At 37.7% G+C, this 51,965-nt stretch overlaps 2 protein-coding genes across 3 annotated transcripts in view; both read right to left on the bottom strand.

Moving 5' to 3' along the window:
- Positions 1–8,740, bottom strand: part of ATP1B3 (ATPase Na+/K+ transporting subunit beta 3) — a 37,067-nt gene extending 28,327 nt beyond the window's left edge. The window contains exon 1 of one of the 2 annotated variants that reach the window (XM_009286700.2): positions 8,659–8,740. The gene's annotated coding sequence lies outside the window, so the exon portion shown is untranslated. The remainder of the gene's footprint in view (positions 1–8,658) is intronic. The other variant, XM_009286701.2, reaches the window with a different exon arrangement.
- A 12,588-nt stretch (positions 8,741–21,328) lies between these two features.
- On the bottom strand, positions 21,329–43,111 carry GRK7 (G protein-coupled receptor kinase 7). The gene is made up of 4 exons (XM_009286699.2): positions 42,217–43,111; positions 41,006–41,443; positions 26,362–26,633; positions 21,329–22,021 (listed from the first exon to the last, which is right to left on the bottom strand). Exons 1-4 carry the CDS (start codon positions 42,964–42,966, stop codon positions 21,679–21,681), a joined length of 1,803 nt encoding a protein of 600 aa, XP_009284974.1. The 5' UTR covers positions 42,967–43,111; the 3' UTR covers positions 21,329–21,678.
- Positions 43,112–51,965: the final 8,854 nt, after the last annotated feature.

Here is a 51,965-nt window from a genome sequence, read left to right as displayed (position 1 = left end):
CCCCGGCCCCGCTCGCCTTCCCCCGGCCCGGCCAGCGGACAGCTCCGCCCGGGGGTCTCGCCTCAGCCGCCTGCCGGCCAGGCGCGGGGAGAGCCCCGTGCTTCCTCTGGGCAACCTTCAAATGCTGAAACGAGCCCGCTTTTTTCCCTCCCAGGCCGGTAATCGCCGCTGTGTTTTTACAGCATTGAACGGATACCTGACCGCGTGGGAGCGCCTGTGTAGGCACAGCTCCGCAGGAGCTGTTACTGAAGCACGACTACATCAGAAAAATACCAGAAGACAGAAGGGTTAACAAGTGTAATTCCTATCTCGGAACTTCCTTAGTGCCACCATCCTGAAACCCTTGGTAGAAGAACACGTATGTGTACAAATGCTATAGAAGGGGTATTGATAATAGGACTTCTTTGAGCTTAAGACCTCAAAAACTCATTTGCTATCACACTCCTAAAGGTCAAAGTAAGAATAGCACACACACACAAAATCATTCTCCATCGCACAGCTGACAGCAGAGGAACAGATTCCATTTACTCTCTGGTGTGGATCAAGAGCTTACCCCCCTAAATTCCCTCTTTCCCCATTACTAAACGGAGCAGCGCCAGCCACTGCACACCACCAGCCCCGTCACTCAGTCTTGTGGGTCAGCTCTAACTATTCTCCCTCATATACTGCTCAGCCAAGTAAATAATGGACCATTAATTAGGGACTTTGCAAAACTCAAGTGTAACAGGAGAACTACTACATCAAAGCAGCTCTTAAAATAGTCAATAAGCCAGAGATCAAACCCGAGTGAAAAAGCTAAGACAGACTACACCTTAAAAATGTAAGAGCAACAATGTAAGAGATGTCTTAAACAAGAGGAATTAAGTATTTATCAGCATGGTTAGTTGAAATCTTTATGATAGTTGCAGTATTATTCATGCCAGAAAGCAGTAAGTGTAAAGCATAAAATAGAATTGCAAATAGGTTTATTTGCCTCCTGAATGTCTGATTCCAATAGTCTCTTTTCTTCTGTTACAGCACATCATCTAAATCATTCTATTTGCTCTAAAACAACAGCGGAAAATAACATATCACTCACTACTTAATCTGTGTCACACTGATCAGCTAATATATTCCATTTCAGGCCAAAAATAAGCCATTTCCATTTTTCTTTTTTCTTCTAAATGTCACGAAGCAAAAGACTGAATGTCATTCCATTCTAACAACTGCTTTGCTGAATTATTTTTCCCAGTTTATTCAAATAGGTATCCTGCACTCTTAAGGAATAATATGTCAGCAAAATGTGCCTATAGCCACCTTTGTGGATGGGGCACCATATTGATTCAATAACATTAAAGTTTATTAGATAGAAAGACTGGGGGAGTTAATACAGATTAAAAAAAAAATCAGCTTGCTTCTAAGGAACGACCATGCCCTACATTATGCAATGAAATGTCAACATTTAAATATATTCATATTTTAAAAACATTAAAGAAAACTTAAACCAAAGTATTAGAGGAACTAGTGTTATCCAGCAACCACTAAAACTCTTCAGTCTGCTCATCACAGAACACAGGAATCTTTCTGTGCTCTGCTCCAGTGAGTTCAGAGGCTCAGTTTGACTATAATAACTATTATACTCCTTTCCAAAATCAGCAGTCTCATGCTGCCCAGCCTGACTTGGACAGAGGGCCGGATCCTCATCCCCACTGAAAATCAAACTGTTTCCAAGGTGCGAAAGGGTAAATATTTTGACTCGTGGACAGACAAACGCCTCAGCTAGACACTGATCCCAGGTAAAATAATGGGAAAGGTCCACCCATATTCCAGTCTTTGTTAATAAAAAGTAATGAATGGCGACAGCGTGATCTGCTATACAATTAGCTGCAATCACTGTGCAGTGTTTGACAGCCCAAGTCCCTTCCCGACCTACATTATCTTTTACGCAAGGCAGCGTCCGGGCGCAGCGCAGGCCAGCGGCTCCCTGGGGGCCGGGAGCCACAGGGGACCCCGCGGGGTGGGTGCAGCAGGACACGGCCTCGCAGCCAGGGCCCGTCCCGCTGCCCCCAGCCAGGGAACGGGGCAGGCCTGGGGGGCAGCAGAGGGGCAGACGAGAGCCCAGGCCTGGACATCAGCCCTGGAGTCGGGGTCCAGACCGGCAGGGCCCACGGACAGGGGCAGGCACAGCCGGGGCTGGAGACCAGCACGGCGGCGCCGGGGGGAGGGAAGGCCCCGGGGGCCGGGGGGAGGGTCAAGTCAGACGAGGGTCAAGTCAGACTGGTCAGGACAATTAAGGCCTATTAGTGCACTCAGGGCCCTGATGGGTAGGAACAAACGTCTTCATTTTTTAAAAATAATTAAATGTTCAGCTGATAAAACTAATTGCAATTCCATTTTAAACTTGGATTTCTCCAAGCTATTGATTTAGTGCCACAAGACATTCAGATTCAAAATACTTGATTTACACAGAAATAACCGGACTGAAAACTGGCTCGCGGACATTTCAAAATGTAATTGTCAGTGGCAAGATATCAATGAGTTGATGTGTTTCTAGTGGCATCCTTCAGGATGCTGGTTCCTAAGCTGAAGGTATTTTGTGTTAGCAGTCTAGGTGGTCGTATAAAGCCTTCGGTGATAATGTTTAGAAAGGACAGAAAGATCGGTGTCTTCATTTGTTCAGCAAAGCACAGGCAATGCTGTAGGAAAAAGATGCAATCTAGTGTACATAAAAACTTGTCTTCTAGAAAGAAGATCTCTGTGCGCACATTGGTGAAGAAACACTACAAAAACCCCTGCACCTACTTCTGATACGTAAATAGCAGGAAAATGGAAATATTAGTGATGGTTCAAAGAGTACTGAAAAGTGATCCAGGGAGCAGAAAAGAAGCTAACTTACAATACAAAGCTTCCACATTTCAGCTTATTCAGCTTCTGAAAGGAAAAAACCTGACAAGAGACTGGATTTCTTTGAATAGGTACCTAAATATAGAAAAGAGATCTTGATAGTATGACCTTTTCAACCTCACTGACAAAGGCAATGGTATCCATTTGCTGGAAACTGTAGCTAGACAAACCTAATGTTGACATTTCCTGACTGTGAGGGCAATTAAATATTTAAATAGTTTATATCAGGAGAGATAGCGGGTATACCTTTGCTTGGGTTTTAAACATGAGATTAGATATACTTTTTAAAGACAGGTTTTAATTCAGCTTTGGCAGAAATCCAGCTGTGTGCGGATAGGCAGCAAGACTTTGCTTACCATCAAGTAACGTTGCAATGCGACGTTCTAGGTCAGAAGCAGTATTCTCTACTTGCAGACACTGTCCAGAAAGCAAGACCGGCTGTCTCTGCTGTCCACAGGGATTTTGCCCATGTTTGGTCAGATGGTTACCGAAATGTTTGAGTTGGTTCCACAGAGAGAAATGAACGAGTGACACTGGTGGTTCTGAATATGGATGTCTGATGATTGTCAGGTTTGGGCTCATCACCTCACAGACTGTTCAGCGCTAGGAATGGTCCTCACTTTACAATTTCCTATTTCTCTGGAAAGGCAGTTTTATTGGCACGGCTGATCTTTGTAATGGTGTAATTGGCAATACGTGTTTTCCAAAGCACAACAGGAAAAAAAACACCTTGACTGACTATCAAGAAAATAACGTATGATGATGATGATAATGTAAACCATACAACACAAAAAATTCCAAACTTTTAAAATATTAATTGTATAATGATACCTGCTAAGTTCTTTTTAAAAATTGTCATGTAAAACTCTGGGGAAAAAAATAAAATACGATAGGAAGCAAGATTGCTGTAGTTTACAGTACAGAAACTCTACAGAGGGCAGTTCTTTAGTGCAAGCTAAATTTCTTTTGTGTTGCTAAAGGGAATTTCACTTTGGCTCATTGGAGGATTCCTGAAGACTAGAAAGCCACCCCCTTCTTTTCTAGTTTGGGTCTAGGGTGGACCACAGCAAGACACAATTTTGGCACCACTTGGATAGCTCCCTGGGGCTGCTGTAACTTCCACAGGGGTCTGCCCAGTCTAGTTTCAAAGCAGCTTTTGACTTGCAAGAGATGTATGCGTAAGTTAGACCCAAATCTGCTTCTTTATCCTCAGTTAAGTTTTAAACTGGAATTAGAAGATACATGATAAACTCAGGAAGGACCAACTTCAAAAATATTATGACTGAGAAATACTTTCTACTTCATTGTACAAAATACCAAGAAACATAAGACACACATTTTCATGAGAAAAAAAAAAATACAAAAGACTTCCCACTAAAAATGAAAAAGAAAATGTCTGTCATTGTGAGAGCAGAAAGACTACAGAAACAGTTCTTGTGTTTGGTAGTTTGCCAGTGAATCAGAAAGGGCTGGTAAAAATGCATTCATTGTGCAGAGCCCCCTCACTCTTGAAAAAACTCCTTTATTCACAGAGACAAGATTCTGCTCTCATATATAGCACGACAAGTCCTGTTAAGTCAATGGGAGTTGACTTGCATTACGCAGAGGAGACTTTTGCCCAGATATTCAGCATTTGTTTCCAGAAGGAAACAGCCTCTAACTATTGTTGAAAACTATTTCACTGCTTATTTTTAATACAAAGGGCTCGAAGTGAGGAAAGCTCAATTTGTAGGAATTTTACTTCATAACTATTAGGGTTTTTATCCATTTTATAACACATGCAGTCAGAGTTAAGTTTCAGAATTTTTTCATGGACAAGTAAAAGAGCTGGTTTGAGAAGGGTTTATAAAAATAAGGTATCTGTCTTAACTGTCTTAGTTGCTGAAGCATTTTTCTCCCATTTTGAGCTAATACTTTGTAAACAGCAATTGAGTGAGGGACCACAGGCACTGTTACTGACAAGGTCTGTCTACGAGAGACCAGTGAAGTACAAGGACTGAGGCAGAAAAAGGAGCTGGGCAAGACAGCTGGCATTAGCTGATGGGTAGCTCTGGGGTGGGAGCAGAAAGGGCAGGGGCAAATGGGAAGCCATTAGGAAGAGGGGCTAAAGAGGGAAGATGAAGAACAGGAAAGGCAGGGTGAGGAGTTTGGGGCCAAAAATGAAGTTTAATGATGAAACTCACGTTAATTGTGAAGTGCTGCTGAAAGAGATGGTCCCTCCTCTCCCTATTCCACCGTCCCTTCCAACCCTGGTTATGATTTTTAGCATTGGTGATCATTTTACCCCATGATGACCTGATTCAGAGAGCTGAACTGAAAGAAAACGAATCATACAAGTTTAGTTCCCTGACTCGGCTCACAGGGGAGACCAGGGCAGACAGCAGGAGGAATGGGACTACCCCTTTCAGTAGCAGCCCACAATTAGATTGGCAGAACCACATCCTGAGTTCAGCAGGGGACTCAGGCAGCAAGCCAAGGAGAAAGCCAGCACTGGCTAAGCCAGGAGACTGGGGCTGAAATGAAGAGTCTATGAAGACAGAAAACTTGAAGAATTGATGTCGGAGGGAATGAAAGGCCTGGAGAAGCGAGGTAGGGTTCGGAAAGACGGAGAGGGTAGAAAGCAATTGCAGGAGTCTCTGTCCTTGCTGGAGCACCGTGTCCTGCCCCTGAAACTATATTAGAAAATGCTAAATGTCACTATTCCTTTACCACCAAATTTTGTGGTGCCAATTATGAGCCAATGTGCATATGTCATTGCCTTCTGTTATCATAGATGACAACTTACCAATGTGCATATGTCATTGCCTTCTGTTATAGATGACAACTTATTACTCTTATCAGTAATCAATGCATGCAACAGGCAAAAGTCTTTTGCAGCAATCTAATCTTACTGATAAAAGCAGTGGTATCATACCAACATGATAGTCTCATGATAGTACTGAAATTTTTCTAGGTTGTTAAAAATGGGAAAAGGAAAAGATAATTAAGCAAAAAAAACCACAAAGAAACTTTGAACACCTGTAAATTAGAAAAATCCTAGAATTACAGTTCCTACATGTTGGTTAATAAATTACTAAAGACAAGCAAGAAAGACTCATTATACAGCCAAACTTTTCCCCAAAAGTGATACCTACAAAACCAAAAAGCTTTGGAAGACAAATTTTCATTTAAATTTTCCTGTTCTTTATCTGGTATGTCTGTTTAGGTATCTATCACATGAAAGTGTCAATCTTTTTTTCATTCAGTTTTCCTTCTGCATCTACATTTCCCTACCGCTGTAAATTTAGTCTACACAATGCTGGTAGTTTGTGCAGATGACTGTGAAATACAATAGGTTGCCCCTCTAATTTACTTAAATGCTACTGAGAAATTGTTCCACGATGGGAACTAGTATTTTCAGTTTTCCCAGTCCCACTTTCTTCTCCCAGTCGAGTCACTGATTCCCTTAGTGATCTTGAACAAATCATTTGCTTTAATTGTACCCGTATCAAGCCAGCTGGATAACTAAAGTAAAAAGCAGTTCTTCATTGAAGGCCAAATGCTATGCCTAAACTGTGCCTTCCTGAGTAAACAAACACGGGTGAGACTAACACATTTTCCCTTGGGACCATCGTGAGGGAGTCAAGCATTCCAAATGCGTTTCAAAACCTAGACGATGGGTTCAAGTTTGGTCTTGAAAGACATTTTTGCTAATCCAGTAATTAACATGCTGGTTTTGCGTAGAATAAAGGATCTTAAATATTTAGAAGCATATTATCATAGTGTTTTTAAAAGAGTCACTGTTTTTTAAAACATATTAATTTACTTGTTCACTTCGAACAGACTAGATCTCAACCGTTATGTTTTTAAAACTCTGGTGGCTTACTTAATGAATGCTTATGACTCATAAGGCCTATTATTAGTCCTTCTGAGCACACATTAGCTAAAAAAAAAAATTACAGCAAGCTAGCTTTTATGTAGTCTTTAGCAGAAAGTTCACTGTATTATATAACCATTGCCATGTAGTTCTCCTTTAACTGTTAAAAAATATATTGTAACCTACTTGTTTTGGGTATGTTTCATTTTACTTCCTAATCCAAATAGTGTGTGTTACATGCACACACCTCAGCGATGGTGGCATCAAACTGAAGTTAGGAAAATATTTAACCAAGGGGTATACAGGAACAGCTCTTGACTAATACATTCATCCGAGGTTATTTACTAACTCTTTGTGAATATTTCTGCCACTCCACAAGAGTTAGATTTGTTAAAAGGCTAACCACCTTCATCTCTCGTTAACTACAAATGATACTGAAGACGCCCAGCGCTTTTTCGGTGAAGTCCTACATCCATCTGTTCTTGATAGATTCATTCGTAGGCAGTATCCCTACAGTAAGTACAATTGTGGAATGCCCACACAAAGTCACAAGGCCTACAAATCGAGATAATGTCAACTTTTTAGGTTACGCAGTCAATCTGTTTATTCAGATGATTTTGAAAGAGGAAGTTGGAAAAAAAAAAGAGAACTTTTGAAAATGGAAAATGACAGTCAGCATTTTTTTTCTAGTCTGAATGTGTGGGAATTCCACCATTACTCTATTTTTGGTCTGACTTTTTTACAGCATTTTTTGTAAGATTATCCTACCCTTACAGCAAATTATTAAATCATTTTAAACGAAATTATAACCTCTTTGCAACTGATTTTTGTTGATTTTTAACTACCTGTGGTTTTGAAAGAGCAGTAGATACAATTTGTAGTCTATAATACAGTTTTATAAACAAATACTATATGAATACTATAAAAGAGGATCAGGGCTACGTCAGATCCATATGCCCATTTTTTTTGATTCTGCAGGCTCCTGCAGGTTTCATTCCCAGTAAATGCTACTGGATTTTCCCAAAATTGCCACCAATAAAGGTTTTAAATTATTTTTAAATTGTCTTCTCCAATTTCTCTCACATTTGAACAAGCACATACAACAGGCCCCCCGTTCCATTGCTCCCTAAACATAACACAATCTAGAAATGTTCACTCCACCTCCTACTGCCAGATGCAATCCTTTGAAAGAAAATTATACTTAAACCACCACATTTAACTGATCTCTATATACTTTAAGGGCAACAGTGGTTACTACCAGATGATGGTAAAATACATATTTTTAAATACATAGTCGCTCATGGAAAGTTTTTTTCGGATTCATACTGCAGATAAAAACAACAAAAAATCCACACTCAAGTGCTCCCATAATAACTAAAACTGCTGTGTCTTCTCCCCATGCTGTTCCCCTGTGCAGGGGGAGATAATACCCATACAGGAATGGGATACTTCCCATACAGGCATGGCAGTATTTGAGTAGGAGGAGCAGGATTTAGTCCACCGAAAAACTGAAAGAAAACCCTGTGAAAATGTGGTCTGTTATAATCACAGAGCCTATGAGAAAATAAAATCTTAAACTACAAAAAAACCCAGAGTATTAAAAAATAGACTGAAATGTTCTACATCCTTTTTATTGCAGTTCCCTGCTGCTGAAATTGTAATGGTACTTTGTTGTTATAATACCATCAATCTTCATTTTTTATTTATTTGCTAAATTGTTTGCTAACAGAAGAAAGAGAAGATCATTTATAATAGAAGCCCATCTGTGTAGATTTGTGCAAACATAATTGCACATTCTAACATTCAGTCTGAAGACATATTGATTATATCTAAGAGATCTATTTGTTAACAAATTTGGGGCCACAGAAATGGATTTTTTTTTTACTAATTCCGTAATACGAATAAAACAAAGTACTTACAGTCATCCTAAGGAGCAAAGCTGGTTGTGATTTCTGGCAGAAATCACAGTGCAACTTCCCTGTGTGGAAGATGATTTACGAAGCTGATGAAGGAACCGTACTTTGTATGTGCTAAGAAGACTAGCGCTCTGTTCTTAGCATTTAAACACATACTAAGCACAGTTGGTCACTGCACTGAACACACCTATAGTGTTAAGGCTGCTGTAAAGCTGCTATCCTTGCACTTCACGTCAAGCTGGACCACTGAAATTTGGCACATAGAAAAAGGTTATTAACAAGGTTATTAAAGGTTATTAACCGATACTTGAGCGGAATGACTGCTGTTGCCCTGTGTAACTACAGCAGAAAAATACAGAGTTAATCACATTTAAAACACTGAAGTCACTGAAGAGGAAATGGTTATTTGCATAGGTTGTTTCGGAGGACAGCGGGCAATGAATTCATGTTCTTAACACAACGTATGCTGTGCAGCAGATTTCTCAAATCCATTATATATTGCCTAAAACAGTGTTCAAATAAATACTACACCAGGAAATACTAAACATCTGCCTTAAGTTTGGCCATGAAATACAATTATACCTGTTCCCTCCCCTTTGGTAATTGTCAAATGGTTGAGATTATGTCGATGAGAGCAGATTTTTTGTTAGTATCCTAAGTCATTACGTCAATACCCACAGTGAAGTCTAGGTAGGGCAGCTAGTGTCTTGCAAATATGCATTCTGTATTTTAAAACATTCTTAGAAGGAAGCTTAATTTCAAATTTTTATATTAAATTAGGCCTCTTCACTTAACCATTAAGAATTCAAATTACCAAGATACAAACCCAGTTCATCTTACCTACATACGCTGATCTAGATATACATAACCTTCAGCAAACTGGGAGACAAATAAGCCACAAATTGGAAACTCTGTATTTAGATGGGAGGAGGAACTGTTCATGCGGCATAAGGAAGTGTCAGTAATTATTGCTAAACAGCGTTCTTGAACACAGACCTAAAAATTCTGCATTGAGGGGAAGCCAGTGGGGATTCAGGTTTTGCCATTAGTGCCATTTCTATAGTGGAAAGACACAAAACCTCATTTGCAATCCTCAGCTGTTAACTTTGAAAAAGCTTGTATCTTTGTGCAAAAATCAGCATTTAATTTGAAGTTCCTGCATTGCGTTTATTTACAAAGCTGTGAGCAGTCCATTTTTACCATCGTTGTCTTTCCACGTTAATTACATTTGGGGCAGATTTCTTATCCTGCGATTAACGTGCAGGTGCAAAAATAACACTGAGGAGTTAATGATGGGACAAAGATTGTATTTCTTGTACCAATTTGCTTCTGGCTTATGCGTAGATTCTACGTGTGTATATTATCTAAATGGTATAGAGAGCAGAGTGGTAGACCACCTTTTCCCTTATTCTGGTTGCAGCCCTCTGAGGAGAAGGGAGCTGCCTGGAGAAGCACTGACCTTTCTGGAGAAGCAGCGCTGGAGCAGAGGGTGGGGAGGGCAGGCAGAGCACAGCAAGCACGGAAGAGCAGGCAGGAAAGCTGAAACGAACAGAAGGGTTTGCGTGCAGCAGGGAAAAGGCTCAGAACCAGACCTAGAAATAAGGGTGTTTCTATAGGAACCTCATCGGGAGCTGTGTAAATTACGTACAGCTTAGGCGGCTGCTGAGAGTTGCCCACATGGAAGGCAAAATTGGGTAGAGGGCTTCATTCTGTAAGGCACGCTGGGCAGGAGGTTATTTGCAAACTTTTTAATCAGACTCCATTGATAAGCCTCAGCTTTCTCTGTAAAGAACTCTTGCTCTTGTTTGCTATTTTGTGTGCTAATACCATCTGACTTTAGAGATAGGAAGCTTTTGGTTTCTTTCAGCATGTTTACTTTAAAAAAAAAAGACTGAGTAGGTCTACTTTAAAGCCTTTGGTGACTCAGGGGCCTGTCAGCTAAAAGTGATAAATATATATATATATATGATACATTATATGAAAATTATATATATGAATATGTAGATATAACAATCAGCTAAAAATGATACGTGAGATGTATTATGATATATATACCTGATGAGTAAATTTAATTCCTGAAATTAATTCAGCCATAATTCTTCAGCTGCAGTTTTTTCTTTTCTATTTTAGTACATTCTCTGTTTTTTGAGTTGTTCTTCAACAGCAATTTAGTAGCAGGAAAAATGCAGCAAGGCTCATTTAAAATCTAAACTCAGGAGATAAATTCCTGACAATAGATGTCTTGAATAGTCAAATATGATCTCCATTGTTAATCATACAGAAACTTTCCCTGTTTTTAATGCTAGAATGGTAAATTCTGGAAAAAAAAAATGGAGTATCTTCTTTTCCAACTTGGTTTCTGTAATAAAATCAAAGATTAATTCCCATTGTGGCATACATACTCTGCTGTTTCCTATACATATGATTTCCACTTCTTTTGGATCAAATCATACATAATAAATCCGTTTCTAGAGACAATTAGCTGATTAAGATACCTATTAATTAAAAAAATTCCTTCTTTCAATATTACTCACTTTTCCAAGTTTGTGTGCAGTTTCAGTCAAGTAGTGCTGGGTTCTGTACACTTCTTGTTTTGTTTTTAAACAACTTATTTCAGAATAAATCCTTTTGGCATCTTGAAATATGAAGCATTCCTTCACTAGAGCTCATGGCTGTTGTTCAAATAAGTAAAGAGGGACTATGTTTTTTCATAAGGGTATATGCAATCCTAAGGACATTTCCTACTGTACAGTTAAAAATATTTTTCTTTCTCTTTCATAAGGCTTTTTCCTGCTCTAGAAAAGGTTGATGTTAAGCACAAAGTAAATAAAAACGCTGCTGCCTGAACTTGAAGCAGCAGAATAGCCTTAAAAAAATCCTTAGGGTATCACTTAGAATTACACAGATAAGCATCTGTGACCACAGAGACTCTTGTAATGAAGATTTTTTAATTGAGTTCCTCTGAGCACATAGACTGTGCTCTCAAGCTGTTCAAGTGTCTCCTTCTGCGTCTCCCTCCCATTGCTTTGCTTCTCTAATGAAATAAAAGCCCTTTAAGTTGACAAAAACATTTATGTTTTCACTAGAAACAGAAAACTATACAAAGGGCTATGCAGTATCTTGAAATCGTACATTGAGCAACTGAGGAATTGGTAGGTAAACCATCCCTCTAGAGATGAATACACAAAACTTCATTGCAGTTAGCTTAGTATGCACAGTTAAGTTAGATGGCGTAGTTCTAGCTGTATGGTTGTAGGTTACGTGTTTTCCACTTACTGTTGGAAAAGAAATTAATTTCTTCTAAACAGTCCAAATATTTTCATATCATCTAGGTGACCCAAAGATGTATGTCAAAGTCTGAAACATTATTTCTTCATTCTCTTTCTTATCAGTTCTGCTGGTAGAAGCATTAATTGCAGTCTGCTAGCTATATAAAGGAAAAAACAAATTAATAGAGGATTGTTCACTTGGTTTACTATAAATTAGAATGTATTTGCAAGGAAAAAAAAGATTCAAGCAGCATTTCCTCTCTTGCTATTGTGAAAAAAAAAAATTAAATCATTGTTCATTTAAAATAATAGCTTTTACAGAATGAGTCTATTTCTTTCCTTACCGGAAGATCGCAGGAACAAAACACAATTAATGCATTTGCTGCCATTCCTGATTAAAACGAAGATTTAGAGCCCTGTATATCCTGTCTTAAACTGATTTTAAAATGTTTATTTTTCAGATAATGTCAAGATCATGGTAATTTCAGAACAACAGTTTATAGTCTGGAGCAGTGGCTGTTCCATGGATCTCAGAATAACAAATTATCCCTGTGTCCATCCAGACAAAAACTGGAAGATGTTTGCTAATACAGCTCACTAATTACAACTTCCTCCCCTCAAAAGTATTGATTTCCATTATTGATTTAATTTAGAATTCTCAAATTAAAAACCTTCCCTCTATTTTAGTTCTAAACTGAGGACTAAACAGATACCTACAGCTGATTAATCCCTCAATTAATTAGCCTTGCATAAATATAATTGGGACAGAAGGCTGAAGGGGTGTGCAGGATTTATGCTCTATTGCTACACAGAAGATAATTTCATCACAAGTGTCTGCTCTTGGGTTTATTAGCACAATAAAACTAAAAACCTTGTCGTATGGTATCCATGGCCAGCCTTTGACTTCAGACTTTACCAAACATCTTCATCTTCTCCTTCTCACTGAAAAGAGATATGCAAAATATCTAAGAACTGTGCTCCACATCTGCTTAGAGACTGCTCTGAAATCACTAATATGAACACTAAGGATACGGTGTAAACTGCATCGTAACTAACCCACCAGTTTTGAGGGAGGCCAAGTTTCAGAACTGACACATTCAGTTCACTTCAAAGGAGGTCAGTTTCTTAAATTTGGTAAATCTCAACATTTTTTTAAAAAACAGAATATACGGAATCCTGAAAATCAGGGTCATATTTTATTCAATAGCAAAGGCAGTTAAATAATTTTTGTGCAGTAGGACATCAACATTCGCAAAGCCAGCAACTTTCATGTACTTAGAGAAAAAAAAGTAAAATTTGGTTAGGAACCACCTGAGGACACCCCACATCTGGAACTGTGTGTGTTTTCTGGTCCATATTTAAATTTGAATGCGAATCAGCCCCTACGTTAACTAGAGCAGATTCTTACAGCGTTGCCATTCTGCAGAGCCTGCTTCCCTCACTGCTGTTAAGTTTTGCAGATGAAAAGGAGCTGCTTAAGGTGAGGAAACTGTTTGTTGGCAGCAAAATAAACTAGCTTGGTAAGAGATCAGGAGGTTTCAATCTCTTGGCAAGAAATCAAAGTTTCCTTCCTTCCTTTGTTTAAAACACTTGATCCACTATTCTCTGTACAAGGCATACGGAAAATTCTGAAGAGATTATCCATTTCTTTATGCCTTTCCCTGCCTGGAACCGGTGTAACGCAAGACTCTTTAGAAGGACCAAATATAGGAGCACATATTCGGTTTTAGTTCTTATGGGTAGTAGATCCTGGATTAGGACTATGAATTCATGAATTACAGGACTTCTCATCCAGCATCTGTCACCACATTTTCAGTCACATCAAAAAGAATGTAACATTTTGATTCACTATTGACACAGAAAGATGGGGAGAGAAGCAAAAACGTGTTCACCACAGGGCTGCGGAAATGAGAAAATCACCTTGGGGGGGGAATTCAGGAAAACCAGTATCTGAATATTTATCCATCGCTTGATTTAACAGAAAAGAGTTCTCATTATGGGATGTCTTATACCAAGATGAAAGCATGAGAAACTACTGATTCTTAGGTTGTATCAGACAATGTATCATTACCAGATTACTTTAAGCAGCATACAAAGCATCCTTACCATTTAGTACAGAGCACATTTTCTAATTTCTTCCTCTGCATAGGATGAAAAGATGCAGTTGTGCAATACAGCCATAGAAAACAGCTGCCCACATTTCTTAAAAAAGTGGTGAGAATATTGCTGCTTTTACTATTTATTAAGTAAAACCAGATCTGAGTATCAATAGATGCATAAATATCTAATCATTACACAACCTTTTCACAGCCCCTCAGAGAGTTCACCCTTTTTAATGCAATGCCTTAAACTTTAATTTTTTCATGCAAGCGTGCTCTGACAGCTCCTTAGTTTGGTACCAGGTTCCAGATTTCAGCGCTATCATTTCTCACTTTCAGTATGTTAGCGTGGGAAACCAAAAGTTTACATACTTGTACATAGCGTTGGCAGCACAGCTTAGCTGTCTTAATCAAATATCCAGAATTAAGCCTTTGCCTTCACTCTGGGCAGCAAGATATTTAAATTTGTCTCCTCAGACCTTACTTAATATTAGGATGAATATTTATTTCTATGTGGATGCTGATTAAAATAGCCTGCAGCAGTGACAGTTTATTTACAGATGTGTGCAGTAGTTGTACTAAGGAACTGATGTGAGTTAAAATCAGCCCCTCTTTGCTTAAGAAAATATTCCTTAAACTATAGCCTAATTTTCAATAGATGTTGATTTCATATTTTTCATCTTTTGGGACACCAGTCCTACCGGTTAATTGCTGATCTCTCATTGCATTTTCAAGGTAGCTCTGTTTTTACCAACTCTGTCATGGTTTTGTGGTCAAAAATAGTCTCTTATCTGTTCGCAGAAATGCATTAATATCTCAAGTCCTAATGGGGGATAGCATAGAAGTCAGTCTGGAGGAAGGGAGGAAACAGATACCTTGAAAAGAACAAAAAGAAAAGTTTCCTGTATTCATCAGAATACAGCCCAATGACTGTTTTCAAACCAGCTTCATAGTTCTTGCATAATTAGGATAGAATAAAACAGATTTACAAGCCAGATACCATATTTGAGATTGCTATTCTGTCAACTGTCCTTCTGTACGAGTTCAACAGAGAGTTTCCTCCTGTTGTTCACGATATCCTGTTGGTATTATGTTTTTGGGAACAGAAGCAAAATTCTTTTTGGCTTGTTTGTAAACCAGGCATCTCTCTCCAGTTTATTACAGAGGAACAGGCTGAATTGGTAATTGGTACTAATGGTTCTTCTTTATGATCATGGTGTTATTATTACTGATAATGACAAAAATTATCCATACTTCTTACTATGAATTTAATTCCTTCATAGAAGGAAGCGCACAAACAGGAATGCTTTAGGGGCCTCCCTGTTTGGTATTGTTGCAGACATTATCTCACCAGCTCCACTCTGATCATCCCTTTCTATCAAGAAATAGCTCTCCTGTCATTTGATCTAGAGAAGCAGCTCCTAACAGTTTGACTGAACTGACTCGATGCATCATGCAACACAATTTCTTTTTCTCTGCTTTCATGTTACTAAAGCCACTTCTGACTTCCATGCTGATGATGTCAGAAGCAAGCTCAAGCCCTCAGAAGCAACCACTACGGTGATACGCTCTGCGTCCTCCTGTGAAGTCCAGGATTTCGGAACAATTTATCTCTTCGTAGTTCCATCAATGTATTTCCATAGACTGACATGTAACCAAGCACTGCAGGCTAGCAATGTAGTTAAAAGAAAGCTTTCACCGCTGTTCGAAAGGTGTTCAGTCAGAATAGTATATATTACTGTAGGAATGCTTGCAGACAGGATTGTTTAACAACAAATCTGTTCTTACTTGCAGTAGACCTTTTACCCCAGCGATTCAAAAGTCACGAGACATGTCTAGCACATCCCATGTCATGCTTGCATAAAGTCTTGCAAAGCAAACATAACTGAACATTCCTATACAATAGCTGTTTTTTTAAACAGTTACTCCACGATTGTTAACTGAACTACAAGTTATGACAACTGATCTATCCATAGTCATCCCTTTGGCATTCCTTATAAAAACATGACTCACAGAAACATTCATCATGAGGAACTCCCATCATAAGGACATGTATACAGTGCGTCATTCAGCCTTGCTGTATCTTTCCACTCTGTAAAATGTAACTGTCAGAACAACTTGAATGAATCATATAGGCCAACATGTAGGTTTGGTAAAGAACTCCTCTGATAAAACACATGTCAAAATTAATTAGTTATGTTTACCTTCAAGTAATGCTTGTGTGCAGAAGAAAAATGAAAATTTTCTTTCTTAGTAAGTCATTCTACCAAACATTGCAATAGCACCATGTTGGTGTACATTAATCAGAAAACAAAGCACTTGGAAGAAATTGGCCTACTAACAAAGCTCAGACATTGAAAAGCATGGATAAAGAGTACAACAGGATAAAATAACTACTAAAACAGATTGTGCTTGCAGTTGGTCAACAGGAAAGGGAGGAATTAACCACTGCAGCTGCCTCAAAGCAGTCAGAAGAAAAGGAATAGAACTAACATATCCAGAAGCCCTTTCAGACTCATGTTTTTTTCCCATGTTCCCCCACCCAAAGCTTTTCACCACTTGGAGTAACACTTGACTGAAATGGTGTTGACAGCTATTCTTTATGGCACCTTTTGTCTGTCCAAGCTACAGACCTAACATTAAGTTTCCCTGAAATTTAAAGTGGCTTCGTTCAGAATTGTGCCAGCCTTCTGGAGGTGACAGAAGAGGGTACAGATGTGGGATAAATATAAGAACGATACACCATGTCATATAAAGGAAATGAACTCAAGAGAATGGTGTGAATGGTGCTACCTACAGATGTCACCAGCTATATTTTCCCATGGATGTAGGTACTTGCATTGTAAGAGACACAGTGACACCCCCTGTGCTCTTGCTCTTCCTCTTTTCCAGGCAAGAGGTGCCTGAAAGATTTCCACTCCCTTATGAACACTAAGTATTTATGCACACTTTTGCAAATGCAGAGGGCTAACTGGTAAGAATTTTATACTAGCTCTGCTCAGGTTCAGACAGTTATATAAATGAAAGTCAGAGAAACACCAAACAATGATTTCCTAAGAAACATTAATCTTTTGGTCTATTTTTTAAATGAAATACTAGATTTAGAGTTACTTGCTGTCATAATGCAATGCCTAATTATAAAAAGTCATATGCTTAATTGAATTTGCTTTCAGTTTCTGCCCATGCATTCCTTAATGTTTCAAATGTACTCCCTAAGCCAAAATGATCATAGGCGACCTCTACCCATAACATTACAAGTGATAGGTCTCGTACTATAAAAAGCCAGTGATTTCTGCTATCCATAGATTTCAAAGCTGATGTGTTTGTCGCTTGGGAAAAATGTATGCTTCGCTTTTAGCAGAAGTCCCAGAACTGGTAGGATTTTCAGTGCTTCTGTGGTGCTATATGAGCCATAGTTGCCAAGATCTTAATTCTTAATTTAAATCCTATTATAGAGGAAAAACACTGCGCATAATTAAAATAATTTTTTACAATTCATTACTGCCTACATAGATTAAAGGAATTTAAATCTTTCGGTATTAAAAATCTAATGATAAAAAGATACAAATGATTGTCATAACATAAAAGAAGCAATTTATACTTTTTAAGGTAAATGACGTGAGCATACTTATCTTAATCATAGATGTGGATATTCAGATCAGAAAAAATGTTGCATATATATCATCAAAAGCTGTAAAAGCAACAATATTTTAAATACAGTATTACGAACATTTTATTTCTAAAAAACAATGCTGATATTAAAAGTATATAAAACCATGTATCACTTTATAGCCACACTGCACAATTACAGGCATCTGCTCTAACTAGAGATCTCATCTTAGTTCCATTTTGCTTTCTGTATTGACATTTGTTTATGGGTGAAGAGATAACTAATCTCAAGTATTATGTTTGCTAAGAGGCTCTTAACTTAATGTAAAGTTGCCTTCCCTAATACGGATGCTACTCGATAGCCTGGAAATTGCACACAGGTTCCAATTACTAAATCTATTTCATACTGGAATAGAAAAGTGAACTACTTGCTGCAACACAAGGTGTTTATTGACTAAATGAGCCCTTGCCATGATCCAACTGAAGGTAAACAGCTAGAGCTTTATTGCCACTGGTAAATAATCTCTGTGAACAATGATTTCATTAGGTTAATACTAAATCTCATTTTGTCTCTGTGCTCAGTGAAATTGGTGGGGAAATCGTAAGGGTAACAGGTATCAAAGAAAATTTGTACTTGAGATACAATGGAAAGCTTTTCCTTTTATACCCTCTCAGTGCCAGCAGCCCTTCTTCAGTCTTGTCCAGGGTACTTTAAATGATGTCCTTATAAGAGTAGATTTCAAGCCATTACAGATCTCACATTTCAGCCTTCTTCATTTAAAATTATCAAGGAGTTCTAATAGCAGTACTAAGTAAAACAGGGCAGGAAGACAGCACTGTTAGTACAATCACTGCAGAGTGGCCAGGGCATTCAGTAACCTTTCACAGATGGCATTTAATGCAATAGAGTTCACTATTTAGGTTTTTAGATTAGATTAACACTTGAATGCATCTTATCTGCCTGAAAAAGAGGCAGGCAAGTGAGACGCCACAAAGCTGGCAAAGGAGGAAAAAGAGAGACAGCTATAAGAAAAAAATAGCTGTTTCAAATTACATAATTTTCTTTTGCCACAAGAACTTAAGTATGCCACAACCACAAGGTTATTTTCCTCCCACAACTTCATCCCTCATTTTCTATCATAAACATCTGATGACTTGGCCAATACTTTTGACTTGGGCCCTGATCTTGCACACTTGCATATACTTTTAAGTTTACTCACATGAGTAGCATCATTGGCTGCAATAAGACAATTCAAACGCATAAATCTTTTAGGATTGCTGGGTTTGTTTTGTTAAGGTGAAGCAGGATGTTAAAATAACTTTGTTCCTGAAAGTTTAACAAGGAACTTTACAGTGGCAGGAAGAAGAAAAGAACCAAGTGATTCACAGATTCCTTAAAAGGACTTGAAATTAATTTTTAAAAGACACACTGAAATTGCTAACAGAAATAATCTTTGCTCTGCTCTATCTCCTCGTAGTGCAAACACAAGTTGTCCATGTTCTGAAATAGAGAATTTTAGAAAATTATAATGAATAATTTCAAACTAACACATTTTTCTCTGTCATACACTGTGCCAAATCGTGCATTATCAGACTACCGATGTGCTTCTTTGAATGATTCATGGAACACTTAACGTTACAGTATCTCACTGATACACATCCGGCTGGGATTTATTGATAATATAACAGTTCTAAAACTAAATAACCTAATGTTATGCGCATATGATGTCCTGAATTCACAGATCTCAGTATTGCAATACATTTTGAAAAACCCAGACTTGCAACACCTGGTATCATAGGGGATATATGACTCTAACATGACATTAATTTCTGGTTCTGTCTATACATAACCTCTTTCCATATGCGATCATGTATATACTGAAAAATTAGTTATGCACTAGAAAATCTACAGCCATTTCAGAGTACTGCTTTATGGCTCTGGAGGATTTGTGAAATGGCATTTCTATGGATTTGAGGTATACCAATTCAGGACAAAAGGTTGATGCCACTAACACTAATAGGTCTCTCCTAGGTGTAATAAGGGGAGGGGGGCAGGTTTTGTGTTTTTTTTTTAAATGTATATATAATGAATTTTTTTGTCTGGGTTTCTTAAATATATTAGCCTAATACCACTCTGTGAGAGTTTTCTACAGATGGGAGCAATGAGCATTAAAATCACTGGATGTCAGCAGTGGAAGCACTCTCCTAAATCTGTGACAGAACCACATTACTCTCCTTCCTCTCAACCTCCTCTGCTTTTCACAAACTTTCAGGATCATTCTTCTCAATTAAAAGCCCAAGTCAGAATTCAGCTTATATTGTTTTAAACTATTTGACAGAAAGTCTCCCATCAAAAGGCAGACAATTATATGCTCGTAATTCAGTAACAGAATTATCCACTAATCCTAAGTAAGACTTTTCTTTGTGATTGTCACTTGAAAATTAAGTATATAAAGCACTGGAAAAGCAAATCTAAAACGAAAAAAAAGAACAATACTTTTTCTACTTAGAACAACACAATGTATTACCAATGTATCATGTAGCTGTGACTAAATCACTTAAAGTATTTAAAACTGAAGAGTTTTTGACTACTGCAATGTTTGGGATGAGCTATTAGATTATAAATAAACACTAAAGCTATGTGTTGCACATGATAGACCCGACTATAGATGACATCATATCTATTGGTTTATCCTCTTTTAAAACAGATGTATGAGTTCAATCCCAGTGTCTATATAAAAGAAGTCTTTTGAGTTCAGTAGGAGGCTTGCTCTATGAAAAATAGGAAACGGGGTATTAGCAGCCTCCAGGACTCCAAGGAAAGGAGCAGTTTCAACTTCCACTTTAGTCAATGGAAATTATGGCCAGACAGATGACGGTAAACAGCATGCAGAATCAGTTTTAAAAGTTGTTGCTAACAACTACCACCTATTTTCTTACCAGAGAAAATCAGTAGGATGCATCTCACAAGTAATACACTTCAGCAACAAGCATTCGCAGAAACGTTTCCAATTAATTTAGGTTGTCATAATATTGAAAAATAAATGACATCAAAATTTGCACGAGAATCAATGAACATTTGAAGATGGTGTCAACTTGCACACATAACCTTTCCAGCATTACAGCACTTAATAGTATAATGTATTTTGTAACTACTGAATTAAAATTTATATTGCACTGAAATATGTCTTGTAAAAAGCCAGTTACAAATTGCTTTGGTCTATTTGTAGCTTAATTTATCACCGAAATACAGAAAAATTATCAGGAAACCTGATAAAATTTTAAAATTGATTGTGAAAAGGAACTGATAAATACATTTTCTTTGTATATGGTATTATCACTTAATACGCTTAATAATAATAAAGAAATACTTTATTCAATTAATTTGGTGCAATCTTATCTTCACTCTGTTAAAATCAACTTTGAAAAGAGTTTGATCCTGTTGGTCCTATTTCCTAGTGATATGTAGAGCCACCTTTTACATTTTATGACAATTTGAACATATTACAATCAAACCATTCAAAAACTAACGAATTAAGAAAACAACAGACAGACTAGCTAACCAGTAAGATTCCAAGTTTGACATGGTATATGAGCTCCATTGTCTAAATGAGAATATTACTTGAAAATTAAAAAATCTTTCCTGAAAACTGTAGAACAAAGAGGAAATGTTAGTAGAAATAACAAGAAAATAGAAGGAAAACCAACAAATGATTGTATTCAAAATGGTAGTCAGTCATTTTCAAAAGGTGTTGCCTCTTCACTCCATTATTGCTTTTTGTATTTCCGAATTTCTATCATTCTAAGTTTCTTAGAGAAATATGGTTCTTCATCTTGATAAATCTCCAATAAAACAAAAATATTATCTCCTTTGCTAGAGCAAAGGAAAATAATACAGTCTACACAGCTGGTGGTCCTACATAGCCTGTCAATGTCATATTACACCGATTGGTTCTTTTTAAACAGATGCATGGAGTTTCTGAAACAGTGTCAGAACATGGAAAGTTCTGAGGTGGTTTCTACTCTTTTTGTTAATGATGTGATGTTTACAACAACAAACAAACTCCTGACTTAGCTTCACCTCCATTTGCGTGTCCCCCGGAATCTACTCTGTTAGGATCATTCAGTTCTTCAAACAGTCCCGTTTCAATAATTTCTTCCTGCCAGGCTATAGGGACAGCACCTGTCGCAAACTTTTTGAAGAACTTCTTATCTTTGTCATCAAACTCAATTCCTCGTATTTCAGAGAAGTCAGCAATGTCTGCAATGTCTTTGGCATAGACAACTGATGGATCTGGCACAAATGGAGGGTCAATAAGGTTTGCCTCTAGCCTGTGGAAATTTATTGTTTTGAAGAAACTATGTTTTCTTGGGTCATCATCTTCATTTCTGCAATAAAGCAAAAGTTTGTTAATCAATATGATGTTTTGCTTTCAGGTGTGTCTTTGTGTTGTATACATGAGAGTATTTTAAAGTAAGGAGCTATACAGAGAGAGATATTTACACACACACACACTGCAATGCAATTCCTTTTTTCGTAACCAAAGAACGCTGCATTGCACAATATAAGCAAAGCTGAGAAGCAGAAAACATCCTGATCCCATTATTCATTACTCTACCTCTCAGGGTAAATTAGTCTGGGCAAGGTGCCATGCCAGAGTTGCAGTGCTGCTTCTGGCAGCGCACCGAGATACCCATATCCAAAGATAAACTTTTAACTAGAACGGAAGATCTAGCAAGATGGGCAGGGGGAGTATTGGATTTACTGTCCAAGAATGGAAGTCCAATGGTTGGTTCTATAGTAACTAGGGTAAGAATATCTATTAAACTCTAGACTGGGGCACATTGGGTTAATACAGCTAGGGATTGACGCTGAGGAACAACAGTCTGAATAGGAAACTGGTGACAAATGACATTTCTGGTTTTATCTTAATTCAAAGCAGCTATGCATTTACATGATAAAACTCAATTATGTTGCTCTAATACACTCCCAGTTTTAGTGAGTCTGTTCATTCAGATGAACTACTCTTATAAATGAACAAAGATTTACAGCAAGAGATTCACAAATTATGACATCAGCAAAAGTATGTGTGCCACTGTCACAAATACAATCTTTTATTAATATTGTTAAAACCCAAGAATAAAATCCAGAAAGGACTAAAATCATTGTAAATACGTATTTTAAACACGTCTCAAGAAAAACAACTGCAGACCTCAGGGAGAACTTTTGCTGTAAAAGAAACAGTGAATTGTTTCATTGTAGACCCATAGAGAGACTTGTAGGATATTCTGATGATAAGAATAATCTGAGCCTCAAATGTGTGCTCATTAAAGCATGACCAAGGACCACAGCTTTTGAACTGTGCCTCTAGTGACAAGGCATGCAAAGTTTGAGTTTTGGACTCTAGTGAAAGGAGGAGCAGGGAGGACCAGTGTATTTTTTACACCTATGCCTTCTTTTTTACATGTTTATGGGTGCACTGGTCTTGAAAATGGTAATGTAAGAAAAACAAATTTGTCTGGTTTTTGGCCTCAGAAAATGGTAGTTGCTAACATGTTGCTGTTTTCTTTTCCCACTTCCTTACAAAATCATATACTTAGCCAAGTGTAAGCACTCATGTATTTCTAGACAATGTTCTAAGAACAAAACGTAATGCAAACCTCTGGCAAGTCTTTTTTATCTTTGCCAATGTGTAGTACAATTGTGTGACTATCTTTTCCCACTTCCTTACAAAACTTAGCCATTAGCCAAGTGTAAGCACTCATGTATTTCTAGACAATGTTCTAAGAACAATGCAAACCTCAAACCTTTGGCAAGTCTTTTTTATCTTTGCCAATGTGTAGTACAATTGTGTGACTATACAAAATCTTCCTTTTTTTTTTTTTTTTACGACCTTATACCATGTATACAGAACAGCTCCTCCAGCTTGCCACTACTGCCAGTTCCTCATATGCTGTCCTGCCATGCTTCTAGGCTGCCTTGGTGCTATCCGGGCACAGCTGACATCAAACTACCAGCTGCCCTCTTCAGCTCCCTCGTTAGAAAATTGTCATTTTGTGCCTCTGCTGCCTGGTTACTCTGAGCAGGTCACCACCATCCACTAACCACTGAACACCACCACGACCAGGATGCTAAATCACAGCCTGAAGAATGATAGATGCTGCCATCCAGGCACCCTGGGCAATGAAAAAATGACATTTTCAACCCAAAAGAGCCATATGAACACAATTATGAATGTATAGATTAAACCAACAGGGATCATGACATCTGCATATGCATAGTCTTGCAAAATCGTCTCCTAACTTAACCAGCTAGTAATAACCAAGTACTTGAGCAGCCCTCCAGCCTGATGTGATTTATTTACATTCACTGTTAGCTTGAAGCGCATTAGAGTTGCTGTTCAAATTAACTAGCGTCCTGGGACTAGCAGGGCCAACAATCCTACTGGGCAGATGCACTCACAAAAATTTCACTTTGTTTTGCTTTTCCTTTATGTAACATAAACCAAAAAGCACTAGAAGCTGGTGAAGGCTCCAGAATGGATTGCTGCAGTGTTTCTACTCCTGATGTATTTTCTGACACCACCAAAACCATAAAAACTTTAAAAACATCAAGCTACAGGAACGCCATCTACTGGAACCAACTGAGGCATCTTCCAACTAGCTGGAGATGAACTTGAGCTCTTCCTGTGTGAATTGCACGTTTACGTAACTTAAATAGAAAGAGCAAATGAACTCATCTAAACTATCAATTTCGTACTCCTCCATTAAAAAAAAAAAAAAATTAAAAAATCACTTCACAGATTTGGGATTTGAGATGTCAATCCTGAAAAGCTTGAGTGGAGAAAAAGGGTTACATCTTTCCTGAGTTAGCCAGTGACACTGAGTCTTCAAAAAAAGAGTGGAGTATTTTAAAAGGTCAGGTATACAAAGTAAAGTTAAAGCTGCTCAAGGACAGCTTATGCAACAGGCACTTATGTAGATAACCCAAGGTCTTGTTGTCCTTAGTAGAATTACAGTGCTAATCTTTACGTAAGGATGAGCTGTCCTGAATAGTATCGCCCTGTTTAAGAGGTGCATGCAGGCTTTTATTCTGTATCATGCCCAGGTATGGTATACATGCTATTGTTTTCCTTCTCTAAGTACAACGCCTAAGAGCAAGAATATCTTAAATAGCGGAAAATTAAAAATAATCTGTGCAATTACATTTCTCCCATTGCTGAGAAATAATGTAACAGTAAGCAGACAGAATTATTGTAAATGATTCCCTTGGCAAAGTGAATGTGGTTACAGTAAGTGAATAGCCTGTTGCTGGTTTTGCTTCAGACTTGCTGAATGAACTTGACCAAGTCACTCAGAGTCTCTGAATTTCATTTTCCCCTACTCTGAAATTTGTTTACTTCACAAAATGCTGTAAGACTAAATGTCTGCAAAGCATGCTGACTTGTAAGGTAGAATGCTCTAAATGTTTTTTATATTATTTTTAAAATAAGCTTTTAAAACATATCAAAAATAATACAGATTTTGTATCAAACACACTCTATGTGCTGTTGAAAATATTTATTTTTTTCTGCAGCCTTGCAGAGTTGTTGGGAAAACTCATCAGGCACAAAGAGTAGCTACCTTCATCTAGCACTGGAATAAGAAGAAGGTTAATTTTTTCAGGCAAATGTGACATTTTGCAAAACTCTTCTTCATTGTTATGAAATATAAATTTAGAAGACTATCTGTGCATTTTCATTAAGTCCCTGTGTCTATTCCACCTTTAAACTGGAAAAGCACCTGATAAATATATTTGTATTCATACACAATTCAAATCATGGTGTATTCTAAAGACAGGTACTATCAGTTTCTTTTTCGTTTTTTACATTTTTATTTTTTTTTTTTTGTCTATATTGCAAATGTAGATCCCCAATCTGTCTCATTAGAAATGCACTAAATGATTTTTTTTTTATATACACACACACCTACCAGAGGGATCAGAGATATTACAACCTAAACATTACAATGCTTAGCTTTCCAATTTTCTTATTGAACAGTTCCTTGAAATTCCTAAGTCAGGGACACATCCATCAGTCTTCATTAACCCAAAGCCACCTCTTAAGTCCCAAAAAATGTTTTGCTTTGTAAGAATTTGTGCCCAACATTCTTTTCCTCCCTTTTCTCCCCAGGATGAGTCAGGAAGACCAGAACCTCTACAAGATTTTTTTAAAGCACCTGAGTAAAGCAGAGGGGTTAAGGTCTCTTCAGTAAGAAGCCAATGACACAGCCTTGCAAGTTAGCTATCTGCAGGGAAGAGAATCCACATTGCAGATTTGGATTTTTGCCCACATCATTCCAGTAAGTGATACAGCCCAAGACTCTGCATTCAGTCTGCATTGGCACAGATGCAGGTATCTACTTGAATATCCTTTACCTTTAGGAAAGAAAATGCAAGAGAAATAGGCTGCTCCCTTCTCCCAAAACTATATAAAGTCTAACCCCACAAAATACCAAGAAGGGAACTCCTATGAGTAGTCTGGGGTGAGGATGGACAAGACACTATTGCAACAAAATTCCTATTTCCATATTATCTTCAAAACTTTCCACCTCTCTTCCTAGAAGTGAAAGGGAAAATTCAGTACTCTGTAGAAAGTCAAGATCTAACCTGGTTTTGTGTAATATGTAAAGTAACAATATTATTTGCAGCTTTAATCTGGCTTTTACTGAGTTTGAGAAGTAAGGCATACCTGCTTCCTAAACGATTCTCTGTTTTCTTAGCCAAAAACAGTCGGCAAATATCTTTCGCTTCCTCTGTAAAGTTGTCATGTTCAAATGTCACCTCATCTTCCAGAGTTCTTCTTTTAACCTCATCCTTACCAACCTTTTCTTTGAAATCCTTGAATGGTGTTCGCCCAGCAACCATCTCATAAATACTACACCCCATAGCAAACCAGTCCACAGGATAGCTGTAATCTTCTTCCTTCAGGATTTCTGGAGCCATGTAACCATTTGTCCCAGCCTATTACAAACATACAGACAGATTTACTATACAATGTCAGTAATGAAATGCATACAATTAAACAGACTAGTCTATAATTCTTCCAAAATATTAGTAATACAATTGATATATTTTGTATCTAGAAACTCTGTATAATTGATTTATTTTTTTATCTAGAAACTCTGAGGTATAACTCTGTTTTAGCACATGGACTATTTCTGTCTTTCAACATCTTAGCATATGGGAAAATTGTCTTAAATATGCTCTTCAAAGGTGAAATGTCTGTGCAATTTCTACCTAAAAGTAGTTTCTTTTTAAATTAATGTTTAGCTTGCTTTTTTCTTCCATATTAATTTTTTTCCTATTTTTTTATCTAGAAACTCTGAGGTATAACTCTGTTTTAGCACATGGACTATTTCTGTCTTTCAACATCTTAGCATATGGGAAAATTGTCTTAAATATGCTCTTCAAAGGTGAAATGTCTGTGCAATTTCTACCTAAAAGTAGTTTCTTTTTAAATTAATGTTTAGCTTGCTTTTTTCTTCCATATTAATTTTTTTCCTGTTGAAAATAGCATTGATAGCTTTGTCCTGTAAACACAATTAGCAATCAATTTGAAAAGATTAAAAAAAGACACAAATCGGACAAACAATCACCGATTCCCTCCCTGTTCAGTGGTTATAACTGGTCCAACACAGGGGTCTGCTGCCAATGAGAAAATTCTCATCAAGCCGGTAGCTGAGCTGCATGAGGAAGCTCTCACCTGCACTCCCTGTTGGTTTCTGGAAGGAAGTACTACCACCAAGGGCCAAGAAAAACTCTTAAAACCATTGTAAGAAAGTAAACCTATGAAAATTATAATGAGTAAATTACAGGCATTTTAGTATTCATTCATTACAGGTACATTCATTACAGGTGAAAGAACGAGTTCGTATTTCCTAACTGAAAAAAGCTCTCTGAATAAAGGCTATTACTATATACAGCACTAATGGACCCTTCTCCAAGAGAAGTGACTGCTCTTTGAGAGGGGAATCTGCCTGCTCCCTTCCCAGACCAGGACTGGCGTGTTCCCCCCTGGGGGACAGGCTGCACAGTGTTCAAAATAGCTCCTGCTGCCTCTCTCTCTAGGGAGCTGATTCACCTGGGAGGGAAGAGAAGAGGTCAACCTCTCTGTACGCTTTCTGCTGCGCTGTTAATGACTGAGGATGCGAGATTTCAATCGAAACAGCATTCCCTCACCTGACCCAACATTTCCTGCCGCATCTGATGCTATACCTTATTTTATATATTTACCAGATTCAGCTAACAGTGATAACTATGTCAGAAGTTGCTCGAACCTCTTTTATATCTTTTTGAAATACTGGGACTGATGAATTGGTAGTATTACCATTTAAAATGAAAAATTATGTTTATGCAAAATCCCACTAAAGGTTATTCAAGATGGTCATCATTAGTGCTACCAGAATACAAGCAGTGACAGAGATTCACTCCAAAGCAAAACAGTTAGAAAAAGGTAACTAAAACTAGAGGACATTTGGGCAAATGATATTTTTACAAAGCACAGCTCAACAGATGAATTTTATTTTATGAGGTTTGGGCAACTCCTCTAATTTTTGCAACTTTAGGCACAGTATTTCTGAGTCAGATCTCCCTATAAACTTTAGCTCATGCCACTACACATTATGGCATATACTCTATTGTAAACAATGTGTGCAAGAGGGAACATCTTAGCATCAATTACAACATAAGCCTAATGGACAGAAAATTAAATCCAGTTTGTTTTTGCTCTTTGTACTTTTTTTTTTTTTTACTAAAAGTAAAAAAATCCTATCCCCTAAAAGGGATATAGAGCAAAATCCTCCATTTGGTTGAAAAACAGAAATGAAATGAGAAGAACAAAAATATCAGCCAGGTTGAAAGCAGAAGAAAAGATTAAAAGCAAACTGTTTCCTCCCTCACTAAAACCACAAAAGTACAGAGGAGCCGTATGGGCATTGCAGCAGCTGACATCACGCCACAGGTAATTTGTACTGTTTGCATTGAATTTCTCTAAGTAAATTTCTCTAAGTAAAAGTTAATACCGAGAGATACCCTGACAGTATTACATTTTTATGTACGATTACTGCTCCATTCAGAAAGGGGGACAAGTACTCAAATAGGGACCACAGAACCCAGATCCATCTGGCCTCAGAAGATCATGAAACCTGGAAAGGAGAGGAGGAGTTGAAAGCAGCAGAGAAAGCTTGGTACAAAAGGATGCACACAGAGCTCATTGCGGTTAGTGAACACAGATACTAAATAGGCTTCTGGAATATTTTTTTGTTTTTTTTTCCTTCTGGGAAGCAATACACATTCTTATTTTTACGGAGATGAAGCTAGGGCACTAATGCCTTGAAGAACTGATGAGTCATATCATCATCAAAACGCACCCTGACAGCACAGTATGGTCCTTCTGATAAGACATTACTTTGCTGCAACTTAGCATCATCATACGGGAACTGGATAAATCTGACATGGAAAAGTCAGAACTCTGCAATCATACATGTGTCTCAAGGCAGCTCCTTTCTGACTGCCTCTCCTTCCTTCCACTTGTGTTCTTTCTTCCATAGTTGTTTTTTCCAAAGAAATAATAGCCAAGTAACTTCAGTCTCTTCCATGTGCATTTTCCACATAACCTTCAAAAAGTCACACCATACAGAAGAACACCGTGCTTTGACACAGTACTCACGTTTCTCAAGAACAGAGAAAGCAAGACCATAACACCGTAGACCAAAAAGACTGCATGACCACAATTTAATAGAAAATAGAGATGGACCAACAGCAGCTTCCCTTCAGACTGAAGTGAAAGACTGTGGATGGGGTTACTGTGAACAAGAATTAAACTTCAAAATTCTAACTTAGTAGCACTGAAATCTTTTGAGCTGTTATTGAGCTGATCCAGCTCAATCTGAGAGAAGTCTAGAAACATATATTGTTCCTCTGATATGTCAAACCATTCCAATTCAGAATTTTATGAGAGCTGTTTTTCTCATGGAATTTCATCAAAACTTGAACCTGATCTTAAAACAAATCTCTCCCGATCCTGAAGCTTTCCTATGATTCATAATGAAGGAACAGGCTGAGAAGCAGGAATCTAAACCTAATCTCATAACCCCCTGAAACTCAAAACCCACTTAAACATTACTATTCTATGGCAGAAACAAACACATTTCACAAGTAGTCAGCAGTGACGTTTAAGGGGGGAGAAACACATAAACAAGCAGGGGGAAGAAACACATAAATCTCTGCAATCTTTATCACAACAGGAATTTGAAGAAAGGAAGAAAAGAGCTTAAATTTTAGTCTTTTCCACCTATTTCTACATATGTGGAGCTTTGGCAAAATCATTTGGGAAGAAAGATGATAAAGCCGTAAGCATTTGCTGTTATTAGGGAACACAAAAAAAAAAGCAATTATTCAACCCCCGGAACTGGAAGAACATACATCTTTCAAATGAAGATTTAATTCTATCTTTGGGAAGTAGATAGCATTAGAGGGAAGCTAAAACCTAACATCCCTGCACTAATCATTATGGAGAACAAGATGTCAAAAATCAGATCATCTTTCAAGGAAAAGAGATCCTGTGGCAACATGAAAGGCAGCCTCAATGACTCAGGAAAGGTTTATTTAAGCAGGTAAAACAGAAGCTTAGTGAAGGGAGCTTTTAAACTGTACAACTCTCACTAGCAGTAGTGGTATTTGAGCAGCAAAAAAATAGTGTATTAGGTGGAAAATGTATCCACTGATTCCCAAAGCAAAAGTTGATCGGAGTAATGAGTTGTTACTCTCAGCAGGCCAAGGAGTAAACAAATATACTGTAAATCATACTGAAATGTAAAAAGGAAAAAAAAGGACAGAAAGCAAAGGAATCAAAAGAGATCACAAAAAAGATAAATGCATTATTTTTGAGAAGGGGTCTATTTTCCATGGGCTGGTACTGAGTATTTAATTCAGTTAGAATTATCTGACCATGCCTCAGAATGGATACCTCTAAGTATGGGTTACTGGTATGTCTATCACACAAAAAATCATTAGGTTTGGATGCTTTTGTAGTTGTTTTCCCTCAATACAATTTATAAGTAAATTCAGAAGTTGTGTATTAACTGAAAAACACTTTTTCTTACTAGATCTTATTTTACATGGATAAATTTCACTCTTTTAATGGAAACAGGGAAAATAAAACCAACACACTCAGAAAGCTGAATTCCTTTGTTGTCAACTCTACACTACTAGGACGTGCATTGGGTTTCGACTGAGACTAAGACCAAGCACATTGTTTTCTTCTTTCCTGTAAGATTCCTGATAAGACCGGGAACCATTTGACCATATGTGTTGACTCCTCAAGTGATCTTACAGAGACACATAAACACATGGAATTACCCCTTCACTGACCTGGAAGTGTCCACTGACCCGGAAGAGTCTAATAGGAAACAAAAAAAAAAAAAAAAAAAAAAATCACAAAGGAGCCAAAGAATGTTATATTATCCCAACTTTTTTACAGAAGGCAGAAATCATATGCTATTGCAGAGGCACACAACTTTTTGAAGCGTAGTCAGTGCAACACTAGCTATTTTTTGCTTGCTCTCCATCTAATACTGTCTTTTGTGATGATGAGCAGGATGCCTTACTTGCATATGCTGTTTGAAATATAAAAATAGTCATTAAATTTCAGTCAATTAAATTTTAATTGACTTGCTTTTGAAAAGGGCTAACAGATCTACTTCTCCCTTTATTTCTCTATCTTGAGAACAACCCAAAATGCAATTTTTCAATAATCCTCTAAAACGTAATGACCAAATGTTGCCCTTGGATACATTAGTGAAGAAGTTCTGTTAAGTGGAATTGTCACTTTGAGTGTGGTTTGACAAGGCATAGTAGAAATGACTCATCTGAAAGTATACAAATGTTTCTTTTGTGAAATGTGATCCTGCATAAATTTTTAAAAGGTCACACAATTATAATAATACAAGATGTGATCCTGAGAAGCACTAAGTGCATTCAGTTCCCAGTACAGTCAACGGGTACTTGGCACACCACAACTCTGAGCAGAACGAGGCCCACAGTGCAAGTACGGTCATATATCCTATTCTGATTGCTGTCCCAAGAAGGGAAAGTCCCTTGAAAACCGCCGTTATCCCAGCTTCTAGCAGATGCAGGGGACAAAGAAACAGAACTCTCTGGAGCTTTCATCAGCACAGAAACAGGCAAATGAGGAGAAACGGGATTTAGATCTCTCTACCTTTTCCCACAGATCTCTGCAAAACAAACTCAATTGATATCACAAACCAAACAGTAAAGCAAATCAGAATGTCTATCTTTTGTTTGCCATGGCACAAGAACTGTTGAACAGAGGAAAAAAAACAAGCTGAGTTTAGCTCTATCAGCTGTTTCCTGGGGCTCGGTCCTTCCTTCCTCCAAGGGGTGCCACTGCCTGCTTTGTTCTCTTGTCCAGCTGTTCCTCCACTCCTTCAGCAATGCCCTTAATAGACCCTGCAGGAATGCAGGAACAGACCACAGAAAACTCTTCTCTGCACACGAGCTAACAGGCCCTAGATGTAGAGAAGAACAACTGATCTGCCTCTGTCACTCACTTTACAATCTTCTTTTTTCTCCCAAGAGCCACTGTGAGGAGGAATGGAGCGTAATTTAAATGAGTCACACAGAATTGCAGTTCCTCCACACTTTCTCACCACATGTTCATACAGTAACAAGAAGCCAGTTGATCAAATGAATAGGCAACTATCTTTTAAAAGAAGAGAAAATCAAATCTAATTAGGACAAAAGACACCCTTGAAAAGCCTCACAGAACAAAGATTTCGGCATATTGTTAAAGCTTAGCAAAGGGAAGGACCTTATGATGGGATGAACCATCATGAATGGATGGGCTACTGATTCAGAAGAACACAAGGAGGACTGTTCAGACTACCAGGAAAAGATAATGAGAAAGACTCTCTAGGAGCTTAGGAGCTACTGAATCCCATATGCTTACACAAAATTCAAGACCAAAGTTTTTTTCATTTTCACATAGGGACATAATTTTAACAGGGAAAGCTGTCTGCCTTAAAAAAAACCCACACAGATAAAAGCACAAAAGGGACAAAACAAATTTCTGCTATGTTAGAAAAAAAGGAAACAAAATTGCCTCTGGGTTCAAAGTCACTAACTGGAGTACTAAAAAAAATCCACCATTGGTTTTTACTCTTTTAAGTTTGGACATCAGTAGTCATTGAAATCAAGGAAGTTGCACAAATGAAAGAGAAAGCCGCTTCTGTGACAGTAAGGGCAGGCTGCCTCTGTGCTCACACTTGGGAAAAGAAACAGACACAGTTACAGCATGTTTTTCAGTTTTGATTTTCATATAGTGTGAATCTAAGGGATAAATAGCTTGAGGAAGGACGGTCCAGTAACTGGGCACCAATTTTCACGTTGGACTCTAGAGCATCTCCCTGCTTTCTTCCTGTGTGATCACGCGTAAATCACTATCTTTGCCTCAAATCCCTATTGGAGACAGAACCTGCTAACATCCCCACCTTGGTGAAGTGTCATCAGAAGAAATATGCATTCACAGACAGTGAAGCAATCAGACATTATAGGGATGGAGCATATAGGACAAGCAGAACACTTGGTACAGACTCATAACCACACAATTAGAATTCAAGAATTATCAGGGTTCCCTAGTCTTCCTGTAACATGATTTTCCCTTTAATTTCCCTTTAAATTTCTCCTGACCATTTCCCATCTATAATGCGGGAATAATAATACTTCACTTCAGAGGTCTTTATGGTTTTATTATTTAATGGCCACAGAATATTCCATAAGCAATACTAATAAGGGAGAAAATTCTCCATCTACTTAGCTCTGTATATATTTTATGAAGCTCTTTATAATGAATGCAAATACAGTATCATAGCCCAACACGCAGGTGGCTTTCTCAAAAACAGGACATCAAAGAGAAATTCTGTGTTCAGTGCCAGTGTGACTGAGGGAACAGGACTGCCAGGTGCCCTGAGAAGGGTACTGGCCCTCCACTGCAGGTACAGCCCCTGTAGGTTAAGCAGTGCAAATGACAATGAGGCCTGGATGGTTACTGTCTATCACTGAAATCCACGGGATTTCATCCACCTTATCTTTTAGGATTATGACTGATGTTGGAGGTACAATTCTTTTACACATAAATCCAGGAAGATGGGTACTGGCTGCATCAGACCAAAGGCTCATATGGCCAGTTTACTGTCTGTGAATTGGCCAAAAAGTGGATGTGTAGGGAAGACTGTAAGAACCTGGTGTGTACCTTGATACTTCTCTCCTAGACTCCAACTGTTTGCAGTTCAAGGGCTTCCAGAGACAGAAATGGTTTCTCTCAACAAAGTTGGCTTCCATCAATTGTCCACTCTCCCCCTGAACCTAGATAAATTCTTTAGACCCTACAAGACCTTTTGCAAGAGAGTCCTGCAGCGTAACTACACGCTGTGTTAAGAACCACCTCCCCGTGTTTTGAACCTGCTACCTTTCACTAGCCGATGTTAAATTTGAACAATGAGCAAAACCAAGCCCACAGTTTTCACTTGCTTGTGCCTGTAATTTCAGGATTTTATTTTGTCTTCATAAAAAAGTCATTATACATTTGTTAACTGAAACTACTCATCACAGTAAGTGGAATGTCACATGCGGTCCAATAAGAACAGAAGTACTACATTCCTCACCATCCTGCAAAACTGCTTCTGGTCAAAGCTGTCAAATCAACAGCTCAAAGAATTACATTGTCAGCCAAATGCTGCATTTCTTACCCAATAAAATAAAAACATCTTTGACAATGTTGAAGCAACAAGTGGTCCACTAGATGATTTACCAGAGAGATCATTCCAGAGTGTGTATTATTTTTTATAATAAATAACGAGCCTCAAGAGACAAAGGGACTAAACAGTAGTATTTAGCACTTACATAGCATTCTTCATGTTCAAAGAGCTCAATTAAGCTTTCTAGCAGCTCTAGGAACTTGATAAGGAGTCTTATCTCTTGCTTTTTTATAGAACATGCTATAGCATTTATTAACTGTCAGATTAAACTGAATGAAAAACAAGGTTAAAAGTCTTGCAAAGAGACCTGATGCTACGTCTTAAAGGGCTCCAATGTCATTTCCCAGACAGAAAAATGTGTCTCATGGGTGGCACACCCTGTGTAGGAAAAGCATTTCGTGGGACACATGGCATTCGCATAATTTTAGATGACTACAGTGTCCTTTCTGCCACCTGCAAAACTGCAGGAGGCAGAATGATCCCACAAAATCATTTTTGCTCCCTTCACTCTCATGATCATGGCATTCATAGTGGATAAGGCTGCATTCTGTAAAGTATATGTTTCAGAGATTAAAAAAATCTGAAATACCTGTCATGATGACGCACTTCATAACAACTGTGGTTATCAAAATTTTTAAGAACAAAGTTCTGCTAGTAAATCACAATCAATTTTACATGTCATACTTCAAAACGCATAAGGAGAATGGTGGTTTTGAAACTGTAAAATAGCAGCAAGTCACTCTAATCCTGAGCAAATGAATGGCTGTCATTTTTCAAAATGCAAAGGAAGAATAAATTTTTACAGAATCGTATCCAATAAGAATGCCATGTGATAATGACCAAAGGTCAACTGTAGGTCAACTGTACAACAGATTGCTGAGTTATTTTTTATTTTACAAGTCTAAACCCTCCTCCCACTTCTAAACTGCCTTGAAATTAAACTGCAAGTTTCAGAAACATCTAAATAGATTTCCTTCTGTTTTCCTAAGAAATAGAATCTTATAATAAACAAACATACAGGAGGGCAAAAGGACATTTTGAGTAAGATTTTAACCAAAACATGTTTTTCCTATAAAAATATTATGATGTCCTTCAAATATATAAAACACAGCACAGGAAAACTGTGAAGAAGCCTGAAACCTCTGAAGATATGAATGCACTTTTATAAATACAACAAAAATATGTTTGCCTTATTTTTCACAGTTATTATGTCAATATTTAAGCTCTCTGGCTCACATGCACCTGCACAAAAGCACTTAATAATTCACATGCAACAGTTGCATTGCACAAAAACCATACCCAGTAAGGGCAGAAAGTTCCTCCCAAAATAAAGAGCAATTACGCACTGACTTTTGGAAAAATGGAATTAAGTCCTCTATATTTCGATACGCAGAGGATATGAGGGTACTAAACAGAAGAACATGCTTACTTTTCTCGCAACCATTCTCAGGAAATTAAGTAGATTACTCTTTTGAAGAAGGGCAGGAGCATTTGACTCTCATACAACGAGTGAATTTTGAGTTGTGTGAGAAAAGTTGCAGAGACTTCAAGAAAAACGATGCCAGGTCAAACTGTTCAAGTGGAGAAACTTGGGATGGAGCCTCCTCATTTCTGTCATGCAAAAAGAACTAGTTCCAGAATCAATCAAGTGAGTACATAACTAGATAAAACATTTTGCCTATGCAAAAGCCATCTTTGCAGGCTCCAGTTTCTCCTTGTTGCCTATTTCAATTATATAAGACAAAGAGAATACCAACATTTAAAAAGGCGTAATTTCAAGATACAATCTAGTTTATGCACAGTATGATCAACACATCAGAACAGATGCTACAAGCACATTTGTATGAAAAGTCATAATGGTATTTCCTAAAGTCCTGAATAATTATATTATCACTGGCAAAGAGTTTATTTCTGTTTCCAGTGATGTCAGTAAGAACTCTGCCTGAGTAAGTGTGCATGTACACATTTCTAGGTAGACTGCACAGGTACATGTATGTATCACGACAAGATCCCATGTAATCCATGTTTGTTTCATGAAGAAAAAATACATTGTAAGTAGCTTTCAATTGCCTTCTACTTCTTTTATTTGCAAGACTGTTATTGCTCAAACTTGTGTATTTTAATTTTTTTTGTGATTTTTCCAGCACACCTTAGTGAAATTAAAGTTCCCTAAACTCTGTAATTATTACTGTACCAATTACTTACAACTGCCTATATATGTTCAAAATAACAGTCACATGGAAAGCCAGATGTTTCTACTTGCTGCTTTAGCAACTGAAAAGAAAGGGAGGAAACTTAAGGCTGGGTACCCAACTCTTTCTAGACCTTTGTAAGGAGCATTGTTTCTGAAAGTAAGGTATTTTTATTTACAATAGTTACAGATAATTGGTATAGAACACACAAATATTTCTCAAAAGGAGTATATGTAATGACAATACTTTAAGGATACCAAGGCTACTTCTTCAGTTACGTAAGTACTAAATCACCGGCTGCACAACGCTTTTTCTGCAGCATAAACACACATTACTTTATAAGATGACCACATTAAAGTCACCCATCTAAAATTCAAAAAAACTTTACACCCACAAAGATAATAATCTTTGGCTGGTAAACAGTACATAAACATTATGGTTTCATAGAAATCTTCATCAAAAAGTTGGAAAATGACTAAAACAGGAACTCATTAACTAGCTTATCATTTGTGCCGTGTGATAACCTAATCACCTAACAAGATTTACAAAAGGGATTTATGGATCCTCCGGCTGATGTATGGCTGATGGGCATTTATTCATACATGAGAAGCTAGGAATTTTTTTGATGCTTTGAAAGCAGAATAGATTTATCTTTAATGGCTCGTACACTCATGAGAGGTGTACAAAACTTTCAGAATGCATCGAAATACTGTATTTTTTGCAATCTCTAATGAAATAAATACACAGATAAATCCATATATTATATACTATTCAACCCTGTATAAGGAACGATGAAAGTCATCATATGATGTTTCTACTTCATAATATATAGCAAAAAAAGAGACATAGAAAAAAAGGCAGAAAACTGCTGCTTTGTTTCACTATTTTGTATTAAGAGACATTTTCATACCAGCATAGTTACAGTCAAACACATGGAGATGAATATTTTTTAAGCACGTGCCTAAGATCAGATGTCTACTCCACATTTGTTTACCTGGCTCCTCCTGATATATAAAAGGTATGGAAGAATTTTCTATTTTATTTTGCTTACTCACAAGGAAGATCCACTTAACACTTGAAGAACTAGAGAGATCATGAAAAGATTAGCACTCAGGAAGAAAAACCTATATCGCTGGGAGAGATTTGTAGACAGTTGTTGAAAAAAATTTAATTATTTTACTTTAGCATCTATTTAGTTCACAGCTGCAGGAAACAATTTGGAGGAAAGCGCTCTATTTTAAAAAAGGCACCATTCTGCTTCTTTATAAGAGTATGAGACTAAAACAGGATGTCCATACTCAGAATGAATATAATCTCATAATAAAAGTAGCTTTACTGGCTACAAGGGTAGCTTGCATTGTAGAAATCTGTTCACTGTGAGTAAACTGTTAAACTACAACCCAGGAAAGCATATTACTTTTTTCCCCTCTGAAACAGTACTTCAGCAAAACAAGGAATTCAACAGTTGCTGCTACTGATATTTCCAAGATGAAAAAGAAGAAATAAAATGAAAAAAATCAAACTCAAGCTCAGAAGTTTTCATTAGACAGTAGAAAAAAGGAAAAAAATCCAAGGGTTTTTTTTTTTTAATATATCACCTTACAGAATACACAATAGATGCAATTTTTAAAATTATTTCTACCTGACATTTAACAAATAAACTATCTTAATTCTTCGTAATATGTGTAAGACTGGCTAAGTAAAATTTATCTTAACAGAGGAAATAAATGACCATTAACTGTACCAGACAGCTAAACCATGGTTTCATTTGGTACTAACTACTTTCAGGCAGTAGAATGACTTATGAATATGATTAAAGCAAAGTTAGGCATTATTCTTATAGTGCAATAGAACAGTATTTTAAGTATGATATTGAAGAACCAGGTCATAAAAGAGGGCTACAAGATTACAAGGCTTTAAAGTCAGAACTGCTGGAGAGATGAATGAAGTTCAATGTACTACAACATCCATCAAAACAGAAGGATTCTTTGCAAATGGATAAATAAATTGAAATGAAAAGGTTTTATGTTATAGATCAGTAGTATTTTCCCTATAATTAGTGACTGAAAATTGTAAGCCTTAAGTTGTCAGTTCAGACCATCATCCAAAATCTAGAAACAGCTTTATCATGTTAGGCACTTCGCTCAGACATACAGTACAATAGAGGTTTGGCCTGGAGGAATATATTTTCTGCTTTAGCTTATAAAATTGCCCTTATAAAACTGTGTCCACAAAATGGTGCAACTGATTAAATTTCATTTAATAAATCTGTCTTGGAGCCATATATCTTTTTGGGTGAAAAAAACCCAAACCTATACAAATATCTTCTCTCAAGATTTTTTTAAAGTGATAACAATTGGGTAGTCATACTCAAAAAGCACACTATGATATAAACTTTCTGCCAATTTTAAGTCCCAATGTAACTGTGATTAGTAAAGAAAAATTCATTTAACAGCACCATTTTTATTTTATTACAGGAGTACATGGTGAAGCTTAATGCAACAAATTCTGTACAGGTGTCTTTAGGTCTTCCTCTATATGACGTTACTATAAATAATAGTAGTATCTAGCTCTTATATAATGTTTTTTAGTAATAGCTTTCAAATGACTCAAATAGGGTTAGTTTATATAAATGCAAAACAATACTGGGAATTATTATGCACTCATAGTTATGACACAGGAAAAAAAAAACCCCAAACTTCTTTTTCTTCCTTCTCCTATTTTAATTTCCTGTATGAATAAAACTGCCTTTAACAGAAATTCCTTATAACACACTACAATCGTGTAGTATATTATCCATTGCAGGTTTTGCTCTAATAAAACCACTCATTTAACTGTGAATAGCGCTTCTAAAAACAGTGAACAGAAGAAAAATCATTATAACAACCTGATGACTGTCATAGAAAGTGAGGAGGAACAACCGCCTTGTCCACTACTGCTTTGAGATTCTACCCTAATGCCAACAGAAGTGGTTAGACATATCTAAATACATTCTTTCATTTTGTTTTTTTCTTCTTCTGCCAAACCCCATGTATTTACAAGTAGGAAAAACTGCCCTTGGACAAAATGATTTCTTCTGGTTGTAATAACTGCATGCATCTATAACTTGCAAAGCACGGTAAGGTTTATAGCTTTGGGTTCACTGATCAAAATGCCATCTTCACAAACAAAACAACGTTCCCATTTCACCTTAGTTCTATTTAAAAACCTGCCTTAGCTTTCACAGATACTGTATTTTCGTATCTAACACACAATGCAGTCTCATTTTAAAATTATTTCCTATCTAAAAATACAGCAGTTTCCATATTTTCTTTCACCAAGAACTAAAACCACTCATAATACAAACTTTTTAAATTGCCAGGAAAAAAATATATCCTTCAAATTACAAATTACTGTATAAAGTAACAATGTCAAAAGACGTGTATACTTCAAGCATGATGCAAAAGATTACTAGCAGGTCCTCTCTCTTCTACTGAATTTCTACAGAGTAACTTGAAAGAACTGGGGAGTTTAACGTAAGGACAGTTAGACCAGTTTATAACGTTGCTTCCGTTTCTTCATATTCTTAGTGTATTTCAGACACGTTCACCCATTGTATACATCTTTAAGCTCCAGACACCTCGGAGAAATAGGCTTTTTTCATAGTTAAGCTACCTGAATACATCTTTCTTGTGTAAACCTCACGACATTACTACAAATCTGGGTTAGTTTTGGGATGACTTCAGCACAGCTGAAGTGCGGCACAGTCTAATTCACACAGCAAAAACCAGTTGGTCATCCATCTCTTTCTTCCTACACACGCACACAGGCATGTACACAGGCAAACTGTCATCAAGTCTGCTAGCTTTTTCGGGAATTAATTTGTGGGGGGAGGAAGGTTGGCAATGATTTATTGTGCAGCAGCATGAACACCTGCAATACAATCAGTAGCATCACTTAAGAGTAATCTGAAAGAAATTGTACTCTTCTAGGAGCAAAAACTGAATACAGAAGGAGTCCTATCTTTGACTGCTGCTCACTAAACAAACAAGTAATTGGTTAAATCCCCAACTACGCACTATTGCTCAAGGCACAAGGCATCTGTGTTAGCCTCTTTAAAATGATCAGTTCAAGAGTTTATCTTAAGAGAAACAACAGGTCAAGTTGATTCTACTGTTTCTGTGTAAGAGAAGTTATTTTACTACATATAGCATCAATATAGAGTTAATCAACCAAATCTTCTTACCACCTGTCTCTTAGAATGAAATGACCACGTAAGGTCTTTAGCAAAGAACAAATCCCAGGAAATTAAGTCTTGGACTCATAATGTATTAGAAATAGAACAGATTCCCTTCCCACTGCCCACGTTCAATGAATTTGTACTCACCCTCTGCGTAATGCTTTTTCCTTCTTTGACTCGCACTGCCAATCCAAGATCAGACAGTCTGCAATTACCGTTATCATCCAGGAGGACATTTTCTGGTTTCATGTCCCGGTACACAATCTTGATGGAATGGAGATGCAGAATCCCACAGGTGATCTGAGCTGAGTAATAGATGACCCTGTTCATTTCCAAACCCCTTTCTCCCACATTGTAGATGTGAAACTTCAGATCCCCTCCATTCATGAGGCTCATGACAAGACACAGGTGGGTTTTGCTCTCATAGGCATAAGCTAGTGTGACTATGAAAGGACTGTTGACCTTCTCCAGGATCTCTTTCTCCAGTAGTGCCATCTTCTCTCCACCTTTCTTTTTTAACCTTTTCTTATCCAGTTTCTTGCAGGCATACATCTTGCCAGTATTTTTCACCTGGATGGCACAAACCTAGAGAAGCAAGATGCACGAGGAAAGGTAATGAAGGAATTTTACACATACAGACCGGAATATCAAGGGCAGTAATAGGCAGGAACTGGGGAATCACAGATGCATATTAGTAGCTGCTGATGCTAACTTCCGTGGCAGAGTATATTAACAGAGAAAATAAGGAAAAAACAAGCATACAACCTGTTCTGTTCCAGACCAGTATATGGTGGACCTTATGCAAAGTTCTTGAGGACACCATTAGTAGACATGTATTAGCAAATAAAACGAAGAAGAACCCATTCTCTGACAATGAGAGTAAGCGGCATATACAGCTTGCATCTGTATAGCTAAACTCTCTTCCATCTCAAAAAAAAAAGGTAGCCTTATTCATACTGTGTTTTGGGAACAGATCCTGATCTGTGTTATTCCCTAAACTGCACCTAGGAACTATCTGGGAGTGTGTGAGATAGCCCAGGCTAAAACAGTGCCAAGGAGCAGACTAATAATGAACTATATAGACCATCATGCAAGCTTTTGTAAAGAAGCCTGCTTTTTACTAGCATAGATACAGAATATAAAAATTTTAGAGTAGCTCTTCACTAACAGGCATCTGGAGCCTCTATCACAGTATAGATTAACAAACCCAGCCTCATTTCTGGGAAATGGACTATCTGAAGGAGCAAGTTTTGCAAAACCTTGGACAATTTCTTAAACCATTGCCAAGTTCCTCTTTGCAGACCCACCTGCTGGTCTTGAAAGGGGATGACCCACATCCTTAAAAGTACAGCTCTTACCTCTCCGAAGCCACCTTTGCCCAGCACTCGGAATTCATAGAAGTATTTCTCAGTTACCGGCTGCTTCTCAAAAACTTTCCATTGGATGAATTTGTCATAGAAGGGGCTGGTCTGGAAGTCCTGGAAGGGCTTGTCTTTAAGGAAGAGTTTGGTTTCCTCCTTGGCCAGCTGCACGACATTCTCATAGTCTTTTGCAGTAGCTGCCTGGCATTTGCTGGCCAAGTCAGAGCTCATGAAAGCCAGATAGTTTTTGGAGCCTGCCTTAAGAAAATTGGTGATCATATTCTCCACGGTACTGCTCTTGACAGTGTCCTCTGCCAACTCCCAGTTTAACACCTCATCCAGGAAGTCCCTAGCTACCAAATATTCTGGCACTGTGTCTAAGAAGTTTCTGAAGAATTTCTTGCCAATGGGCTGCTGCTCACAGATGCTGTCATAATCAGCAACAACAGACTGTCTAGCCTCTCTGCATTGATCAATGTTGGGCAGTGAGAGGCTCTTACGTTTCTTTTGCATCTCCCTGGTGTCTCCATCTCCACTCTTCCTTGCCTGCAGATAGGCGGTGTTGGCAATCAGGTTGTCGAGCCCCCCCATATCACACATCTTGGCAAGCTCTTGGGGTGGCAGAGCTTGGTTGAGACAAAACGAGTAACTGGCACAAGTGCTGTGCTGTAGCTGCCCTGCACTTCTCCCTGCTAGTGGTGTGTGGGAGCTTCTGAAAAACACCAGAGAGACTAACTGCTTTTGCATTAAATACCTCTCAAGGATTTTCAGTAAGTACCTTTAGGTATATGCACCATTTGTGGAAAGTGACTGGTAAGAGGTTTCTCTGTAAGGAGCTTTGAGTCTGCTATGTATAGCTGAGGGATGACATCCTAGGCAAACCTTCTCACTGGCAGCACCAAACGCACACAGTTCAGCTGCTGTTTTTCAGAATGGGCCCTGATAACCTTTAAACGCACCAAGATTCCCTCTATATGCACTGTCCCTGGCTGCTCAAAACATGCAGAGATTCCTGTCTGCAATACATGCACACTCCAAACTCAGTGGCACTCTGGCCACAGTTAATAGGACAGCCTCATATCTCCCTTGCTTGACACAGAGAACACCAACGTACTAAGAATTATGTAAGTTGGGATCTGTTTTTACAAAAAGCTTTTATCACAAATCTGCCATGCCTGAAACAGAAGTTGACATAGACAAACATGAGTCATTCAGCTTTAAATTATCACACAATTCAGTGCTTTCAGTATCCACACTTCCAAAACTCAAGTTATACTCAGCATCAATGACTCTGAGCTCCACAGACACTTTGTGCAAACCTTGATGCCTCATGTGGCTCGCTCTGAGCAGATTACATGCAGAGCCTAAGACCTGCTGCTGGTCTAAAAATAATGATCCCTATATATGAAACAACATATAATTGACTTCATCTCCTACCCACAGAAAAAGGAAAAACATTTCAAATGACCAGCCAAATCTTGCCAAGACACTTCCATATGTTATTGTGGCCTCAGTTTATTTTTCCTGCTGAGCTTTATGACAGTAGGTGCAGGATGAGAAGGTGGTAACAGCGTATGGCTGAGGTGGCATCAACAAAGGGACAAAGCTGATTATAGTCAAGTGAAGGCAAATTCCACCTGACTTCACTCACTGGCTGCCTACCAGGAAGCCTGTGCCTCATTTTTTTCCCAAAAGAATAAAAATCATATGTGGCACTTTCTAGGCTAAGCTGTGGGGTCATGTGATCTGGCTGCTAAAACTTTCCTTAAATATAAGGAAGGTATTATGGGAAGAGGAAAAGCAGTTCCATGATTCTTCCAGTAGCAATGGGGTCAAGCTGTACTCTTGAAGTCAAGGTCAAGTTTCCTTTTCTCTTTTTTCACTCTTAGAGCAAGCTGAAGAGCTGAATCACAAATGCTAAACATTAGGAGTAACAACAAGCACCTCTCAGGCTCCCTACAGTACGTGCTAAGTGCTTCTTGGCTGCTTTTTGCCACTCTACTACTATGCAGTATTTTGTTTTTACATGCTTAATCCTGTCTGCGTTGAGTCCATTTGACATATAACTCATGCTTATACTCTACAAAGTTACATTAGAGGTGTGAGTGTTTTTCTAGCTGTGATTGAGAGGGCCATCCATCGCAAACTGCTATGTGTGCATGAGAATGCGGTGTACTCTAAAGCAGAGTATTTGAAAGTCTTGCTTGTACAGCAATCACTAATTCTGCCAGGTGAATGCAAGCACAGGGCAGGAGAAGGTTACATAAAGGTCTAACTAATGCAGCCAGCAGAGTAAGCAAAACTGAAAAAAGTCAAAGGAAAAAATGTGGAATTCTGCTGGTGGCTTTCCTGAAAATGGTGCCCACAGCAACATACTCCTGTAATATCCTGGGTACAGAGAGGCAAGAAAGGAGGTAATAAAAGCTTTAATTTCAGGTCCTAAAATTCAGCAGAGTCTTTTTTACATTTAGCAAGAATGCCACCATAGCTCAAACAGTAGCAGTACGAATGGCTGGTAGTTGGGGACCTAAGGGTGAACTCAAGCTTACACCAGCTGTTGATATATTCATGTCTAAGCAAATCAAGCAAATACCTAATGTTTACGGTATCTGCATAAGAAAGACACATTTACGGCTCCAAAAATCATTCTGCTCTGTTAATCAGAATCTTTCCCGATTTCTACGGAACATAAGCTTTCTCTAAAAGAACATAACTTCATAAAAAGCAAAGTGAAACAATATGATCTTTGGACACATATTCATTAGTCCAGTCACTTTGAGAGAAGACTCTAGCTAGATTTGCTGAATTATCCAAATCTGCCCAGCATTTATTAAACAGCAGAGAAAAGTAGATCAGCATTAATCTATTAGTCGATAATGGCTATTTAAGTTAGTGTTACCTACTCATAAAACAGTATGTTTGGGTGAGAAGCAAAACTGATTTATTTTGCATGTACAAGAGGTGAACAAATTCAGGACTAAAAATGGGTACTTATTAAGAACTATGCTAATGGAATATCAGGGTATGATTTGGAACAGAAGAAAGTTTCTCTGGTGCAAAGCTCATAGAAAGACTGGGACTTAAGCTAATCTCTAAATCACAGTGGAAAATATGCAGAACTTAAAATTCATTACCTTATATTCTAGGTGAACCTCTAATTACTGGTCAACAAGATACTTATAATACACAAACAGATATACACAAATATCAGCTGCTTTGATTTCAACATTAACTTTCCTAATACCTCATTTGTGTTAACACCTGCTTGAGCTGACAGTTTGCAAACTTTTCTACAATTATAATTCTCAGCTACTCTTGTCATGCACGTGACGTGAACTGAAAGCACGATGAAAATTAGTTTGGTACTTTCCATATTCACTTATAAACCAAAGCAAAATGAAGAACGAAGTCCTCTGATGGGACTAGATGGAGATAATAGAGGTTAGAGGACGGAGCCTGGGACCAAATTCTGGCAGAGAAAATAGGTGGTAGATAAGATATAGTTTAACTTTGACAGCTAAAAATTATTTCCACATCCAACCAGGCATTCTTTTGCAACCATTTTAGAAAGAATCCTTTTACACAAACAGAAATACTCCACAACAACGTAAATGCTATAGGCACTTCATTACTACTGTTAACCTATTTTATATTTGTTTTCAATTTTAAGACAGACATCATCCGGGATAATAACCACCGATGTGATACACTGTAACAGTGACACAGAGGATTTTTTTGATCTCAGTGTGTAATGAGACAAAAGCTATATTTAAAAAATTCAAAACATTTTAAAAACAGGATTACAAGTGTTAAACAAAAACACAGGAAACTCTGCATGTATGCTTGATGACACAAAGATTGCCATTGGAACTACTTTACACAGCAAAGATAAACATCTTTAAAAATACTTAAACAGCACTAAATAGAAATACATCTGCTGAGAAATGCATTAATCTTAAACATTTAAGATGGTAATTTTGAAGTAAACAATGATATGCATATAACATTGCTTCAATTTCGCCCAGGTTTATTAACCATTTTATTAAGCCTGAATTTGTTACAGACTTAAAGCAGTAATTCAACCTATTACATATATTAAAAAAAAATCCCACAGCATATGTTCAGATTAATAGTAATTACTTTGGATATTTAGGGAAAAGACAAAGTCAGAGGCAAGCACTTAAATATTTGTAAGAAAAAAATCACACCGTATAAAAAAGGTGATATATTGAGGATTTCCACAAAAATGAAACAATGCTTTCTCCCACTTCCAAAACATTGTAACCAATAAAATGACGATAAAGAAATTTCTATTAACTGAATTTTCATGAAACCACAATTTAACATTTTTCCCTATATTTAATTAGTACTTTCTTTCCTTGGGATATTTAAATTATCAGTTTTGTTTGCTTTCTATATTAGTCAGGTAACCAGTGAGATTTTTTACGCCCCTAGTTAACTGATATCAAATACGTGTCTTTGTACCAAAAGTCTCTGGATTAAAAATACGTCTCCATGATCTTTAACAGAAATATAAATAAAAAAATTATTAATGTGGTTAAATTTTAATACTATGGTTTTAGAAATCGTGTAAAGAATATAATAGAGTGAAAGACTTAGAGATACAACAAAACAAAATTTTCTGAAGTCATAAAGAAAACCTAAATTAGAAATGTTTAGTATAGTGTGATGGAAAAAGCACATAGCAAATGCTTTACACACTATTCATTTTAGATTAAAAACCAGAATACTTTCTAAAAAACTCACCGACTGTGTTTTTGTATATACAATATTACTTAGAAAACAATTTCTTTATCCTGACAGTAAACTATACAGCGTATCAGACTTACGGGTAAGGTCGCCCTTTCAAATTAATTAATTTAGCTATGCAAAAACATTAAATAAACTGTATTTAGGGTATAATCTGCACCACCACATTTCTATGCTCTGATGCAGTTAACACTCAAATCATAACAGATACATTTGTTAATGTAAAGTCTCTCTTTTTTCAGTTGTGGAAATATCTGCGGTAAGACTGACCATTACCTCCTCATACAGCAAAGAACATACAACAAAACCACACTGATCTTGTAGCAGATAAAACTAAATAAATCATGCCACAATTGACACGTTCCATTATTTGTATGAGCATATGGCATAAGACATACACTATTTCAACAAGTTCAACAGAAAAAAAAACTTCCAGTGTTTTTATTTGCCTATTCTCTGGACTACCCAGTCCTGCTGACAGAGGGGACAGCGATTATTCTGTTTCACCCACAAGGACATGCAGCAATTGTGGAAGGAATGATTGCATTCTCCCCAAACCACTGAAAGAGAAGAAAGAACATGTTCCAGTCACACTCAACTGTCCAATCAACACCTACAGCAAGGTCCAAATTATCATTCTCAGATGTTTATAACCACTGTAAGCTTTAGAGACAAAATGGGTCATCACTGATTTATCCACTGAGATTGGATTATTATGGTCGTTCTGATGATAGTCAGTTCCCTGTCATCAATCCTTTTACTTATTTCCAATCACGAAAAAAATAATGCGTATCTTCTCACCTTCTTGTATAAAGTGACAGAGTTTTGTGAATGTATAAACACATTCATCACGTTGTGTCCAGGAAATATGTGCAACTATCCAAGTTCTTCACTTCACCTTCCCCAGTACCAAAATACAGCCAATGCATTACTGACCGACTATCATACAAGAGCATATCACCAAATTCTCATCTGAAATGCGGTGTTTAAACTTAAGCGTACGATATCAAGGAGGCACATTTGACACATTATATAGCCTCAAAATGGGATCTTAGACCAGAAGTTATTCACAGGCTACAACTGTTTCAACACAACAGAAAGGGTTATCTATTGTCCATCTACTCCTGAATAGTATTAGTTTGCTTTTTTCCCTTATTAGTTCACATTTTCCGTATTGGAATACAAGGGTACCAATCAAAGGAGTGTTGTAAATTATGCTTTTTTTTTTTCCTCCCTGACTATCTTAAATAGGACACTTAGCAAGCCAATTAAGATATCTGGAACAGGAAATTCCTTTTCTCATTGAAACAATCATCAAAACCAACAGTGGATTAAGTTTGAGACAATATACTTCAAAACAGAAAGAACAAGGGCATGGAAAGGTTTACCACTGGTTTAAAAGTTGACTTAAAGGTTTAAAGCAAACTCTTTGAGACAATTTTCACTATTTCTGATTTAAATATATCAGAATTAAGTTAAGATTTGCTTTTGCATACATTGGTATGCAATTGAAAGTATGTTTATGTTTAAACAGCATTATAGCAAACTCAAGTGATTCCACTTCTTCAAATGGAAAGTGAACAAACAAGCAATTGCCTCCACTATGTCTGAATTAAGACTGGGAAGAATACTGCTTTCTAACCCAGACACACATTTATTTCAGAACAGAGGATTTTTATTGGTATTACCGTTGTGTCTTCTGGCATGCATCTCAGAAGAAAAAAAAGTAGCCTTTTCCTACCCACTTCAAAAGTGTACATTATCATCTCCTCAGTTATACTCAGGGTGAGAGAAACTTAAACCTCTCAGTTGCTTATGTGTTGACTGCAAATTTGAAGCTGTTTTCTTCTCAAGCATCTCTGAAGTGAAAACTAATTTTATTAGTGCTCAAAAATAAAGCATAAAGTAATGTAAAAAGATGACACAATGTAGAACAATGTAGACACCAGTTTACTTTTGAGCATTAATAAAATTAGTATTCCCTTCAAACTTTAAAATGCACCCTACTGAGAGAAGCTTCAATTGAAAAACAAGCGAATGAAATCACTACATACCAACACAATCTTCTTGTTTGTTTTCAGCTTGACATCTAAGACAGGCATCTAAAAGTAAACAAGAACAAGACTCAATTTGATTCTCAGGATTCCATCTTAAGAATAGGTTTGTCAGAGGAAAATACAAACTCTAAAACTAATTTACAAAGGTAAAAATCCCAAGTTTTGATGTCTAGTTCAGCCCTTTAACATTAAATAACCCCCCCCTAAATTTTAAAACAGTGCACATGACAATGAAATATATAACTGAAAGAGATCAGAAGGACTATAAACTGTCCAACAAGTTTTGTTTATTTTCCATTGCTCTGGTATTTTCATAACTTCTGCTGAAAAAAAGCCTTCTCCATTTTGTAGATATAACAACCAGCAGATTTGTGCCAAGGCACTCAGGCATATTAAGACCAGAGCAAGCACAAAGCCAAACCCTAATTACAGGACTTTGTTTTTCAGATGTCAGCATCTCCTTTTAAGGAAATCACTCACAATTTTGATTTTTTTAGGCTGTACATCTCTCCCCACAACACCCACCTCCTACTACTTTCTATATAGCAGTTTTCCTTGATAAGTACCTGCATGTAATTTTCACGAGTGTCATATACACATGCAAACATATTGGTCAATTTGATAATATAAATTAATAGATAAACATGGAACAGCATCTAATTAAAAATATTTATCATCTTTATGCACTCCAGTCTGTGGCTATAGGACTGGATGACAGGTTCGGGACTCAATAAGATACAGAAGTTACAACTTCCAGACTTAGTACTGTGCTACACACATACAGTGGAAAAATGCCTCTGTTTCTCCTTTGCCCCAACATGGCCTGCCATAGGCATGTGTGCACACACCATGCACAATAGAAAGCGTTCAACTATTATGGGAGCAAACGTATCTTCATCTCCTCCAAAGAAAAGGTAATAGTTTAAAACAAAGGCTGGACCTGGCCTACATGTCACTAGTTGGACCATATTTTCCTAGAAGACAGAAACATAACGTGCTACAAGAATTTAGATTTGAGTATTTTTGCCTTCTCTGCCAGATACAGCCGGCACTTCTATTTTAGATTCATCTGCCCAGACATTCCTCGTTTTCTCAGGTAATAAAGAACAAAGAGGACACAAACTCTGAAACAGTTGCCCTTTCCTCACCGATATAGAAGTAAGGCAATAAATAAAGTTTCCTGTTGTCTGTTCCTGTAATTTGTATTTCCACAGCATTTAAGGGCCAAGCTGCAGGGAAGATTCAGCCACGCTGCTTCAACTTGTATCATGGTACATCGAAGCAAACTGATCCGGGGTCACCTCAATATGCAGGGCAGTAAGGTGTGGCAGACTACTAGTCACTATAAAAGCAGCTTTCCTCTCCTAGCCCTAGATTTGCAGTTTCAGACAGAGAAGCAGCACAGAGAGCTGAGGACAGAAATCACTGCAACCATACCAAGGTAAGCTGTCCCCACTCCTGCATCGACCCCTAAGGGTGTCGGTCTGAAAGGCTAAGCAAATCTAAGTCAGTACTGCTGCAATCCTGCCCTTCCCAGCTAACACCTGCATTTTTGCTTCTTTCCCTTGTGCTTCTGTGATCCTTGAAGACCACGTTGGTTCAAGGAGTTAAACCAGTAGAAAATTCAGCCAGCTAACACTTCCCTCCCTCGCAAAAATCAAACAAATTAACTTTCAACAAGTGCCAGCTTAAGTCTGGCAGCGCCTCCAACCTAAGGTTACTGCAGACGCAGTGGCTCTACAGGAGCCAGACCGGGTCTGGCAGGGTCAACGTGAAATTGCTAAACTGAAGTTAGTAATGATCAAGTTTCATGCTCTAACAATGTGGTTTGCTCTCAAAAAATGGTTACCAGATTTTTCTGCTAGTTTCAGATGAAAAAGTACTCCCTTGGTCTAGTTATGAAAAATCATAAATAAACTTTTTTTTTTTTAAACTTTAAGCTCTAGGTAAGATTTTGTTCATTTAAGACTTTTTTATAGCACCCTGTAACAGGCTAGCTAGAACAGGGAAATACATTCTTAAAATTATGGCTTACACGGAAGATGAAGCCAATTTCCTATTTCCAGGGTGGCCTCTGTTGACCATATAAAAGCAGACAATCTTCAAACCATGCTTATGCAAAAGGTGAATCTCCTACCACTTCAGTCTGGGCTGCATCTTTTTTCCTCTAGTACACCTTTTTGCCTTTTCTGTTCCACGGAACGTTCTCAGTAAAAACATGTATGAGGAATGACAGCATTGCATATTTTGTCTCATTTCTGTCAAGCCAAAACCTGACTGGATTTGCAGTGTCATGGTTCCTGGACCTACAAAAGCAAGGTGCTGTGGAGGGAATCTTGGGTCATTTGTCCTGCCAGACTGTACCAAGCCCAACTGAGAGGACAGTTATGCCTAGGATGACTCAGCATAGTAAAAATCGGATATAGAGATACAGTAGAGGAAGAATTTAAAGAATTTTCAAAGATCCAAGATAAATATCATACTCGTAAAAGATGTCAGAAAAGAGTAATGCCAGTCAATGATGAAGCTGCTTTCAAAGGGATGCTCCAGATTTCAAAACCAGGTAAACCAACCCCTTATTTTTCAATAGATTTTTCGGTACGTTCACGTGTGTTAAAATGCACTAGTAATCAGGAGGCTTGGGTAGAAGTGTTAGAGACTCTGGATTAACAGATTTGGAAAATGAGTTTATATCGACAGCCAAAACTGCTTCTTCTCAAAAAAAAAAAAAAAGTGGAGTTTGCCGACAGACCAGAAACAGACTCCACGAAGAAGGCGCCTTTGCGAAGGCCGGGGACGGCAGGACAGCAGCCCGCCTCCGGGCCCTGGCACAAGCTCGGCCCGCTTGACGAGCGCCGCTCCCCGTGCTGACAGGCACAGGGCAGAAGCCCAGCGGGCGCTCCGGCCTCCCCCGGCCGC

Source organism: Aptenodytes forsteri, unplaced genomic scaffold (genome assembly GCF_000699145.1).
Source record: "Aptenodytes forsteri isolate BGI_AS27 unplaced genomic scaffold, ASM69914v1 Scaffold184, whole genome shotgun sequence".
Taxonomy (NCBI): domain Eukaryota; kingdom Metazoa; phylum Chordata; class Aves; order Sphenisciformes; family Spheniscidae; genus Aptenodytes; species Aptenodytes forsteri.
The sequence above is the reverse complement of the archived record's forward strand: the minus strand, read 5'-3'. Positions and strand labels throughout refer to the sequence as shown.

What these genes read in the sequence shown, in the direction of transcription:
- GRK7 (XM_009286699.2), bottom strand. Translation starts at nt 42,966, where the DNA reads ATGCAAAAGCAGTTAGTCTCTCTGGTGTTTTTCAGAAGCTCCCACACA. An exon ending in GAAAAAGCATTACGCAGAGG is followed by an intron (nt 26,634 to 41,005) that starts GTGAGTACAAAT and finishes TGTTTGTAATAG; the next exon opens with GCTGGGACAAATGGTTACAT. An exon ending in GAGAATCGTTTAGGAAGCAG is followed by an intron (nt 22,022 to 26,361) that starts GTATGCCTTACT and finishes GCTTTATTGCAG; the next exon opens with AAATGAAGATGATGACCCAA.